Source organism: Dendropsophus ebraccatus, chromosome 13, assembly GCF_027789765.1.
Source record: "Dendropsophus ebraccatus isolate aDenEbr1 chromosome 13, aDenEbr1.pat, whole genome shotgun sequence".
Taxonomy (NCBI): domain Eukaryota; kingdom Metazoa; phylum Chordata; class Amphibia; order Anura; family Hylidae; genus Dendropsophus; species Dendropsophus ebraccatus.
In genome coordinates this window covers 54487333-54548280 of record NC_091466.1, presented here as the reverse complement: position 1 = coordinate 54548280, position 60948 = coordinate 54487333, and the positions used below count along the sequence as shown (strand labels likewise).

At 42.1% G+C, this 60948-nt stretch overlaps 1 protein-coding gene across 1 annotated transcript; it reads right to left on the bottom strand.

Moving 5' to 3' along the window:
* Positions 1-3762: 3762 nt before the first annotated feature.
* RAB15 (RAB15, member RAS oncogene family) lies at positions 3763-58303 on the bottom strand. The gene is made up of 7 exons (XM_069950318.1): positions 57953-58303; positions 39909-39969; positions 37497-37557; positions 22651-22728; positions 19891-19980; positions 6787-6852; positions 3763-4040 (listed from the first exon to the last, which is right to left on the bottom strand). Exons 1-7 carry the CDS (start codon positions 58074-58076, stop codon positions 3885-3887), a joined length of 636 nt encoding a protein of 211 aa, XP_069806419.1. The 5' UTR covers positions 58077-58303; the 3' UTR covers positions 3763-3884.
* Between the last annotated feature and the right edge of the window lie 2645 nt (positions 58304-60948).

Here is a 60948-nt window from a genome sequence, read left to right as displayed (position 1 = left end):
ATGTAAGAGTCTTTCTAGTGTAATAAAATAAAAGCATTTATCAGTTGCGATAAGATGAGAATGTGAAGAGGTTTCCTGACAGCTCGCCCTTTCAGAGCCAGCTACCATGGTGTGTAACACGTTTCAGACGTATCACTGATAAATGGATCGCATCATGTAAAGCTTTTCATTGCAACTTGCCCAAGTACAGATAGAAAAAGCATTTCTAATGTTTCCAATAAATTATTTTAGTATAAGTAAACCTGTCATCGCTTTCATGCTGCCTGAAAAAGTCATTGGGGCAATACCTGGTGGTAACTTCCTGCCCTGCTGGCCTTGATTGATCCAATCGCTCCCTATACCCAAACAGGGGGAGATCTATTAAAGCAAATGTACCATTAGGTATGACTTTTTTTTTTTACATTACCTTGTCAGCGCCAGCCTGGTAATCCCAGTCCTTTTTCCCTACGTATATGCACTTGAGGCGGGCCGGCACCCCCCAATGTAATGCTATGCCTTCCTCTTGGTGACGTGGCCCTGCTTGATCCTTCTGGAGGGCCCCAGGCCCACCTCCAGGGCATCCAGCTGGGCTGGTGCACAAGCAGAGTTCAGAATCAGATGGCATCTTTTTAAAAAAGGACCGTGCCGCCGGGATCACCGCAACGGCGCTAACAGGGTAATGTAAAAAAAGAATTGCCTAACCTAAAGCCCCATTCACACAACAGAATCGGTGCCGAGATTCCGGGCGGAACCTCTCTGCGCGGACTTGGCGCAGACTCCTGCCTTCTATCAGTTACAATGGTAGGGTGTGTGCCTTTGCTCTCCGCTCCAAGAATTGACATGTCAATGTCATTGTAACTGATAGAGGGCAGAAGTCGGCGCCAAGTCCACATGGAGAAGTTCCGCCCAGAATCTCTGCGATGATTCCGTAGTGTGAACAGGACCTAATGGTACATTCGCTTTAATAAAGGCTAGTGAGGCAGGGAGAAGCCACCAGGGACCTACCCGATGACTCGTGGCTCAGGCAGCATTAAATTTTGGAGGTTTATGGTCCATGTATGGATTTTTCCATTGGTGGCTTGTCCTACGGAGAGAACATCAATGTTTGTTTTTATCCTGGAAAACCATTTCCTAGCAAAAACAGAAAATGGATATAAATTAGCAAATCAGAGGTGGCTAAAGTTTCTGTAATTAGGATTTCTCTTCTTACAAAGATATCGGCATCTTTTATTTATTTGTAGCAGCAGCCATTTTTTTTATAGGTGACATTAGAAAGTGCAGTCATATAGACAAGCGGATTATCTCATCTGCTACTGACAGTAAGTGAACACTTTGCTATTGATTGTAAATGCTTGAGTAAGTTCACTTTCAGCTGTCATCTATAACAAAAATGGCCGCCACAACAAAACATACCATTTTTTGTATATCTATTTAAGTAAAACAAACAATTAGGATAAAACAAAGATAATCTAAAAACTGTTTTAGAGTCAGATTTAATAAATAATAAGTAGAAAGCTATTGGAGTTTTCCAGAAGAATAGTCCAGTGTTATTGTTACATACATAGTTGTCAACTGCATCAAATTTTCAGAGACAATTCCATATTTTAAATAAAAATATACTGGTTTAGATTATACATTTCGGGTGGGAATATATTATCTGCACAATTTTTTTGTGATACTTATTATGGGCTGCGCATTTACCGTTGTGTATAAATTATCAGGCCTTGATAATTCTTGGGCAATTTTTGCCTAAGATAGCTTGGCTTAAAACATTAGGGTAGTAGCAGTGTATAGCAGAGTACAAAGATTTTAAAATGTTCACATAATAAATTAGGTTAAAAAAAAGTAGCTAAAACCAAGTCCCTCCTAGCGCAAAAAAGAAATGTTGAATGTGGTGTAAACTATAGAAATCTAGGCTTACACTGTGCACAAATATATATATATACCATATATATTTGCCCCTATATGTTTGGAACTTGAGATATGATTACGATATGGACAGGGGCGTAGCTAGGATTCATGGTGCCCCATAGCCAAAAAAATTACGAGGCCCCCCTCCCCTATGCAAAACACAAAGTACTGCGCATATACATATATATACACAGGCTCAGTGATGTGGCCAAAAACTAAAATCTCTTGTGGCCAGAGGCAGAATCCTGCCTGCAGCTACAAAAGTGACTGGCAGGGCAGAGAGCCAATGGCCCATTAGGAGCCCTTATGATTAAATACATAGGTACAGGTAACCCCTTATGTATTGCAGTGCGTAAGTGACCCGAAGTTCTCTTACATGCTGAAACACAAAAAAAGAGTTAAAAAGAAGAAAAGGAGATCTCTTCTGCACTGCTCCTGCACTGATAACCCTTGACCTCTGGCAGATTTTCCTACTTGATTGCAGCACAGAGGTCAGGGGTTATCAGAGCAGTAAGATCAGAGCAGAGATCTCATTGTCCTCTGCATATTAACCTTTTTTTTATGTTGCAGCATGTAAGTGAATACTGGGTCACTTACACACAGCAGTACATAAGGGGTTAGGAAGAAGGACACAGGAGTGTTATCTTCCCTGTGCATCCCCTGGGCCCCCCCCCTCCCCCATGGGCTCCATAGCAGCTGCCTACCCTGCCTCTATGGTAGCTACGCCACTGGATATGGAGTTTTTGGTTAGGTAGCCAATTGAAGGGATTGTCTATTTAGGCCATGTTCACACAATAGGCTTTTCTGCTGGAAAATTAAATTTTCACTTTTAGGGGGACATAATTAACTTTAATTTTGGAGCAGAATACACACCAATTCTCTGCCAAAGTCTGCATGAAAATCCATCATGTAAAGAGGGTGGTGTACAGAGGCTTAGCTTGGTTTCATGGGGTCCCATAGCAAAAAACTGTACGGAGCCCCGTAAACCCACCACCACCATACTCACGTGGCCCAATGGATTCCCCCAGTGTTCCTTCGTTTTCCCAGCTTCTTGGCACACAAAAGATGCCACTTGTGCACCAGGAAGCTGGGTGAATGAATGCCAGGGGACTGCACTAGGTGACCGGAGGTGCAATGCTGCCTTCGGCCACAAGAGACACTGGCGGGGCAGGAAGCCAATGGCTTCTTGCTCTGTCAGTCAAAGCATCAAAGCAACTGTAAAAGTTCATCACAAACACTCACAGTTAGTGCACAGGCCCTGTACCAGTGGCATGGCCTGCCTTAAGGGTAGCTACACCACTGGTGGTGTGTGGTGTTGCAGCCCCTGAAAAAGGTTAAGTTGCAAAAACAGGCGCATCCCATGAACAGGAGTGATGCTAATGTCTAAGGATGGTCCGAACCTGCCGAGGTTCGGGTTTGTATGAATCCGAACGCTCAGCATCAGATTCCCGCTGTCTGGCCGCTCCGTGCAGCGGGTGGATACAGCGGGAGGACCGCCTGGAAAACTGCGATACAGTCTATGGCTATGGCTGTATCCCAGTTCTCCAGGCGGTCCTCCCACTGTATCCACCCTCTCCACGGAGCGGGCAGACAGCGGGAATCATCGCCGAGAGCTCGGGTTCGTACGAACCCGAACCTTGGCGGGTTCGGACCATCCCTACTAATGTCTCTTCAGTAGGTGTGTAGCAAATTACACACTACTGATCCATTCAAGGGGCATGTAATACAACCCTTTTAGAAGCATGTGCCCTTTACTGTCTCTGCAAATTTCATGAAGATGTCAACTATGCATCTTTTTCCCAAATTTAATAGGTGATTTTCTTTTTTCTCTTACCACAAAAAAATTAAAAAATAAAACAAAATAGGACTGGGGCCTTCATCATTAATAGTTTTGATGTCTACCAAGACCCACGGCACTTTCAGAATGGAACATTTCAGATGCTCCGTTTTCTGTTGGATCTTCCAGCTATATCTCAGTTGCCAGTAGAGGGCGTCTAACACCAACAGGACTTGGAATTTGCTGTTCCGTCAGCTTTCCGACCATCCTCTTCAAGCTCAGCTAGATTCAGTTCATCATTGGATGCAATACGTAAGCCATCTAATTCTTTCCTATGAGCCATTAGGACCAGCTCTGTCAGTCGAGTGAAGGACTAGAGCACACAAAACAGACAGAAAATTTTTTTATTGGAAAGCACAGAAAACTGCAATTGAAATAATAGATAAATATGCCAGACTGACATACCTTAAAGAGGACCTGTCACCCCCCGTGCCGGGGTGACAGGCTCCCGACCCCCTGTTAGATCCTCCTTTACTTACGTGATCCCGCCGGGTCCCGCCTCCTGAGCCGGTCGGGTCCCGGAGATATGAGCGCCCGAAGCCCGACGCGCGCGCTGAGAGATGAGTCCGATGTCCATAGAGAATGACGGAGCATCGGACTCCCCATTCATTCTCTATGGGCGTCTGACTCTGCTGTCAGCGCGCGTGCCAGGCTTCGCGAGCTGATATCTCCGGGACCCGGCCGGCTCAGGAAGCGGGACCCGGCAGGATCACGTAAGTATAGGGGGATCTAACAGGGGTCGGGAGCCTGTCACCCCGGCACGGGGGGTGACAGGTGTCCTTTAAAGGAGAAGTCCAGCAAAATTAATAATTGTGGGCAGGAGATGGGGGGAACATAATAACAAAAACTTATACTTCCCGGTCCCAGTGCCCTCCCAGTGCGGCATCATAGGGCTCACGCACCAGCCAGATGTCATCTTCTCTTTATTTCTTAGTACATCACAACTCGGTGGGAAAGGGTGGGAGGTGGCCCACTTAGCCAGTCAGTGTCTGCAGTGGTGTCCCGTCCCAGTCACTGGCTGGCTCCGTTAGCCGAGCCGTAGCATAGAGACTGCAAGAGCTTGGAGACTGGTAAGTATACGTTCTTTCTTATCTTCCCCCTACTCCCTGTCCATTCTGATTATTTTTTATTTGCCCAGACTTCTCCTTTAAGTCCAAGTGCAGGTTTAATTGCAGGTTTAATTGCATAATAAATATTTTGATGTTATTTTCATTGCAGACACACAAAGGACAAAAAACACTCTCAGCTACAAATGTTGTTGTCAGCTACTAGGCCTGAGTCCATTTTTTTGTGCCTAAACTTGGACTAAACACCTATATGTAAGCAATCAAACTGAATCTACCTTAAGGGTGCGTTCACACCTACAGGATCCGCAGCAGATTTGATGGTGCAGATTTGATGCTGTGTTCAGTTATTTAAATAAAATGAGCTGCGGATCCGGTAAGTGTGAACGTACCCTAAGTCTTGTAATGTAACAACTTTTAATATACAAAAAAGAGCCTATGCTTACCTCCTCCCTGACTGTGCCCTCCTGTGGGTCTCTAATGTCTCTAGTTGATCTCAGCTGCCTCCAATTCTGAGACAAAGTCTCAGGAGTGACAGCTCCCTCAGCCAATCACAAACTGAGATGGGAGAGCGCCACATCCGGTGACTGGCTGGGATCGTGGATGCAGCTGCAATTAGATGCGGGGGACACAAGAGACCCGTAGGAGGACACCAGTGTAGAGGTAAGCATAGGCTCTTTTTTGTTTTCTATATACTGTAACAGTAGCAGTATATTAAAAGTTGTCTAATGCTGGACAACCCCTTTAGGCAGTGGCAGATTATATGTCCCCTTTAGGTCTTGGGGGGCCTGAGACCATTCAAAATGGACATATATTTTCTGTTCTGAATAAACCCCCTGATGCAAATTTTGCATAAATTTTGCATAACTGGCAGAACTGCAGCAGGGAAGCCATTCAGCAATGCTTAAGCAGTCTCTGCAGGACCATAGACATGTGACTATCACACAGGTCCTAAATATTCTGCAGAGCAGTATAGAGGAGGAGAAAGAGAAGAGCTAAAGGTATGCGGGAAAGGCCACAAAGAGGCCATCAGAAGGGCGTGCGGGGGATGTTAGTGTAACAAGTCTGGAGGCAGAGGGACCACCAGTCTGGGGTAAGGAGGGGGATGGCACGTTACTAGTATTTAGGGGTCTGGTTCTGGTCTTAAGTAATGTTGCAGTTTAATTAAGGAGGGAAGGGGGGGGGGGTCACGTTATTTTATACTTAACCCATTGATGACTCCCCCCTCCCCAGGACTAAGGCTATCTTCGCACACTATAGACGTTATTTTATAACAATGGATTTTCTTCGTATAATGGCTATATAATAACAGCCGTCATTTGCCGCTGAATGCACCTGTCATTTCAACAGTGTGTGTGAACATAGCCTAAAAAAGTTATTTATTTATTTTTTAAGTTTTTAGAAATATAAAAAAGAAAAACTATTTAAAAAAAAAAACCTTATCTACAAAGAAATCCAACTAAATTAGTGTTGTTGTAAGTAAGTTTGTTTAAAGTGCAACTGTAAAGTTTTATGAACAATGACTATCTTAGTTACAGTGGGGAAGAGGGGCAAGTTATGTGAACAGCCTGAGGTCTATAGTACACTTAATCCGCCACTGTTAAGTGTTAAAATATCAGCAACAGCCGCCGACTTAATAAATGCTAAAGCAAGTATACTGAATCAACAACCCATGGCTCTATTTTAAATGTTGTTGTGTACAGTGGTTCCTCTCATGTGATGTACTGTTTTTTTCTAGTTTCTCTCTCTCCTCCATTGTAATGTGATTATGATTTCTGTATGTCTCATGCAAAAAGTTTATTCTGAAACTTGAAGCAAGTTGCTCCTAGTTATAGAAAATGAACAAAGGAATGAAAATTTCAGACTAAAGACAGTTAGTGAAACTTTTTTTTTTTCTACTCAATGTACTCTCTAGTAAAAATCGTTTTCCCCATGGCAATAATTTACATAGTCTTTGAACAGACTTCTATATCATCAATATGACACTTTGCCTACCTCCTTTATATTATAGTTGGTGCAGGCACTTGTTTCATAGAAGTCCATGCCATATTCTTCTGCAAGCTACAATGAAAAAAATATTTTGTCAGAACTTCTTTTGACAACAGTAACTTGAAAAAAAGAAATCCAAACAATTTTGAGACCATGTTCACACATTGTCTTTTTCCGTAAAGAAACAGACATTATTTTTATTCTTCAATGATTTTTGATGACGTCTAGAATAACAACGCCAACATCGGCCGTCAAAATAATACATTTATTGGCAGGCCATTATTTAGCAAAAACATTCGTTATTTTAAGTTGTTCACACACAGTTTGTTTTTAACAAAGTTCAATGGACCTTTAAAAATAGCCAAAGGGGTGTTAAAAGCGGCCATCATTCAACCTAAACTCAAATAATGTACCAACGGCAGCCATTGTATTAAAGGCCGCAGAAATATGTTAAACAAAGGCTGTAATTTGGTGCTTAAAGGGGTACTCCAGCGGGGGGGCACTTTTTTGCTGGGACCGGGGAGGAGGTGGCTGAGGGAGAAGACGTCCACTCACCTCCCCGGTTCCAGCGGCGGGTCCCGCATTGCGGCCGCTTCCGGGTGTCTGACGCGGGCCCAAGACGTGACGTCTCAGGTCCGCTCAGCCACTCAGTGAAGGAGGCGGGATCTGTCATTGAGTGGCTGAGCGGACCTGAGACGTCACGTCTCGGACCCGCGTCAGACACCCAGAAGCGGCCGGGAACCGGGCATCGGAGCGCCGCGATGCCGGACCTGCCGCTGGAACCTGGAAGGTGAGTGAATGTCTTTTCCCTTAGCCACCTCCTCCCCGGTCCTAGCGAAAAAGTGCCCCCCGCTGGAGTACCCCTTTAAAATAACGGCCATTATTTTGAGTATCAATTAACGGCCGTTAAAAATGTTGTTTAAACATAGCCTAAACCCAATAAACACAGTCAGGGATCCTGATGAAGTATATTGATAACACCAGTCTCCAAGGCTTAACATGTTCTTGTCATTTTGAAAAACTTTACATGTCATAGGGACGTATCAAAAGATTTGATCAAAGGGGGTCTCGGCGCTGATCATTAGAACAGGTGGGGAGAAGCAGGAAGCAACACATTTTACTCCCACGATTGCTTGCAGTGATGTCTGACCTCCTCCAGCTGGGCTTCCCTGCTCTGTGGCGAGTCTGTCCAAAAGATGGCTGACATTCAGGAGCATGTGACCATGCCCCACTCCTAAGTGTCCAACATTGAGCTTGTATATGCCTATGGTGGACACTGGGGGGATGCAGACCATGGTCACATGCTCCTCCATGTCGGCCATCTTATGGACAGACTCACCACAGAGCAGGGCAGCTCAACCTGGAGGAGGGGAGTCTGATTTTAGCTCTATGAGGTACACAGGGGACTGCTGTTAGTAAGGAATGTGAGTACACCTAGTAATACTGTACACTGAACAATTTTACTATAAAGTGGCCAACCCCTTTAAGTTCATACAATATGAGTCGGTGCAGTTTGTTCCAATTAACATTTAAAGGAGAAGTCCAAATAAAATGATAATTTGCCAGCCAGCAGGGGGAACATAAACATAAGATTTTATCAAGTGAGTGTGGGCCTACACATTTTGGACTTGGGAGTAGAGATGAGCGAACCTTGAGCATGCTCGAGTCCATCCAAACCCGTTTGTTCGGCATTTGATTAGCGGTGGCTGCTGAAGTTGGATAAAGCTCTAAGGCTATGTGGAAATCATGGATATAGTCATTGGCTGTATCCATGTTTTCCAGACAACCTTAGAGCTTTATCCAACTTCAGCAGCCCCAGCTAATCAAATGCCGAACAAACGGGTTTGGATGGACTCGAGCATGCTCAAGGTTCGCTCATCTCTACTCCCAAGTCCAAAATGTGTAGGCCCACACTCTTAATATAAAATCATATAATCTTATGTTTATGTTGCCCCTGCTGGCTCACTCATCTCTAGTTGGAAGCTATATGTTCCTATTGGGTGAGCTGACTTTACTGATTTTCTGTCTCTACTGCACTACATGGGGTGAAAGTATACCTTAATAGTCATGTAATCTTGTTCACGGTCATACCCCAAAACTGTACAGTCCAGAAACTCAGGACAGGCGTTATTTTTTGACATACGTTAAACTAACAATGAAATAAAATCTAATAGTTGTGTTATATGTTTATATAGCCATGTGTTATGATGTGATATAAAGTAGCAGGACTGTGTAACCAGCTGGTGTGGTGGATTGTTTTCTGATAACTCCAATGTTTACTCAGTGACATTAGTGATAACCTTGCTTAACAAATATCTTCTCAGTGATGCAATCATTTTCTCAGACAGATTACCAAAAGGCACCAGAGGACTGCCAGCTACAGCACACTGCCAGCACCTAATGGCCCTATTTCACAGGTCGTTTAGAGGAGCGCTCGTTTGCTCCTCGTTTCCCTCTCGCTGCCGCCGCTATTCAACGCGGCTGCAGCGAGCAGGTGAGTGCGGGAGGGGGGGTGGGGAGTTGCGGTGGGGGCTGCTCGGAGGATCGCTGATCGTCCGGGCAGCCCATAGGATACAGCAGCGTCTGCTGCCGATGCTCCTATTCAACGGAGCGATGGCAACAGATCGTTGCTGTATCAGTCGCTTGTTTTTCAACATTTTGAAAAACAAGCCACTGCAACGATCAGCCGACATGAACAATGTCGGCTGATCATTGCACTCTATTCCACGGGACAATTATTGTCCATAGCGGCCGATATTGGCCGAATATGGACGATAATTGTTCCGTGGAATAGGGCCTTTAGGCAGGGCCTGGGAGCTGACAGATTCCCTTTAAATCTGGTGTGAGACATGGGGACAGGGATTGAGGTTCTGATGTGCTTGTCTTGATAAATCCCCCTTCATCCGTTTTTCCACTGTTTCCACTGACAACTCTGATGCTTAAGCCGTTTACTTTCTCTTAGCCAGGCCCCGCAGCTTGGTAAGGCCTTTATCACTGTTGGGAATTTATTAAAGGGAACCTGTCACCCCCCGTGCCGGGGTGACAGGCTCCCGACCCCCCGTTAGAGACCCCTATACTTACCTCATCCCGCCGGGTCCCGCTTCTGGATTCGGTCGGGTCCCGGAGATCTCAGCCGCTGCAGCCCGGCGCGCGCGCTGACAGATGAGTCCAACGCTCATAGAGAATGACAGAGCGCTGGACTCTCCTGTCATTCTCTATGGGTGTTGGACTCATCTCTCAGCGCGCGCGCCGGGCTGCAGCGGCTGAGATCTCCGGGACCCGACCGAATCCAGAAGCGGGACCCGGCGGGATGAGGTAAGTATAGGGGTCTCTAACGGGGGGTCGGGAACCTGTCACCCCGGTACGGGGGGTGACAGGTTCCCTTTAAGGTGTACCTTTACGTTTTTTTTTTGAGAAATTACTTTTATACATCCCTGTATACAGTAGTCATTTCTCTAATGCACATCATTTTTAAATTTAGTATTGGAATAAGGAATCCAAGCACCCATTCTCCCTGCTGCATACAGCTGTACCATATCAGATATAGTTTCCCACTGCATCTCCATAGTTTCACCTGGAGTGAGAGACCCAGTTAAATGTAAGTCTATGGTGCTGGGGCTCACACTGGAGGTGGGTGCTATGGAGTTGCAGCGGGAAGCACCATTCCACTGTACATAGTGGGTAGTGGAGAGAACGGTGCTAAAAGCCTAATCTGATGCAAAAGTCAAAATAAATGCATTAGAGAAGTGACTTTTATGCACAGTGCTGCACAATTTTTCACAAAAGTGACCTCCACAAGTAGAGGTACACTTTAAAGGGACTTCAACCTACCTTCCTCAAAACCTTAAACTTAAAGTGACTGTACCACCAGGCCCAGGCTGAAGCACAGGAGGAGGGCCGACCCACCCTTAGTGGGAGGAAACCCCCGCCCCTCTATGATAGGGTTCCATTGATTCTAATGTCACGTCATGGAATCACATCATGGAAGGGCTGGGGTTTCTTCCCACGAAGGGTGGGTTGCCCCGCCTCCAGTGCTTCAGCCTGGGCCTGGTGGTACAGTCACTTTAAGTCATCTGTAAGTAGGATAAAGGATGTTGGTTCCAAATCTGTAATTTATATCTTTTTGTGTTGTAAACTTATAAATTGGGCATGTTGATGCATAGCGAGGACTACTTAGCTCAAGAATATAATGGAGAGGACGACTATGACGCCTTCATTTGTGGCTTATAGCAAAGTAATGCAAGAAAATAGAAAGATAAAAATTGCAGATATAGAATCAGGGTCATATACTCAACTGATATATAATCTACTGATAACTTAAGTTTAGCGAGTGTTTTGGAGATTACAGAGTCCCTTTAATGAATGGTGCACACCTCACAGTCCTATGACCTAGGGTAGTGATCTTGCAGGCATACTGCAGATCTGCCTAGCCAATCAGCCACTGAGGTGGGAGACCGCAGTAGCCGCTGATTGGCTGGACAAGCCTATTCTAGAAGAGGTTCCAGAAAAGTTGCAGAAGTGGATGAACTGTGGGATGGATCGGTAAGGTACCGGAACAGGAGCAAGGGAAGTTTATTATTTTCAAACGACCTACCCCTGGGTATATATTTAGAAAGACTCCTTCTCAAAGTACCCCTTTAAGCAATGAATCACTAATTTCCATTGGCCAAAGGGATTATGATGGGACCTTAAATCTTGTTTTGCATCATGTCTTTTTTATGTATTTGCTAAATCCGAGTGAACATCCGACAATTGTGAGGATCCTCAATTGTTGTGAAATATCTGTTTAATTTGATATATTTTAATTGTTTCCAAACAGTGGTCAAATATGTTGCTAAAATACTTCAGAAATGAGGCAAACTGAAATTACACAGCCCTTGAGCATGTGATGCTAACACTTTACATACTGCAGTATTCAAGGAAGGCGCAGCGCTCACATGAACCGACGGTAAATGTTTGCACAGTAAACAATGTTTGAATATTAACCGCAAAATGTAATTTAGGGGTGGGGAGTTCCTTATCTGTCAAGGATATTCAGATTATACATAGAAATGACTGAACATTTGTCTTTTTACTTGGCTAAAGCCCTTGTCTTGTATGCAGATCTGTTTATATCCATATACACAAGAACCGTAAGGCACTATTACACATATTTGTCCAATTATCGGCCATTCGTCGCATGCAATAGCATCGGCAATGAATGGGGAACAAGGAGCAAGCAAGTTCCTGACGTGCAGGATGCTAATGTTCCTCTAAGCATATGTGGCATTAAGAAAAGGCTCAATGGCTTTTATGAGCCTTGGTATTGTTTTATACTTATTAGCAATTACTTGTACTAGGCCTAATTTTGTTAGCTTGTGTCTTCTTGCTTATCCCTGTTTTAGTCCCCAGATGAATCTTCTATTATATTTGGAGAGGAAACACGTTGGTATTTATTGTACATTAGACTCTTTGTGTGGGAACACATTGTCTGAGATTGGTTTTCTTATTGTGTGCTAATAGCTGCCATTTGACGTCAGGATGGATTGGCGATAGCCAAGGAGATATCTCTGCTTTTGTGATTGTGCCCTTTACACTCAGTTTTTCACAATTTGTTTGATCTTGTGAATGGTATATCAGATTTTGGTACTACAATTTAATACATATCTAATAAATGATATATTTTAATTGTGCGATTAAGTATACTTTCGTGCTGAGATTATCTAATCCCCCGCCCTGCCAAAAAGAAAGTGGCATGCTTACATGTTATGGGATAGGTATGTATTTATAAATACTATCCTTTTAAATTGGGAGTTTTCAAAAATCAAATCAATAAGAAAATTAAAGTGACTCTGTACCCCCCAACTGCTTGTACCCTCAGATAGCTGCTTTTAATCCAAGATCTGTCCTGGGGTCTGTTCGGCAGGTGTTGCAGTTATTGTCCTAAAAAAAAACTTTTAAAATTGCAGCCCTGTGTCAAATTGGTGTGGTTTGTGCCCGCCTCTCTGTCCCTCCTCCCCACCCTCCTCATCATTAGGTATGCCCCTGGGCAGGATTTCTCCTATTCATCACTTGTCTGAACACTGCACAGGTGCCTTAATGATCCAGCACATGTGCAGCGTTCACATAGGAAAAATCCTGCTTGGGACATTCCTAATCGTTAGGAGGGACGGAGGGGTGGTGCAAGCCTAGGGCACTGATACTCTAGGCCATGCCAATTTGACACAAGGTTGCAAGTTTAAAAGTTGAATAAATAACGATATAGAAACTTTTGATTCAAAAGTGTAAAAAAAAAATGCAGAAAAATAGAATTTTCAAAATTTTTATTCACACTTTGTATTTTTAACCACCGATGTTTTTGATTTTTTGGGGGGTTGATTTTTTATATTATTATTGCATTATGCCATTATACGCACACACTCACCTTCCATTAACTACAGAAACGCTATTGCAGCTTTCTATATAATTATTTTAATGTGAGGAAACTGAGTAATTTAGTTGTCAGAGTAAACTATAGAATCTTAAGCCGATATTAAATAAATCATGCATAAGATATTAGATACAAAGAAACCGGCACTGTCAAATTAATACATACTTATCTGCAGTACATACATTTTCTCCTTAGTTCATGGTCCACTGAAAATGTTGTTCAATGTTTGAACACTGCCTGTAAAATAAAATACAGGGTTAATATATATCTACGTGCACCAGACACTTCTTAGTGTTCAAAATATTGAGTTCTCGAGAATAGAGTCTAGTGAAGGGTCGGAGATCTGAAGTGGTATTTGCTGAGCTGAGACATGCATTGTCCCCGGTAATTTGAGGTTAATAACAGATTTGCACACTGGTGTTTCAGAGTTTTGTATTTTCCATTCCAAGTACTAATCCTTTTTTTGAAATTACTAGACTAAAGGGTATTATAATATTTAGGATTTATCAAAGTAAGTAGAAGTCTATGGATGAAAAAAAAAATGGTGAGAGTCTCCTTTCTAACTAGGACCCAAACCCCCACCCAATCTCCTTTTGTAGCCATATAGAGAAGAGGTTGTGCATGCGGGTGTCCATCTCCACTGAAGTCCGTACGTGTCTTAAGGACCCCATACACTCAAAACCCATCAGTGTAATGTGTTCAGGGGTCTCACAACACTCCACCGACATATGATGTCAGTGGAGATAGGGGTCGGATGTGATGGAAGCCACTGCCTGACCCATTTGTTCTTAGAGAGATAAGCTGCCACCAGAGCAATCTGGTTACAGTGTACCCTTTACTCCCCATAGAAAACACAAAAATTCTCAGCCGTGACAAACATTGCTGGATATGGAGTGCCAACCCAAGAGACATAACAGCCGACAATTATTCAGTCGACAATTATTAAAGGTGTTTGGTTAAAGCACCTTTGGGCTTTAAAAGAGAATAAAGGTTCCCATATACCTTAGACAAGATGCATGGCAGCCTGCTGACTCTCCAACGACAGATTATGTTGGTGGAGAGAAGAGTCGGGAATGTTAAATCCTGACTGTCTGACATTATTGTCTGGAGAGGAATATGCCTACTCCTCTCCATACACAACACATGAACATTTGGCTGTGTATGGGGAAACAAGTAGAGACAACTGCTGGGCAAAGAAAAGTTTGAGCAATAGTTATTGAAAAATCTATAGCCACCTTTACCTCCATGCTTGGTCAATGAGAAGCCATGAAGGAAGGTGGGTGGTGCAGGCCCCTCAAGTTCCCCCCTCTCTATAAATTGGCCCTGAGCACAATCCCTAAAAGTATCCACTGATTATTTAAATCAAAATATTTATCAAATGTAATTTTAATCAGATGTATTTTAATTTTAATCAGATGTATGATTCATTTGTGAACTTGTCTGACGAAGGGATCTTGTGAATCCCGAAAGCTCACAGCTCTAACAGTTTTTTTGTTGGCCAATAAAGGTATCACTCCTAAAATACTTTGATTTCAAGTATTTACCACGATATATAATCAGATGTATAAAAGCATACACAAATAGATTTTACTCACAATATGTCAATTTTACTCATAGAAAATCATTCATATTGTGTACTGTATCTACAATTAACTTGTACTTTTCCAGACAATGCTAAACAAAGTCAAGAGCTACATAGCAACTACTGATCAAGCAACTCAAGTGAAGGAGTCCCTTGTCACATACAAGTTTCCCCAACCATGACCCAACTGATGGATTTTTTTGCAAAAAGTAACAGCCTCCTGTAGATTTTCACGTGACCCCATCCACTTGTGTGAATGGTGAAGTTGTGCAATCAGGCAGCATGACACTGTGGTTTCTGATCGCTCAACCAGAAATCACCATGTAGCCCCAGCCTAAACAATACAACTATAGTATAAACCATTAATGCCCAAAAAATTACCCGAAGCATGAGCAATAGTTTTTCCTGTCTGAATGAGCTTTAAATCTTATTCATACAGTACTACATTTGACTGTATACATGTACTGTTCAAATATTTTTTTTTTGTTGTTGCAAGGGATCAACTGAATATTCAAATAGGAATGATTTACAGCAACAAAATTGTGTTTTGAACTAGAAAAATGTTGGGTCTGAATGGAGCCCAATAATTCTTGGAAGTGGAAGTGTTAGTATTCTTGACTTTGATTAGAGGGACTCATAGGTGATAAAAAAAATTTGATGTTAGAGTTTTACTATAGTAAATTGTTATTACTAATTATAATACATTAGCCATTTATGAAGGAGTCAGCGTCCGAGATTTAGACTTGGAGTCACGGTATGAGAAAATAAAGGAGTTGGAATTGGTATTTTAGCTTACTGACCCTACAGCACCGCTCATAGGCACTTTATATATCAGTGTATGGCAGCACATGGGGTTAATGCCATTGTAATACAACATGAGATAGAATATGGCCAATTTATTTGCTATTACGGCGTGATATTTCCGAATAAGCGAGTGCTAATCTGTTATATACTGAGGCTGCAAGGGCTGTATATATATTGTTAGCGATGTCTGTGCAGCTCTTGCTTTAAGTGTAAAATATTAAATGTTATACATGCCTGTTCACGCTCCCGGTGTTCTCTAGCTTCTGCCCACTCTCCGCAGCCGCCCCTGGAACTTTAGAGCCAGTTTCCAAAATGACAGGCTGCTCAGCCAATAAGAGTATGTTCACACTGAGCAAATGGGGCGGAACTCTCCGCTGCAGTATCCCACCTGCTTCAGTGTCAGACGGCATCTCTATGAGAGGGCTCACGCGTCTCTGTTCTCCGGTCAAAGAATTGACATGTCAATTCTTTGAGCAGGAAGCATACGCTAACTGACCGAGATGGGACAGCACCGTGGTCAGTGATTGGATGAACAACCTGACACTTCAAAGACCGGTGTAGAAGCTTTAGTGGCAGCGGCGAGAAGCGGACACAAGCGAGAAGAACACTGGGGAGCATGGGCAGGTATGTATAAAGTATATCATTTTTTTTTACACAGGCATCAGCCATAGGCCGCACATTGATATTACATGTACCAATGCACAGCCGGCTCCCGATGATCTTTAGGCAGGACCAAAAGACCCAACCAGCCGATGACATCAGCTGATCAGTGTCTTAATTACACCGAGCAATAATCTGCCGAATCTTCCTGATTTACAGACTATCGCTCCGTGTAATAGGGCTCTTACACATCAATGCAGAATTCATAAGAAAAAAAAAACTATGTTTAACACCCAATAAAAATGAAGGCACACAGAGGAGCTGTATGGGCCCAATGAGGGAGTTCCACAAGTTCAGGAGATGCAAGTCACACAAAATATTCTATATGGATGTATTTCAGATTGAGAGATAATGTAAAGTAGCTACCGGAGCTTCCTCCACATATCATATAAAAAAGGCAAAAAGTCCTGTGGTAAGAAACGGGGCTATCAAAAACCAATAAAAAAATAAATGCTTCTAAGTGTTCTATTGTTGCTCTTAAATACATTGTAATGCAGCCCTATCACCTTACACGGAAAACACCTACAGTCTGTCGGACATCGATATTTGAGAAACATGATAACCACATAGTAAATGTGTGTAAACCTCAGATAACCGGACAAGCAGCATCTGCTAAACACGCAGCCTACCAGTCCTGATGATACCTGGAAGATGATGAAACGATTCGCCCCTATGTCATAGTATTGATAGATATGTTGAGGAAACGCATCTTCACATTCTGAACCTATAGCAACTCATCAGATGACTTCATTTTCCAATGACTCATGTACATGACCAATGACAGAGACACATAGAGACCCCCATGAAATTGGAGGCAGGGGAAGTCCGGAGTCTACTTATTGGTGCAAATCTGTTATTAATATCCAGTGTACTCCTTCAGTACACAGTGGCTGGACGTGTGGAGTCTCTATATGCCAGCAATAACCATAAATAAGTCAAAACACTTAAGGAAAATTTTATATTTTGAACACCAAGATGCATCTTAGGCCGATATGTAGATATATATTGCTTTTTTCCCTATTTTATTTTACAGACAGGCTTTATAAATATCATGATTACATAACAATGGCAACACGAACATAGAGCATACTACACATTTTGTTTTCTCAAAAATAAAATTTTAGGCGGAGCAGATTTTTGGTATAGTGTTATAGTCCCCTCTCCGCCATGTTCCTGTTAAACAGGCAGTAAAGCCTAAAATTGCAGGAAAAAGGTGAGTGCCACAATCTCTTTTATCAGACTGTTGGACCACATATCTGTTTGGATGGCACAATCATAATGTAAACCTACCCTTATCCCCAGTATAACGGCTACTTATATAATCTTTGTATACTTCACATAAACCTTGTTTGGAAAAAATACTTTCAAGTGTTTTATTGGCTTAAAGGGGTACTTCAGCAAAAATGTTTTTCTTTCAAATCAAATGGTTTCAGTAAGTTATACAGATTTGTAAATTAATTCTATTTAAAAATCTCAAGTCTTCCAGTACCTATCTATGAAGTCTTGGGGTTTTAACTATATTCGGTAATATAAGGAAAAATTTTCTGAATTGAATCCAAAGTTTTCCAATCACGTCTTAGCTGCTCTTTAGGGAGAATGTGATTTCTGCTCTACTGACACTTATATAATGTGCAGTGAATGTACCACGCATTTCATCCCCTTAGAATTGTTGTCATGGGAACAGTATCCATTAATAAAGGGATTTCAAGGCTACTCTTGGAGCCTCACCACTAGACAGGCTAACCATTTTGCTACTTGAAACATTGTTATTCTATTACTTATTGTGCTGTACGTTCATATGTGTTGGGAACTTGGTGCAAGATAAACTTCATAAATAGTTTGGCCTTAGCGATCTTTTTTTTCTGTATATAATGTCAGATGAAAATGCATTGACGACAGTGTCTCATGTTATTTGAATTTGCTATTGTTGTTTATTGTGGAACTTATAGGGCCTTTGAGAACTATCCTCACAATTTTGTTATTTCATGGGACATGCATGGGAGTAAGACAGGTTTTGCATACCTGACTCTCATGTTGTCACTCATGTTGTTTCAACAATATAATCAGTTATCCTTTATATGTAGACTGTATTATTCAGCACCCATTGCTTAGACTGGGTCTGACTACGTTTTTTGCAATCCATTTTTTTTCATCTGTTTTTACAAAAACAGATGAAAAAATTGACTGAAAAATGGATACTTTTGTGTGCATCCATTTTGATCCATTTTTCCATTGACTTCCATTCCAAAAAAATGGATCGACAAGTATCTGTGTTTTTTTTAACGTACACAAAATTTCAGTCGGCCAAATTTTTGTGTATGTAAAAAAAGTATGCATTTTGATCTTTTTTTTTATAACGGAAGTCAAGGGAAAAACAGATAAAAATGGATGCACACAAATGCACAAAATCAGTTTGCAAAAAAGGTAGTGTGAACCCAGCCATAAGGCCCTATTCCACGGAACGATTATCGGCCAGTGGAATAGGGGGCAACGATCAGCCGACATCGTTCATGTCGGCTGATCGTTGAAGTCGTTTGTCTTTCAACATGTTGAAACACAAACGACTTATATAGCAACCATCTGCTGCCGTCGCCCCGTGGAATAGGACCAGCGGCAGCAGACTATGGGCTGCCCGGACGATCTAGTGATCACCCGGGCATCCCCTCCCACAGCTCCCCCTGGCCCTCCCCGGGCTCACCTGCTCGCTGCAGCCGTGTGGAATAGCGGAAGCAGCGAGCGGGGAAAAAGGAGCAAACAAGCGCTGACAGCATTCGTTTGCTCCTCAGAGTCCGGCTGTGGAATACGGCCTTTAGGCAAAAACATCATCTTTGTGACATGGCAGGCTGGTAATATGACTGCCCTGACATCTCTCAGGAAAGCGGAATGAAAGACTGAATTTTCAGCCGTTGGTTTATTTATTTCTCCAGGAGATCACAGTAATGTAGCTTATCTTCCTATCTCCTAAGACAGGGATGGGGAACCTTTGGCTTTTTAAGCTGTTGCAAAAAGTTTTGCAACAGCTGTAGGGCCGAAGGCTTCCCATCCCTATCCTATGAAACAGAACAGTATGCCTATTTAGGTTTGTTGAGGTTCGGATGCTAAAGGGATTGGCCATCTTAAGGGTACTCATTACTAATGTTTTGCAGGCATGAAAATATTAATTTCATATATTTTTCCCAGTTTTGCTTTTTAATAAAATTGCTGTAAACCATTCACCCTAACACACCACTCTTGGCAATCCATCCATGCCATCCAATTCCCAATATGTAACTGCACATGCTCTGGTTTCTGATCCATCCTGGAACAGACCAAGCACATTTTCAATTGCTATGATGCCCTTCCAGCTCTTCTAATTCTAAGTGTGAAACTAAGTACCTTATGAAAGTTAGAAGGAATGAGTGACGGAGCATCTGCAACTGCACATGTGCTGTTCCAGGACAGAACAGAATCAGTACATGCACCATTGTACATCAGGAATGGGAGGTCATGGGTAGGCTTCTTTGTGTATCCCTAAGATGGCCAACCCCTTTAATATAAAAGGCAGCCATCTTGAATGAGAGTAGGGATCTCTACCCTTAATAAAGAAGGAGGGAATTATTTTGGTCCTTCACTTCCAGCCTGGACACATTTCTTATATACGTTACGGAGAACATACCTTCATTCCTTGGTGCTTCCCGACCTGCCTTTTTTGTTCTTCATCAGCCTTATTTCCAATTAATATCTTCTGGACACCATCAGGTGCATACTAAAAGAAAAGTGTATAATATTATCTTCAAGGTTACTCAAAATTATTAGAATACATATACGATTGCTACATTTTTTCCTTTTAAAGGGGCAGTTCAGCTAAAATGTTTGTTTTTTTTCTCAAATCAACTGGTGCCAGAAAGTGCCAGAGATGAGCAATTTACTTCTATTAAAAAATCTAAAGTCTTCCAGTACTTTGTGTATCATTTCCAGTCTGGAGAGCAGGTGAGGTTTTCTATGGGGATTTGCTACTGATCTGGACAGTTCCTGACACGGACAGAGGTGGCAGCAGAGAGCATTGTGTCAGACTGGAGAGAATACACCACTTCCTGCAGGACATAAAGTAGCTGATAAGTACAGGAAGACTGGAGATTTTTTTTATAGATGTAAATTACAAAGCTTTGGCACTTTCTGGCACCAGTTGATTTGATAATATTTTTTGTTGCCAAACTACCCCTTTATTGCAGGAAACACTGAGTGACATTACAGAGGAGATATATCTATATGGTAAACACTTAGGGGGGGATTTATCAAAGGGTGTAAAATTGGGCCCAGCAACCAATCACAGCTCAGCTTTCCTTTCACCAGAGCTAGAAGCTGAGCTGTGATTGGTTGCTGTGGGCAATTTACACCAGTCTAAATTTTACACCCTTTGATAAATCTCCCCCTCAGTACTTTCCCTCTCTGAGCGTAAAATGTTACATTTCCACATGCCGGACAAGCCTGCTGTTCACATAACCTACTCTTTCTGGCGTTGAATTGATGCTAAACTCCAACGATCACGCACACCTTATTAAACACAGGGTTAACAGGTTATCTGTTACCCTTATAACTGCCTTTATAACACGTCTTTTTTATTACATTTATATCCAAATGTATGATATCTACGTGTGGGTGTTGCGAGCTTATCTTTAATGACAACCTGCTGTTCCTCAATGGCTATCTGACGTTCATCCACCTCCACATGGCGATGTATTAACACAGTACCATCTGCTGAGAAAGATTGTTAAAACTCTTGACTGTTCTAAAGAAATGTCTTCACATTACAGATGACCTCAAGCAGTGATATAGCAGGGCACATTTACCAAGTCCAGATGTCATCCTAACACCTTGTCAGTAATATGTCAGGACTTCTTCAATGCATTTGTGGCACAAAATTTTACAGCTTGGTTAAAGGAGCTACAATTCTTTATTTGTCTATAGTGACTATTAGCATTTTAGATTAATCTAACCTGCTGATAAGTCCCTATTGTGCAGGAGACACCAAGAATGAAGGTATGTCTCTTACCTTCATCCTCTGCTCTGTTACAGCGCAGTTAGTCATTTGCTCCACAGTCTGGTGACACCGTTAGGAGCACTGCCCCACCCCCATATTGACAATATGCCCTGCCCCAGCCATCCCGCTCCATTGATTAACATTAGAAAGGGGTGGGCTGGCTTGGGGCGGATCAGAGCTATGGGGGTGGTGCAGTACTTCATACAATGCCCCAGTGCTCAGAACGGTCTAACCGGACTGTGGAGCAAATGACTAACTGCAGTGGAACGGAGCCAAGACTGAAGGTAAGAGACATACCTTCATAGCGGCGTCCTCTGCACAATAGGGACATATCAGCAGGTTAGATTTGTCTAACCTTCTGTTATTTCCTCTTGAATGCTTTCCTTTGCTTTGGAAGTGATCCACCTCACTACTGTCCTGGCTCAAGTTCTCCTTATCTTTTCCTATAATACTCAAGCTTAAACTACAGTCTACACTTGGAAGTAGGGAACCCGAACTTTCGGAAATGATTCCCGAGAGGGTGGATACAGCTGGAGGACCGCCTGGAAAACTGGGATACAGCCCTAGCCATAGGCTGTATCCCAGTTTTCCAGGCGGTCCTCCCGATGTATCCACCCGCTGCACGGAGCAAGCAGACAGCGGGAATCTGATGCCGAGTGTTCGGGTTCATACGAACCCGAACCTCGGCAGTTTTGGACCATCCCTACTTGGAAGGATGAGTATAAATGCAGAATATATGAGTTTCAGTCAAGTCTAATGACAAGACACTGAGCTTAAAGTAACTCTGTAATCACAATATGACACCCCCGCCCCAAAACCACATGTACATTTAGATAGCTGCTTTTAATCCAGGATCTCTCCTGGGGTCTGTTCGGCAGGTGATGCACTTATTGTCCTAATAACTTTTAAACCTGCAGCGCTGTGTCAAATTGGCGTGGCTTAGAGTACCCATGTTCTACGATTCTGATCCCCTCCTTCCTTCCCCCCACCCTCTTTACCATTAGAAATGCCCCTAGAACAATTCCTCATATTCATCACTTGTCTAAACACTGCACCTGTGCAGTGTTCAGACAGGTGATGATTAGGAAAAATCCTGTCCAGGGCGTTCCTAATGAGGAAGAGGGCGGGGAGGAGGGACAGTGGGGTGGTGCAATCCTAGGGCACAGACACTCTAGGCCACGCCAATTTGACACAGGGCTGCAAGCTTAAAAGTTGTTTTTTAGGACAGTACCTGCATCAACTGCCGAACGGACCCCAGGAGAGATCCTGGATTAAAAGCAGCTATCCGAAGGTACAAGCGGTTTGAGAGGGTCAGATTGTGGGTACAGAGTCACTGTAAGATTTTTCTTTACAGGTTGCAAAGTAATCATTGAAATGGATGTTAGCTAGACATACCTCATCTACATCGCTGGCCCACTTCATTATGTGCTGGTAGGAACGTTCGCTTGTTATATCATATACTAGAAATATACCCTTAAAAAAATAGAAAAGATAACTTTAATGCAAAAAAATAATAAACAATATTACAAATACAAGTTTCAAATTCAGCATCTGTCTCCCAGTCTGTGTACTGCTCAAGTGCCGAAGCAGAAGCGTGTTCAAATATCAGAAGAAACAGATCAGGGTTTTTCCCCTTATGCTATGTCACACACAATTTTTGGTAGTATTATATAACTGTGAAAAACAGTTATCTACAACAGAAAAAAAAAACTTTTAGCCTGTGACCCCTGCAACCGCTGCGTCTTTTTTTTGGCTGTTTACCGGCCATTTTTTTGGACCGATGTCATATGAGCCCAATTAACGTCCATTATTTCAATTATTTGTTTTTAATGTCCTTTATTTGAGCTGAAATTATGTCAGTAAAAAAAAAAAAAAAAAAAACGCAAACAGCCAAAAAAAAAAAAAAAAAAAATGTTTGGTCGTGGCCAAACAATTGTTTTTAAACTACGGATGTATTTTGGTATTATTTTCACTTTGTGTGAACATAGTCTTAAAGAGGTATTCTCATCTCAACTAATATAGCTGTATTTGAAAGACTCGTCAAGTTAAATATTTTCGCAAATACATTCATTTAGCAAACTTGTCTCTCTATATGGTGCTCTTTTCCTCTCAGTGTTGACAGGTTACTGACCACCACTCTGCTTTAAAAGAAGTGGTCTGACTGATATATCCCTGATTTTAGAAGTACCATTATTTGATATCGATCCTTAGAATTAGGGATATTGACATTGATCCTTAGAATTAGGGATTGCAGTACTGACTTTGCATTGCATTCCTTTCACATCTTTTCTCTACGCCTGTGGTTATTGGCTTGTTGTGCAGGAAAACCCCTTTAAGTAGAAGTCTGACAAAAAATTTTATTAAAGTATTGTATTGCTCCTCAAATGTTATACAAATCCCCAATATACACTTATTATGGGAAATGCTTATAAAGTGCTTTTTTCCCTGCACTTCCTACTGCATCAAGGCTTCACTTCCTGGATAAAATGGTGATGTGACGACCCGACTCCCAGAGCTGTGTGGGCTGTGGCTGCTGGAGAGGATGATGGCAGGGGGACACTGAGCGACACAGGGCACTGGAGGGACACTGAGCATCCCTCTGCCATCATCCTCTCCAGCAGCCACAGCCCGCACAGCTCTGGGAGTCGGGTCGTGACATCACCATTTTATCCAGGAAGTGAAGCCTTGATGCAGTAGGAAGTGCAAGGAAAAAAATCACTTTATAAGCATTTCCCCTAAAAGGTGGATATTGGGGATTTGTATAACATTTGGGGAGCAATACAATACTTTAATAAAAATTTTTGCCAGACTTCTCCTTTCAGTCATACATTTATGTAAATCCTAGTTATGTTAAACCAGAATATACATATTCTTGGAGCAAGTGGTATCTCAGCAATGGGAATAGTGATCAATGATGCTATTTGGCCAATGCTGTATGACATCACCATGATACATGATAAATGCATTGATTGTGCACCTGTGCAGAATCGTAAGAAAACATATACTGCAAAGAACAAAAAGACAAAGAATTTGCTATTACCTTGCTAACTACCCAATTTCCCTGTCTATGGTCAGCCCCTAATGCTAGAAATTCAGCCGTGATGGGGATTAAAATTTAAACCAATGTAGTCAGCAGAGGGTTGTAAGTTAATACAGAGAAGCTCATTGTGTTTTATTTTCCATAACAAATGGTAACGTTTATGTACGGCATGTCTCTTTCCATTATGGTGACTAATGAGGCACAGGGACAGCCATGGTGATATTAATCATGACAAATGATACCGTAATTGTGGAGACAGAATGCATGAACAAGGCATTTCAGGATATAAGAAGTGGATGCTGGAATTTCAGTATGCACCGGCATCCAAAACAGCAATAATTCTATCTTATGGTTTCTTGGGAGTTAATAGCTTTTAGGCTTTTCATTTAATAACTATTAAATAACAAATATTAAATGAAAAAATACATTGCATCGATTTCAATGTATTTGGGCCGGAGTATATACACTATGTATACACTCCGGCTGGGATTCCTTGCGGCCACACAAAAAAGGGACATGTCAGTTTTGTGCAGTCACTATTCATCCAATAGTGGCCGCACAAAACTGACAGCGCAGACAATGTAAAGTGCGGCTTCGGCCACACTTTACATTGTCGGCTATGGTGAATTGGAACGCGGGCACACCCAAATGTGCCCACATTCAAATTCAATAGAAATTAAGTTCATCCGGCTAGTACGGCAGTATCATCTATAATGAACTTCACTGACAGCGGCCGTTTTAGCCTCAGCTATTTAGCTATGTTCACACATGCCATTTTTAATGGAAGGGTGTCTTTTAATGGCACATAATGTCCATTGTTTTAAAATAATTATTCATATAATAATGGCCATTGTTTCAAAAACGTGGCTGTTACTTGCCGTTAAATAATGGCCGTCCAATAAGAACAGACGTCATTTTGGCAGTGCATGAACATAGCCTTAATATGCTAGTGTTAAAGCAGCATGAGGATGAATGTAGAATAAAGTTATGTTCACATATAGCTAGTAGAGATGAGCGAACCTCGAGCAAGGCTATGTAGAAAACATGGATATAGTCCAAAAATGAAGGTGTACAAGTGCAGTGTCCCAGAACAGAGTTCCTCATTTTGTTGTTTACTTCAAAGTGTATCTTTATATCTGAGTCAGTCAATATGTTATTGCCTCTGTTCTGGAAAACTATGGTCCACTGCAAACTGTGTGTATTATGTCACCCTTCTCAGTATTCAGGTCTGTTATTTCATTTATTTCTCATGCATATTCAGTTATCAGTGCCTAATGGTATTATGTCGCCCCCCAGTGTTCAAGTATGGTACTTCTCATGTATATTCAGTCCAATATGTCCTAATGGTGTGATGATGCAATGGCTTGGTGTCACGTGACTGTCCCCTGCTTCCATGGTAAGCCCAATGGCCATCGAGCTTTGGCTGGAAATACCATGTGACTTCCTGTCCTACCTCAGTCCTCTCTCCACCTTTAGGGGAGAAGGGTGTGTTGCTCTGTTGTTCCTGAGGCCTGTCTTCCACCTTCAGGGGGACAGGTTGTGTGTGTGTGTGTCCTCTCTCCTCTGTTAAGAGAGAAGGACATATGCTCTGCTGCAGCATTACCAGAAGTGTTCCTGGCTGCGTCATTATTCTAAAGTCTCAAGATCCTCATCTGTACTAAAGATCTGGGTGCTGTTCTACAGTCATTCCTCTCATCATCTTCTCTAATCATCAACAAAGTATTCATCTCAGTTTCATTCCGCCCAGCATCTCAACTTCATTATCACTACTACTCCCATCATCCAGCACGTTACTCTCACAGCCTATTGCAGCATCACCTATTACTCTGCCTTATTCCCGGTTGCATTCGGAGAGACTGTTGCTACGAGTTACCACCGTTATAATAAATATACAACTACCGTTGTTTCTAAACCTTGGCATTGGTGTAATTATTGGTGCCCTGACTAAAGACAAAGAAGAATTGCTCGGCCTCCGCTTGGTCAGGTTCCCGGTCTACAGCTGCTATCCCTCGTGCCCATACCGTGACATACCATCAGGCAAGTGGCTAACCGGGTCCCTACCCAGTACTACCACCTACTACTACCCTCAGCGGAGTGGCCCAGCGCACAAGCACCCTAACAGTGTGGTTAATTTACTGGGACAGTGTGGTTTTTTTTAGGAAATAAGAGTGATGTTAAAATTAAAAAAAAGCCATGCTCACCTGATCGTCCATTGGTCACAGCCTATTGCTGGTTCCTGTGATATACCAAATCCACGGGAACTGCCCATCTCAGCCAATCATTGACTGAGGTGCGATACCTCTGGGGCCAATGATTGGGGAGTTTCTGTGGGGTCGACACATCACATAAACCAGGAAGAAGCAGTGGGAGCGTTAGTGTGGCAGACCAAGCTAGGTGAGTATAGCTTATTATTTTTTTAGATAGTATATGTTTATTATTTTTACACCACCCCTAAGCTTGTAGAAATTATTCTGTAAATTATTAGCTTATAGGATGGAAACAAATCTGATTAAATTACAAATTTGTGTGAAATAATAATCATTGTGAATGTGATAAAAGGCTGCTCAAAATATTCAGTGCATGATGAAATTCCCTTGTTTCATTATTTTACAGCTGATTTCCCAATACATGGTCAGATCACTCAAGTCTACCCCTGTCACCATTTACAGGTATGTGGAGCAGTTTATTTTACACCGACTGTCTCATAACATTATTGCTGCTTCACTGGTGTCCTGAATCATGTAAATACTTTTAGTCTTCTACACACTACGCATGCCGGTCTCTTCCTACTTTATTATACATTATATTTACATCATTTCCAGTCTAGTTGTTTAGTAAAGATAGTAACTATTACCACCACCTAAACATGCTTCTTTTCTTTGTTATGCCATACATTTAGATTTAAAAGGAAATGTATAGGATTCTGGCCATATTTACACACAGTAAAATAATACAAAAAAGTTTATAATTTTCAGGTAAGAATACGTCCTTATTTACAATACTAGGCAATGTTCACATGCCATTTTTATTGGACGGAGGTTATTTAGCAGCACATAACAGCCGTTATTTTAAAACAACAGGGTTGTGATTGGGTGCTGTGGGCAGTTTACACCAGATTCTACATTAAACTTTCTAATAAATCTGGGTCTAAGTATTTACATTGTACTATACCTGTTCTTTATATCAGTCATTACATCAGTCTTTTTATGCTCTTTCCCACATTTTGTTGAAAATCTGCAAAGAGGGTATGAATCTAAAGACCCTATTACTCTAAATGATTATTGGCCTAACTTAGCAATCCGTTCAGGCTGATAATTGTTTAGTTATAGCGCATGTTGAAAGGCGACAATCAACCAACATGCACAATGCCGGCTGAGCGTGGTCTTTCAACATGTTGAAAGATACTGATTTATGCCATGACCATGTGTAATAGGAGCAGTAGCAGCAGACTGACACTGATTTTAGTGGGCAATCCGAATGATGGAAGGATTGTTTGGGCGACCCCTCCAGCTGTCTGTGCATTTAATAGCACTAGCAGCAAGTGGGGAATGATGGGGAAGCGAGCGATAAACTGACAGGTCGGCGCTCATTTTCCCCAGAAGATCAGGCCGTGTAACAGCCTTAAATCTCTTAGGGTATGAATGAGGCTCAGGGGATGTAAATCTCACAAGATACATGCCCCCTTCACCATGTTAAATCACTGGTCTCCTTAAAGTGTCATTGTCGTTTACATTTTTTTTTTATTTTATTTTATTTTTTTGCAGAAATCAATAGTACAGGCGATTTAAAAAAAAACTGAAAAAGCAGTTTGAAGCTCTCCCCGTCTTCATGGTTATCTTATGGAGAGGGGAGGGGTGGAGGGAGATGAGGCACCAAAACAGGAAAACAAAGAGTTAATTTACAGCTACATCACCGGGCTATCTGCTCTGAAGTAAGCACTGACCTCTGAATACGCCTTTCACACAGGTCCTACTGTGTAATCCTTTGTTCTCTGCTCTCTGCTGCCGACTAAACTCCCTCCCCTCTCCATAGGTTACACAGGGCCAACTAATGTAAAAGAGTCGAGATTTCCCAATAATGAGCAGTGAATGAGAGAGGGGGGGGGGAGACCTGGGGAAAGTCTTTTTGAATGCAGATAATGGCATATTTGCCTAATAAACCCAACGAAGCCAATTTTTAAAAAAATCGCCTGTACGACTGATTTCTGCAAAAAAAAAAAAAAAAAAAAAAAAAAACGACAGTGACACTTTAAAAGAAGTCTCTTTTAAAGAAATAGTCTGTCAGATTTCATGAGCTTTCTAGAAAACTCTTGAATGGGATATGTGCCTAGTTATGCAGAAACTTTTCTGTTACTGATCACTGAATAATTCCACACATTAGTCACCCAAGAGTGGAAAAGCATGGTGACAACTAGAGATGAGCGAATCTACCGTAACCTCAGCCAAATCTGAATCTAACAAACCAGCCATCTATTTGTTTAGTCCAGTAGATACAGTCCCAAAAGACATCATAGTGTCATACCTGACTTTTCTAGGCAATCACAACACTTAGAAATCAGAACTACTCTTTAAAGACAAAACATTACACGCCCCAATTTGCCGAATAAGCAAGTGCTGATCTGCTAGATTGGCACTCACTTACTGGGCCTTTTACACGGCTCGACCATTGTGAGGCAAGGGCTGCATGGACATCGTTACCAATGTCTGTGCAGCCCTTGCTTTATATAGTTAATAATGAACATGTATACTTACCTGCCCACATTCCCCGGTGTCCTCCTGCCTCTTCCCAGCAGACCAGAACCGCCTTTGAAGCTTCTACACTCATCTCTGAAGTGACAGGCTCAGCCAATCACTAACTGAGACAGGTCAGCACCATGGCCAGTGATTGGCTGAGCGGTCTGTCACTTCAAAAATGGGTGTAGAGGCTTCAGCGGCAACTCTGTTTAGCTGGAAAGAGGCAAGATAACATCAGGAAGCGTAGGCAGGTAAGTATATACTTTTTTATTATTCACTATATAGTTCCATCGGCCCGAATCGGCCTGATTGTTGTGTGTGTGTGTGAGGGGGGTTCCCTAGTGTCTTCTTTCTGGCTTACTGGCTTTGATCTCCCCTTAAACCACTAGGGACCATTGGGGAGTTCTATACGTTTACAAAAATTATACCTTAAATCATTTCACAGTGTAAAAATTAGCCATTAATAATATATGGTAATTAGCAAGCCAAATTCGTATCTTCAGCCATTGTGGCACACCATGAAACAGTATTGCTACTACTGTATACTCTTTATAAATCAAATTCAATTTATGTTATATTTGGACGCTCTGTTCTTTAATCCTCGCTTTTCTCATGCCAAATTCATACTTGGTCTTTTTATGTAAATTTTATAGATGCAAGAAGAAATATGGGGACTTCTGTGAATTAAGAGGAGGGGAAAAGCGCTGTTATGACTAAGTGGGACCAAGGGGGAACCAACTATGACCAATGGGGCTGGGAAGTGGTCTTGCTATGACTACGGGGGTTAAGAGATGGGCACTGTTTATACTATGACTGCTAAGGGAAGGGGACACAGCTCTGACTACTAGTAGGAAGGAAGGAAACGTTTATTAATGGGGGTAGAGATGGGCACCCTATATACTATAACTACAAAGGGAAGGGGGCACTATTATGACTACTGGTAAATACAGGAAGGAAGGAATCGCTTATTAATGGGGAAGTGATGTGCACTGCTGGATATGCTTTTGGAACACAGGCAATGCTGTGATCACTCTTAGTTGCTCCTAGCGGAACTATTTCTGTGTTTTAGAATCTGTTTTTGTAAACAAAGGTTGTTTGTTTTATAAGAACTATAATTATATATATATATATATATATATATATATATATATATATATAAATAAATTGAACACGAGGATGGCACTCCAGTAGTGTATAGTGAAGATTTATTCACCCAATCACAAACAGCGACGTTTCGACTCTAACATGAGTCTTTCTCAAGGCTTGAGAAAGACTCATGTTAGAGTCGAAACGTCGCTGTTTGTGATTGGGTGAATAAATCTTCACTATACACTACTGGAGTGCCGTCCTCGTGTTCAATTTTGCTATCCAGAGGAGTCGGGGGTCGACTTTCATGGGACGTGCACCTACCAGCTTTAAGCTATTTTTTGACTTTAAGCCAGCACAGTGCCGTCCATCTACTACTTTATATATATATATATATATATATATATATATATTACATTAGTGATTATTAAAGACTGAGAACAAGGCTCTTGCGATTTACTTAATCTAGAGATAGGATGCCCATGCATCTCAATTTCCTCTGGGCAAAAGTCTAGCAAGGCCAATTATATATTGAGTACTGGTACACATCTCCACTGCGGAATCTGAGCACATTATTAGGAATATTGTTCAAAGCTGATGTGCCCGTGGCAGTTTTCAGTGCATAATCTCCAGGCTCTGCTACATACAGCTATATGGTACCTTTCAGCTTAGTTTATTTTTGTAATTCGGTAGAAGATACAAGAGACATTTTTCTGCCCACAGAATTCGTACTCTGAAAGCGACTCTGTACCCACATGCAGACTCATGGAGCCCATGTTTTATTATGGGAACATTTTGTCCCGTATTCATTTATTTTAATTAAAGCAACTCTGTACCCACAATCTGACCCCCCCAAACCACTTGTACCTTCGGATAGCTGCTTTTAATCTAAGATCTGTTCTGCGGTACGTTGAGCAGGTGATGCAGTTATTATGCTAAAAAACAACTTTTAAACTGGCAGCCCCGTGCCCTACGGGAGTATCTGTGCACTAACTTTGCACCATCCCTCCGTCCCTCCTCCCCACCCTCTTCATCATTAGGAATGCCACTGGAACATTTTCTCCATGCTGAACATTTGCACAGGTGTCTTAACGATCCAGCCCATGTGCCGGGCTGACACAGCTGACGAATAGGAGGCAATCTGCCTGGAGCATTCCTAATGATGAGGAGGGCGGGGAGGAGGGACGGAGAGGGTGTGCCAGCCTAATGCATACACAATGTAGACCACTTCTGTAGGGCACGGGGCTGCCAGTTTAAAGACTGAATCACCTGCCGAACGGACCGCAGGACAGATCTTGGATTAAAAGCAGCTATCTGAAGGTACAAGCGGTTTGGGGGGGGGGATCAGATTGTGGGTACATAGTCGCTTTAATAAAAAAAAAAAAAATACGGGACAAAATGTTTCCATAATAAAACATAATCGTACCCAGAGAGTGGTGGTCAATGATTCCTACTCCGAATGGTCCCCGGTAATAAGTGATGTACCCCAAGGGTCAGTACTGGGCCCTCTTCTGTTTAACTTGTTTATTAATGATATTGAGAATGGAATTAACAGCAATGTTTCTATCTTTGCAGATGACACCAAGCTTTGTAGTACAGTCTATGGAGGATGTGCAGATATTACAAGCTGACTTAAACACACTGTGTGTTTGGGCGTCCACTTGGCAAATGAGGTTCAATGTGGATAAATGTAAAGTTATGCACCTGGGTACTAATAACCCGCATTCATCATATGTCCTGGGGGGAGTTACACTGGGAGAGTCACTGATGGAGAAGGATCTGGGTATACTTGTAGATAATAGACTACAGAACAGTACACAATGTCAGTCAGCTGCTTCTAAGGCTAGCAGGATATTGTCATGCATTAAAACAGGCATGGGCTCACGGGACAGGGATATAATATTACCGCTTTATAAAGCTTTGGTGCGGCCTCATCTGGAGTATGCCGTCCAGTTTTGGAACCCGATTCATAAAAGAATGTTTTAGAGCTGGAGAGGGTACAAAGACGGGCAACTAAACTAATAAGGGGAATGGAACATCTTAGTTATGAGGAGAGATTAATAGAATTAAATTAGTTTAGTCTGGAGAAGAGACGTTTAAGGGGAGATATGATTAACTTATTTAAATATATAAATGGCCCCTACAAGAAATATGGGGAAAAGATGTTCCAGGTAAAACCCCCTCAAAGGACAAGAGGGCATTGCCTCCGCCTGGAGAGAAAAAGGTTCAACCTCCGGAGGCGACAAGCCTTCTTTACCATGAGAACTGTGAATCTGTGGAACAGTCTACCACAGGATCTGGTCACAGCAACAACAGTAGAGGGCTTCAAAACCAGCCTAGACAAGTTCTTAGAGCAAAATAATATAAATGCATATGTATAGAACCTATCACCCTCCCCCTCCCCTGTATCCTTCCCCTCCTTGGTTGAACTTGATGGACATGTGTCTTTTTTCAACCGTATTAACTATGTAACTATTGGCTCCATGAGTCTGCAGCGTCTTCTTTATAGCACAAACTTGACTGTTTTCCAGGTTCTAAGTAATGGGGCAGTGCACACATTGGGGGAAATTTATCAAACATGGTGTAAAGTGAAAATGGCTCAGTTGCCCCTAGCAACCAATCAGATTCCACTTTTCATTCCTCACAGACTCTTTGGAAAATAAAAGGTGCAATCTGATTGGTTGCTAGGGGCAACTGAGCCAGTTTTACTTTAGACTATTTTTGATAAATTTCCCCCATTATTTTTAATATGTGTCTATACGTTAGTGCCAAGGATAACATATACCAAATAAAAGCAGTGTAGGTATTGCTGTAGATGCCCCCACCACAGGCAGGGCCGATTCTAGCTTTTCTGCCGCCTGAGGCGAAAACTGACAAAGCGCCCCCCCCCCCCCTCAGAGCAATAGTCAGGGAGAGAAGATCCAGGACAGGTACAGTGCAGCATCGCAGTGTGTATGGGACAGCACTATAGATAACAGTGTGCTGTGTGCGGTGACCAGATTTTTTAACTGTTTGAGCCACTATGGGCCCCCTGGGAGCTTCAAAACAAACAACAATCTACAACTGCTGACCTCTGACCTCAGGAGCCAGAGAAGAGCCATAAAACAGGCTGCTCTGTTAACTCTTTCAGTACTGCAGAATGTAGAGTATTACTGTGCATCACTTACATTCTGCAATACAGAAAGAGTTAACAGCAGAGCAGAACATTACTTTGATGCCTCTTCTCCTGCTCTTGCACTATGCTGAGGTCAGCTCGGAGTTCGGCAGGGCAGAGAAGACATAATATAGCGTCCCCGCTGCTGTTAACTTTTTCTTTTCTACAGTGTGTAAGTGATGCAGAGTATAATAACTCTGCATTATTGAAAGGGTTAACAGCAGGAGACACTATATCTATGTCTTATGTGATGTGAATACCTGTGAATACGAGGCTTCCAGTGCCTCCTCAGCGCTTCTCATGAGGCAACTGACAGGAAACACGGCTGGGCACTGAGCCGTAACTAGTTGTAATGATAAGGACACAGGAGGCTGATGCCGCCCCCCTCAAGGGCTGTGTTATCTGCCGCCTGAGGCAAACACTTCACCTCGCCTCATGGCAGATACGGGCCTGACCACAGGACTCTCCCTCTTTAGCTATGTTCACACTTGTATTTGCAAGCAAAATAAGCATCTCATTTTCAAGTCTTTTTGCTGCACTTGGTGTTTTATTTCTAGTGTTTTATGCAAACCAGCCTTTCCTTGCAAATCTTGCATAATTTGACTTATTCACACATCAAGTTGCGCAATGTATTACACACATAAAATAGCATAGAGCACACTTATTATGTGTTAAATAAGTGACATGCCACTTCTTGTCACAGCCATAAAAAATGCATAAACAGTACAGTGTTCAATGTTATTCAATAGTAAAGTACTGGTATAAAATAGGTGTTTTTTGAAGTGTGATACAAGCTTTTTATGTTACAAATATACCTGAAAATATGATGTGTGAACATAGCTTTAAAGGGGTAGTCCACCCAAAAAATTTTTCTTTCAAATCAACTGCTGCCATGAAGTGACAGAGATTTGTAATTTACTTCTATTAAAAAATCTCAAGCCTTCCAGTACTTATCAGCTGCTGTATGCCCAACAGGAAGTTGTATTATTTCCAGTCTGGAGAGCAGGAGGGGTTTTCTATGGGGATTTGCTCCTGCTTTGGACAGTTCCTGACATGGACAGAGGAGGCAACAGAGAGCACTGGGTCAGACAGGAAAGAAAACACTACTTCCTGCTGGACATACAGCAGCTAATAAGTACTGGAAGACTTAAGATTTTTTAATAGAAGTGAATTACAAATCTCTGGCACTTTATGGCACCAGTTGATTTGAAAGAAAAATTTTTTGGGTGGACTACCCCTTTAAGCTGGGTTCACACACAGTATATTTCAGGCAGTATTTGGTCCTCAAGTCAGGTCCTCATAGCAACCAAAACCAGGAGTGGATTGAAAACACAGAAAGGCTCTGTTCACATAATGTTGAAATTGAGTGGATGGCCGTCATATAACGGTAAATAACTTCCATTATTTCAATATAACAGCCGTTGTTTTAAAATAACAGCAAATATTTGCCATTAAATGACGGCCATCCACTCAATTACAACATTATGTGAACATAGCCTTTCTGTGTTTTCAATCCACTCCTGGTTTTGGTTGCTATACAGCCTCACAAATACAGCCTCAAATATACATAGTGTGAACCCAGCCTTAAGGTGATCATAGCTATTGGTTAAATGCTTGTGTTATCCTCGGACTCTCTGGGGGGACATTTCTTAGCCCCGCTACATTCACTAAGAGACCCAGGCCTCTTAGTCAAAATGGCCGGAATTGCGCTTGGCGCAGAAATTGCGGAAAAAAATGACACCTGCTACGGTGCAGGTGTAAATTTTTGCCTGCCTTATCCCTGTTTCCAGGCATAAACCTTGATTAAAGAGGCACTGGGAAGGCCACTTCTCCTCTTTGCCTTATCGCGCTGCCCCTGCCTGCCCATCAAGCAATCGGGGATACGGCTGGCGTACACAAGGAAAAGTGACAAATCTGTGTATTTTGATAAACATCCCCCTTGTGTTCTCCTCTGACTCTTCTAAAAACAACAGGGCACAGCAGTTAAAAACAAACATGCTTGACCTTTCTTATCTTCTACTTTTGATGTCAAGGAACAGTCAGGAGGCCCCCATACACATTAGTCAGTCAGCCAGTTCCATCAAAGTCAGAAGGTTCAGCTGGCTTTTCACTAGAGTGAATATACACTTTTAAGGTCCCTATACACTTTCAATAACTGTAACAGTTAAATCTCCCACCTGCCGTCCATCCTTCCCATACACAGGAACGCTCAGTGCCTCTGAGCATTCCTGTGTTCTCTATGGGGAAGGGAGGGCTAAGCTGCAGCAAGAGACCTCTCTGGGCCCTATTACATGGGACGATTATCGTTTGAAAAATTGTCAGATTGTTCGGATTTGAACAATTATCGACGATTAAACGACCAACAAGAAATCGTTGGTCTATTGATAGAATTTGGACCATTTTTTTATCGTTTGCAAATAATTTGCACGTAATAAGACGTTGTTTGGTCGTTCGCAGTAGCGACAAACACAATAGCGATGATAAAACAACCGCAAGAACGATAAGTAACGATCATCGTTCCGTGTAATTGGGTGAATGATTTCAGGTTGTTCGCCATAGCAGTCGTTTGAGATCGTCTATCGTTAATCGTTGATTGTTGAAAATCGCTTTGTGTAATAGAACCCTTACTGCAGCTTATATCTCTCCACACAAAGGGTACCTATACACCTTAGACTTTGATCGACTGACCCTTATCTCCCCAATCTCTGTCGTTGGTTCTAGACGGTAAGCGGCGGGTTGAGCCAATCAAAGTCTAAGGTGTATAAGGACCTTTAGATATAGGCAAGACCTACACAGTCTAACTTTGTATTGGAAACCTGTAACATTGTTTCCCAGAGTAAAACAATAAGGCTATGTTCACACAACATCCAAAAAAGGAAAAAGGCGCCCGCTTTTTGTGTTTAAAAAGACGTCCGTAATTGCATCATTTTGATTTGCTTGATTAAAATGCACTGAAGTCTATGGAATAACGGACGTCTTTTTCTCACATTGTATTGGATGACGGACGTCTTTTGAGGCGGACGCATTAAATACAATGTGAGAAAAAGACGTCCGTTATCCCATAGACTTCAATGCATTTTAGTCAAGCCAATTAAAATGATGTAATAACGAACGTATTTTTAAACACAAAAAGCGGACGCTTTTTTCCTTTTTTGGACGTTGTGTGAACATAGCCTAAGGATGCATTTGCATATCTTGCAAGTTTGTGTTATTTGTGTTCATACAAATGTCGCTGTGTACTGTCTACTCCCTCTCCAACTGCTGGGAAAGAAGCTAACATTTCTTAAGTAAATGTTATCAATAATAGATTGTTACTATAATAACATAGACCCCAGGAAGCCATATATTATTTAAAGCGACTTGTACCATCACCAGGACAGATTTTTTTTATTTTTTTTTGCAGTACCTGCTTGGTGCCTGGGACGCAGTTCTTTTTTGCCCGGTTCCTGCGTTTGGTGATGTTTTCTGCTTGAGCACTGGGGGCAGTTTGGAGCACTGCGGGCAGGCCTGGTGCCCCCCCAGTGTGACCACAACATATCCCCTGGGTCACGTGTCCCTGCTTGATTCCAATGAAGATCCATGCTCTGAGCCAGGCCGGTGCTCAAGCCGAAAACATTGCCAAACGCGGCAATCTCAAGATTAGGGCCCTGACTCAAGTCACCACCTTGTTCAAAACAACAATCCTGGACCCTGTTCCTAAGAACGTGAGGGGTCCCTTTGGGTAGGAAATAAGCCTTTAAAATGTCTGTATAATGTTCACATATGCCTGTTTATGGTGGTCTTACATATGTCATCAGATTCCCCTGGAGAAAGTGTGGACTAGTCTGGCTGAGCTGTCATCTGGGCATCCTCGTGCATATATTGGGGATTCTGCCATCATCTGCTATGCCTCGCAATCTTTAGGCTTTAGCTATAAGGTCAGTTCTAGGGATAATATAACGAAATAGGCAGCCATATTTACATGCCATCCATGTCATTATAAAAATAGTCGAAAACATCAGAGTAAATGATCCCCTAGTGCAGGGGTAGGGAACCTTGGCTCTCCAGCTGTTGCAAAACTACAACTCCCATCATGGCTGGACAGCCAAAGCTTTAGCATGATGGAAGTTGTATTTTTGCAACAGCTGGAGAGCCAAGGTTCCCTACCCCTGGCCTAGGCACTCACTCCTTATCACTAGAATATAGAGGGCCCCCAAGCAGCTGTATCATCAGAAGTGTGAGACATTACCTGTGCTCTTCTATAGTACTGTTTCGTTATAGTCTGGTATCTCTCCTGACCGGCCGTGTCCCTGTAAAAACAAAATATTCTGTGGTTAATAGATCAAATCAAAGTATCAAATCATTCTTGCTGAAGCGTGTGGCATTGTCATAATTATGTCAGTTCTGCTAAGCCCGGCCAAGACGCTTGATCACATGGTGATGATTCACGCTCCTTGACACTAAGCCATGGGGGCTTTATATGCAGGATGTCTCAAATCATTCTATGGAGAAGCATGAAGATTGATTTTCTTTTTTCCGGCCCAATTCTCTGTCTAGACAAGTACAATTAGGAATTTGCTTTCTTCTACTTTTTATTTACCACACAGCATGTACGCACCAGGCTGCCTGGAAACTGTTTTTGTTCCTTCGGCAAACTCATTAATAATCATCAGGGCAGCGATGTCCAGAGAAAATACAGCTGATCAGGCTGCTAGTTAACAGGTGTCCAAATAAAAGTTGTTTCTAAGCTCACAAAATCAATACCCCCTATCTAAAGCCTTGGTCAGCAAGTCTAAATTAAAGAAACCCCCATCTGCCCCCTCCTAACCACTTGTACCTTCGGATAGCTGCTTTTAGTCCAAGATCTGTCCTGGGGTCCGTTCGGCAGGTGATGCAGTTATTGTCCTAAAGAACAACTTTTAAACTTGCAGTCCTGTGTCAAATTGGTGTGGCCTTGAGTGTCTGTGTCCTAGGCTTGCACAACCTCTCCATCCCTCCTTCCTACCCTCCTCATCATTAGGAATGCCCCAGGCAGGGTTTCTCCAAATCACCATTTGTCTAAACACTGCACATGGGCCTTAACAATCCAGCACATGTGCAGTGTTTAGCCGAGTGATGATTAGGAGAAATCTTGCCTGGGGGCATTCCTAATGATGAGGAGGATGGGGAGGAGGGGTGGAGAGGCGGTGCAAGCCTAGGACAAAGACACTCAAGGCCACACCAATTTGACACAGGACTGCAAGTTTAAAAGTAGTTTTTTAGGACAATAATTGCATCACCTGCTGAGTGGACCCCAGGACAGATCTTTGATTAAAAGCAGTTAGCCAATGGGGGCTGATTGTGGGTACAGAGTTGCTTTAAAGTGTCCACCTCTGAGCACCCTTGTATAATAATCTACTACATTATTCTACGCAAATAAGTTGAGTAATTTTGTAACTTCATTGCATTATTTATCTGACACTGATCCTGAGCTGCAGCACCTATCTTATTTCATAGCAGCATTCACACCTAAACAGCCTTCAGAGCTGTAATCATTCAGCATTCTGTGCTGACTCAACACCCCCACAAAACCTGCTATGGTTATTTGCATTCTGGGTAGTATAGTCTTTGTACATGGGACCATCCATTAATGTAGGTTATGCTACATGCAGAATCTCCAGTGTATGATGAGTAGTACAATGGAGTTTTTTCAGTAATTGTGATGTTCACACATAGTATTTTGCAAAGTGTTTCTGTCAGTATTTGTAGCCAAAATCAAGAGTGGAACCAACAGAGAAAAACTATAATTTAAACTTGCACAGTTTCTATGTTTTCAAGGAACTCCAGTCTTTTGATGAAAATATACTGACCAAAGTACTGACCCAAATACTATGTCTGCCCCATTCTGTATAATGGAGGATCAACACAATATTTTTTTTTCAAGAGCCATAACTTTTTTCTATTCCTATATGATGATATGTTGTATTTTTCAATTACATTATTTTGGGGTACAAGTATTTAATTTATTACCTTTCATGTTTTTTATGGGTTTTTTTTACTGTTTACAATGGGGATGGGGTTATATCTTGGTAACTTCGGACAGACATGGCAGCTAATTACCAGAGTAAAGCTATGTAGATATAGTGATTATATAAGGAACGCTAGGAGATTTGGTCTCTAAGGCCTACAGATGTATGAATGCAGACTCTTACCTAGGATCAGAATAATAAAAGCAGTGTATTCACAAACCTAAATTTATATAGATTTATTTTTTTCTAAACTTTGAAATTAAATCTAAGGCTATGTTCACACAACAAACTTTTTAACGACAAGAATTGGTTGCAATTAAAACAACGGCCGTTCTTGCCATAAAGAAATGTGTTGCATTGAAGTCAATGCAAACTGTGTCCTTTGTTCACACAATGTATTGAACAACGGCTGTGGAAATACAGCCATTCTACATTGATTTTAATGCTGTTTTTAATCTAACAAAGGCCACTGTTTCACACTCACTACAATGGCTGTTGTTTTTGAGTGCCAAAAAACAGCCAATGTTCATACATTGTGTGAACATAGCCTAAAGGTGAACATACCCTTTGTTTTTTATTGCTATACCAGGTTTACCTTTAGATTACTAACTAGCCATGGCAATCACACTAAATGCTCCAGAGCTGTAACTTACCAGATCTGTATCCGCACTTTGATGCCATCAACATCTATGGTCTTCATTTTAAAATCAACTCCTGGAAAAAAAAAATAGAACGGGACTGAGTTACAAGTGTTTGCTAAACTTTAAAAAAAAAAAAGTTAAAGGGGTAAACCAGGAATAAAACATGGCTGCATTCTTCCAACCACAGTGCCACAGTGCTATTTTGCGCTTGATATTACAATTCAACTGCATTCACGTAAATGGAACTGAGCTGCGATACCACACACCAACTGAGGACTCGTGTTTGGAAGAAACCAACTATCTTTTCCTTATTCTGGATAACCCCTTTAGTGAAAAAGATAAATTATGCAAATGATGCATATCAAGTACCTAACATGAGACCAGACAGCCGCATAGACAATAATAAAAAGTATAGGCGAAATAATGCAAGAAATCAGTGAAGCTGGTTATATGGGTATTATGGATGGTTAACTTTCAAATAGTTCCTCCTCTCATAATGGACAAATAGATCATATTATTTTTCTATGAAATAACATTTTTCAGTTTTTCTATCACAGAGAAACAACTGTACTTAATAGTTATGTATACCTTATATTTTTTTCTTCTTCCAGTCCTGTTAACAAACTATTAATCTTGTCATTGTACTGGCAAATGAATGTTACTATCAAAAGTACCCAGATGTCTTATGAGACTTATGACGAGGAGCAGTGCATTGGGACCTAACTTGAGTGAAAGTTTCGTCGAACCACAGGGTGGCGCATGTGCTGTCTTGTAATCCTCTTTGAATGGAGAGGAGCAAAGAATATGCTCCTCTCCTTATAGTGCTGCTACTTACAGTAAAGATACCAGATAACTGTGTGAGATCATTTTATATTTAAAATAGTTTTACAAGATTTGGAACTTCCCGTGATTTGGCACTACCGCCGTTGCAAACACTTCATTCACATTCTCTAAGTTTATCAAGAAATGCATTTTTTTTAATCCCCTAGAACAAAGATGACATTGGAACCTGTCATAGCTTTACCCACTGGCCTTGGTAAAGATGTTCTTGAAATCATATTTAGTATAACAGCAGAGGAGGTAATCTCATCAATATAATTCAGCAGTAGCAAGGTTGAATTTAATGTTCAATATCTTAAGCAATTGTACCCAAGTCTCCCAAAGCACAGTGTGACTGCACAGTTTAAAGGGATAGAACAGTATCAAAAAAATTGTATTTAAATAAACTAGTGACTTGTGACAGGGGCCCTCAGTGACTGTCACGTAAGGGCCAAAGTTAACACAAAGTCATATGTGCCCAACTTAACATACACAGGTCAACAAGTACATTTGGTTGACAAACCAGCCGAATAGAACTGAACTTATCAAATCTCTTAATTTTTTTTACCGTTGAAACATTTTGGTCCCTTGGATTAGGGTCTGGTAGCAGAAAAATCACTACGGCTAATGGGTTTCACCCAAAAAGTCGTCCAGTTCTTTTTGACACCGTCCACCTTTTATATGACAAAATGATCAGTGTGACGAACAGCAAAAGACATGGTCACACTACATATATTGAAAAAAAAATAGAGAGTAAAAAGAATTTGTATACTTTGTCCAACACACCCAGGTTGAGAGTAGTTTTTTCTGAAAATACTTGGGCAGCCATATTCTACAACATTTTTTTTTTTTTTTAAACTTTCCCCCCCCATACACCTTATACCAATGGCTGACAAAAGTATAAAGTGTATGAGAACTTGTGGTGTCCCACCATGGGTGTTGCTGGTTTTTACACCCCTCGCAAAAGCCTGTACTCTAAGTAAAGTGGTAATGAAGTTATGCCTAAGTTCTGCCACTAGATGTTGCTATTATTTGTAAATGCACTTGTATATTGCACAGCCGTAGTGAACAAGGGGTTGTTTGTTGGTAATTTGCGCACCAATAAGAGCCATCTCTATTCTCCTTCCTTTCTCTGCAATTTCTTCTCCACCACTCACAGGAGGTATTACACACCCTATAGGAAGTTGTCACATGGGGAGAGGAAGTACACGCCCACACTTAGTGGTAGAGAGATGACGCACGACAAGATGTCTCCTACTGTGGTCCAGCTGGGCCCTGGCTCTGCCAGGTCCCCCCACCTGTCCAGTGTCGTCTAGTCAGGAGTGTGGTAGTGGACAGACGTATGGGGAAACACAGAGACTCTTCTTCTTCTAAGAAGTGGTTTAGCACTGCATAATAAGAATAAGTCAGAGATCACCCCAACCCACGCCGTTGAACGTCTCTAACAGTGCAGGACAGTATCCTGAAACAAGAGGAACTGATCCAAACAGAGCAAAGTTGCTACAAGCCTACATACTCGCAGCACAAATGTAACCAGGTGATCTTGGCCACCTTGCTCAACGCAGGTAACAAGATCTGGGGCTTGTGTCACCCTAGGAGGATGGGTCACCCGACACTGTAGGCCAACAGGTGGTACAGCGACAACAAAGGGTGAACCACGGCACAAGTAGTTTTCTACTTTCAAATATTCTTCAGTATTCTACTTCTTCTTCTAAAGTTCCGGCAGAACACACTTCTACGCTGGGTTGGGACTCTGAGCACAAACTCCTCTCTACTACTCTGAACTCTCAGCACAAACTCCTTTCTACTGCTCTAAATTCACTCTAAGCAGAATGTGTCTAGTCAAGTCCGAAGTCTATTATCTTCTACTGTATTCCTGAAGTAAAGAAAACTTTATTTATGGTAACAGGACTCAGTGAATATTGTTCCGGCACCTACACAGTCATTACCCCATTCTTGGGTCATCTCCCCTTTATGTGGGTGGTGGTACCGATAGTCCAGGTTGGTCATAGCTCCACTCCGGACCACCATGATACGTACCCAAGGGACCCCCTCACAGCCCGACAGGTCACCGACCACATGGGGAAAGGGTATAGTCAGCCTCCTTAAAATAAAATGCCCAAATAACTGTGTGCCCAACCGGCACTGGCACCACAACAACCTACCATCCAGCTGAGCTACACTCCGACCATACGCTCCGACTGAGCTACACTTGGGCAGCCATATTCTACAACATTTTTTTTTTTTTTTTAAACTTTCCCCCCCCCATACACCTTATACCAATGGCTGACAAAAGTATAAAGTGTATGAGAACTTGTGGTGTCCCACCATGGGTGTTGCTGGTTTTTACACCCCTCGCAAAAGCCTGTACTCTAAGTAAAGTGGTAATGAAGTTATGCCTAAGTTCTGCCACTAGATGTTGCTATTATTTGTAAATGCACTTGTATATTGCACAGCCGTAGTGAACAAGGGGTTGTTTGTTGGTAATTTGCGCACCAATAAGAGCCATCTCTATTCTCCTTCCTTTCTCTGCAATTTCTTCTCCACCACTCACAGGAGGTATTACACACCCTATAGGAAGTTGTCACATGGGGAGAGGAAGTACACGCCCACACTTAGTGGTAGAGAGATGACGCACGACAAGATGTCTCCTACTGTGGTCCAGCTGGGCCCTGGCTCTGCCAGGTCCCCCCACCTGTCCAGTGTCGTCTAGTCAGGAGTGTGGTAGTGGACAGACGTATGGGGAAACACAGAGACTCTTCTTCTTCTAAGAAGTGGTTTAGCACTGCATAATAAGAATAAGTCAGAGATCACCCCAACCCACGCCGTTGAACGTCTCTAACAGTGCAGGACAGTATCCTGAAACAAGAGGAACTGATCCAAACAGAGCAAAGTTGCTACAAGCCTACATACTCGCAGCACAAATGTAACCAGGTGATCTTGGCCACCTTGCTCAACGCAGGTAACAAGATCTGGGGCTTGTGTCACCCTAGGAGGATGGGTCACCCGACACTGTAGGCCAACAGGTGGTACAGCGACAACAAAGGGTGAACCACGGCACAAGTAGTTTTCTACTTTCAAGTATTCTTCAGTATTCTACTTCTTCTTCTTCTAAAGTTCCGGCAGAACACACTTCTACGCTGGGTTGGGACTCTGAGCACAAACTCCTCTCTACTACTCTGAACTCTCAGCACAAACTCCTTTCTACTGCTCTAAATTCACTCTAAGCAGAATGTGTCTAGTCAAGTCTGAAGTCTATTATCTTCTACTGTATTCCTGAAGTAAAGAAAACTTTATTTATGGTAACAGGACTCAGTGAATATTGTTCCGGCACCTACACAGTCATTACCCCATTCTTGGGTCATCTCCCCTTTATGTAGGTGGTGGTACCGATAGTCCAGGTTGGTCATAGCTCCACTCCGGACCACCATGATACGTACCCAAGGGACCCCCTCACAGCCCGACAGGTCACCGACCACATGGTGAAAGGGTATAGTCAGCCTCCTTAAAATAAAATGCCCAAATAACTGTGTGCCCAACCGGCACTGGCACCACAACAACCTACCATCCAGCTGAGCTACACTCCGACCAACCACCACAGTAGTGGCGTCACACAGTACCATCTGGCAAGTGACCAGTCGACCATATTGCACCACACATTATCCAATGGGCAGGTCCTATTTGGTTTGCCAGTAATAAATGACAAACCATAGGCCAAAATAAGAGAAAGCGGAGAAACACAGAAAGCATAATTGAATAAGCTTTAATATCAATCTGCTCAGCAAATCCTGCTCTACAACATAATTTTTCAAGGTTCCCTTTACAGTAAAGCATGCAGTCCTTAGCCACATCCTTATAACAATGAAGAAAAGAAAAAAAAATTATAATAAGGCACTACTATATATGTGTGTTTCTCCCAGATGTATCTAACAAGGTAAGCTACTGTATGTGCTTTCAATAATACCACTGATACAGAGAAATTCAGACAATGGAGCATCAAGACCTTTCAATAATAAGAATTTACAGTTAAGTTGATGTCAGAAGGCTCCCAGATGTCCTTGAAGTACTTCCAGCAGGATGTAGGCTAGACAATAGGAATATGGCTGTACTGCTCTAAACAGAAATACATTACTGCAAGAAAAAAGGCAAAATTCTAGACAAATATGAGAATGCATAGAACATGCGATAAATAATATAAAAGCCAAGCATCAGTGTTCTTGTTCATCCCAAAGGTATTTGATGGGTATGAGGTCATGGCTCTGTGCAGCCACTCGAGTTTCTCCACCCCAAACTTCTTAAAACACGTCTGTATGGACCTTACTTTGTACACATTTCAATTATTACTAGAGATGAGCGAATAGTGAAATATTTGAAAATTCAAGATTCGATTTGAATAGTCTACGATATTTGTATATTCGATCCAATATAGAATCCCATTATAGTCTATCGGAGAAAAATACTCAGGACTTTGAAATCAATATTTGACCACTTGGAGGTCACCAAGTCCACAATGACACCTCAGGAAACGATGCCAAAAATGACTGCTTGCTTGCAATCGTTTATTGTTTGTCAGTAAACGTTAAAAATCGATTTGTCTAATAGGACCCTGAACACACTCAAAACACCTTCTTAATCTCTGCTTTCGATAGTTTTAGCCCTAACAAGGGCTTTTGGGGGTCCTTCCCTACCTAACTTCACCTAAAAGCTAATTCTTCCTGGTATACAGCCTGTCCCTCTCTAGCTCAAACCAGCAAGTGACACAAATCTGAAATCACCTATTCGTATATTCAGGAGGTGACATAGTCCTGCCTATTCCTAGTGCCTGTCCTAGTGCGAATCGAATTTTTACTGCGTTTTCTTTCGAATATTCGAACGAAAACAAATAGCTTAAATAGCGTAGTATTCGAATACTATTCGCTCATCACTAATTATTACCGAAAAATCTTTCCTTAAAGGGGTTATCTGGCGCTGGCACATTTTTAACATGTAGCTGCCGTATAAGTAAACATTACAAACATGTTATGCTTACCTCTCCGCACTCCCCTGGTGTCCCAATGTGGTGGCCAGTGTCCCCTGCTGTCTGCAGCCGCTGTTACTTTTGAGACAAATTTGCACTTGGGGTGCATTCACACGTACAGGATCTGCAGCAGATCCGCAGCAGAAAATCCGCAGCAATATGGTGTGTGTGAAGCTACCCTTAATGTAATAGCCTGAATATGATTCCTAAAATTTTTATAAAGCACTTCATTTATCAAAAAATACTCCTCGCCCCCAAAAAACAGCTCTAAAGTCTTGCCCACTAGGTCCCAACCTGCAATCAGCTGTCCACTGCCTGTTGTTAGGGGAAATTTGTCTCCAGCCGCAGCAGCCTGTCACATCTGCGGTCGCAGCACATACCTCTCGCCGCGCCGCTGCTGTCCGTTCTCCTGCTCTGTGCCGGGGCTCCTCCTCCTCCAGCTCCCTGTCAGCTCGACGGGCGCGTCCCTGTCTCCTAGGGAGCACGCGCACCGGCTCTGCTATAATTTAAGGGGTCAGTGTGCCTTTAATTGGTTGCTGCTCTGAGGCTCTTCTATAAATTGCAGCCCTGCCCCACCACAGGTGTTGGAGCCTCTGCATGCTTCCTAGTGTGTTCTGGTCCAGCTACCTGTTGTTCCTATCCATTGTTCCTGCACTTTGTTTCTGCCACCTGCAGTTCCCTGTATCCAGCTGCCTACCTGCTTGCCTACTGTTCCTTCTACACCTCATCCGGCGGTGGGCTCTGGTGAAGACCAGCGGCCCCTTAGACTCCCCTTAGACTAGTGACGGTCCATGACTCCAGTCGCTACACAGCCTCAGCAAGACAGATTACCAGCAATAGGGCATGGCTTAGTTACTGGTCTCTTTAGGAGAGACTGTGTACCTATGATTGTCCAGAGAATCTGCACTATCCATGCAGGATAAATAATCTCAGCAGTTCAGTATTGTATAAACCATCCTCCACCACAGTGCCAGCCTGTTTAGTGCTTAGAATAATCCTTGCCTGGCTGTCATTGTGTTTCTTTTATGTCTGCACAGCACCTTGAAAAAACCCAGTGCATAACTAACCCTTTCTCCCCTACATGCCATCTACGTTGACCTTCTGTGTAAATCATCATCCCAGCAGGACTGTTTAGTGAACTATGTCATGGCATAGCAGAGACGAGTATGTGTTGTGTTGTGTCATGCCGTGCAGTCACTGGCTAGAGAAGTAAGGAAGAAAGTCACTATGTACTAATGGCAAACAGCCCAGCTTTGGACCTGTCCCCCTCCCCTAGGACCTCTGAAGCATAATTCTAATAAAGCATGCAGGTTTTTTTTTATTTTTTTTAAGTAAAGGTATGATAAAATGTAGCTATCCTTAAAGTGTTGCTGTTTTTTTTTTTGCAGAAATAAATAATACAGGCAATTTTAAGCAACTTTGTAATTGGGTTTATTAGGCAAATATGCCATTATCTGCATTCAAAAAGACTTTCCCCAGCCTCCCCAGCGATTAGTTGCCAGCAGAGAGCAGAGAACAAAGGATTACACAGCGGGACCTGTGTGAAAGACGGTATTCAGAGGTCAGAGAGATCAGTGCTGACTTCAGAGGAGATAGCCCGGTGATGTAGCTGTAAATTAACTCTTTGTTTTCCTGTTTTGGTGCCTCATCTACCTCAACCCCTCCCCGCTCCATAAAAGAACAATGAAGATGGGGGGGAGGGAGCTTCAAACTGTTTTTTCATGATAAAAATGCATTTTTCAGCTAATAAACCCAATTACAAAGTTTCTTAAAATTGCCTGTACTATTGATTTCTGCAAAAAAAATAAAAAATAAACGAAATGACACTTTAAAAAAACAGCTATTTGAATTTTTTGCATTCTAAAGTATTCCAGCATGTGACGACCTGTTTAGTTTCGTGTCTGTTTACAGCGTAAAATGCATCAACATCAGTATAAAAATAATAGCTAGATTACACACTTCACACTTTCCTTTTTCTCACATATTAAAAAGCCCTTTGGGAAATCAAAGACACTAGTTTATACAAGATCACAGAAAAAAAGCAAGAATTGCAATTATATTGTACTGAGATGTTGTAAAGTACATGATGGATTGCTCTTCTTAAAGTGGTAACACACATCCAGTTGTAGTATATACTAATGCAAGTCCTGTGTAATGTCACCCCACAATGTCTGACTTCCAAGGTTGCAAACCATTCTGTCAATTCACAGACAACATTTGAAAATGCATCGCGATCCAGTACGTCTCCTGTGAGCAGCACTTCTGTACTCCCTCCTAAATAGGTAATTCCGCCAGGTTTCTGCTGTCTCTTACTGACAGCCAGATCTGCTGGGATGTCTAATCAGAATGAGCAGCAAGCTGAGGAGTGAGTCACACAGTTGCATTCTTCTCCTGGCGCCACCTAGAGATAGGTAGGGGTCTCAGCACTGAGACCCTGACTGATCAAGAGAAGCACTGGGTTTGCAAGGTTTTATGTGAGCAGGAAGAAAAGAAACAGCAGCAGGATCCCAGCAAGGTACGGATTATACTAAGCTGCTACTGTTACTGCTGTCCATACGTGCTGAGAAATTAAAGGAGTATTCCACTGAAATATAACTTTTTAGATGTTGCTGCCCATGGTGAGGCTAACAATTCCTTCCATACTTGTTATTATCTATTCAGTCTCCTTCCCCCAGTTCTAATCTGCTACTTTCTACTAAAGACACAAAATAATGTGTATAAGCTTTTCTCTCTGTCTCCCCCTCCCTTCTGAGACAGCTGAAGTAAACAAGCCCCTATCTGCAACTTTGTAGTGCCGGGAGGGATCATCACAGTGGGTTCACCAGCAGCTTGACCTTAGATTAAGGCTGTATTCACAGGTTCTATATTAGCCCTGTGATTCACGGACGGTGAATGCCTGTCCTGGACTGTTTCCCTGCCCCGGCATGATGTAACAATATCATACCAGGAGCAGGAGAACAGTTTGAATCCCCCCAGCACTGTAGTGACAGTGTCCAGGACATGCATTCACCAAACATTTCCTTTGTTATTAACGGAATGAACACGGAACGTGTGAATGTAACCCAACACTCCCAGCATTACAAAGAAGGTACAAAGTTGCAGATACAGCCAGAGACCTGTTTACATCAGCCGTCTCAGAAGGGAGGGGGATGAGGGGGAGACGGTAAGAAAAGCTCCCACACAGCTTTTTGTGCCTTCATTAGAAAGCAGCAGCTCAGTACTTATCAGATGCTGTATGTCCTGCAGGAAATATTGTTTTCTTTACAGTCTGACACAGTGCTCTCTGCTGCCACCTCTGTCTGAGACAGGGACTGTCCAGAGCAGTAGCAAATCCCTACAGAACACCCCTCCTGCTTGGACAGAGGTGACAGCAGACAGCACTGTGTCAGACTGAAATAAAAAGAATATTTCCAGCAGGACATACAGCAGCTGATAAGTATGGGAAGACTTGAAATTTTTAAATAGAAGTAAATTACAAATCTATAAAACTTTCTGAAACCAGTTGATGTAGAAGAAAAAAAAATTTTGCTGGTTAACCCCTTTAGGTGCACGGGGAGGACATGCCTTTCTAGTACAGCCCAAATTACTGCAAAACTATTGAGAGAATAATACGAGTCTGGTTGCTACATCGGGAGCCGTGTTGCTAATACCGGCTCTGCTGTGATGTACAATTTAAGACTCAAACAATAGTGTAATCTTAACACTTCTAGCTCAGTAATCTCACAGAAGATCTGTATGTATGAGCAGTGCATTAAGTTGTACTTAGTAAATGTCACAGTGATTTGCTGACTAGAGTGCAATGCCCTTAATGGAAAGTTATCACAGAAAGTCTTTGTCATCCTTACTATGATTCATGTTATTAAGCACAAGATATTACTTATATTTTATGGTAATAACACCCAACAAGAGAGCTCGACAGCCGAGACGCTAGTCACAAAATCCGTAATGTGTTAATGTGTCTGGCATTTTCTTTTGCATAACTAGCGTGCGAGCAATCATTGTAAGTATAGACTTTATGTCCTCTCTGGCTGGATGGGAATACACTGACATAGAGAACCTTTAAGTGGCTATGGCTATATATATATAATACACTTGAATGGATTGACTATCGTTAGAGTTTTTATTTCCCAGAAAGAGCGCCCCTGGTGTCTGTGGTCTGTGTTTGGTACTGCAGTTCATTAATATCTAAGTGAACAAGATGGGGCTCAGGTAGTATAACTTTGCTTTTAGGATGTCCATGGTCACATTGCGAAGTGTGATATCACTATCAGCTGTATACCATCTTTGATATCTCCACCCTTTCTGGACCCTTAAAGGGTAACTCCAGGCTATATTGTGTTTCTGCACTTCCTGGTTTATCAGTTGTACACAGGACTACAGGTTCCAGAATGCAATGCTTTCCCTCAGCTGTTGATCACAATCCTCCACCTTGCCCATTCCCCGTCCAAAGCTGTTGCAGAACATCTAGACTGTGTTCACACATTGCAGTTTCATTGTGTTACTGAATTATTTGCAGTAATTTATGATTTCATTGTGGTCCCACTCACTCAGCACACTGTATTCTCTACCTGTAACACCACACAGCAAGCACACTGTATTCTCTATCTGTAACACCACACGGCACACTGTATTCTCTACCTGTAACACCACACAGTATGCTGTATTCTCTACCTGTAACACCACACAGTATGCTGTATTCTCTACCTGTAACACCACACAGCACGCTGTATTCTCTACCTGTAACACCACACAGCACCCTGTATTCTCTACCTGTAACACCACACAGCACGCTGTATTCTCTACCTGTAACACCACACAGCACGCTGTAGTCTCTACCTGTAACACCACACAGCACTGTACTCTCTACCTGTAACACCACACAGCACACTGTATTCTCTACCTGTAACACCACACAGCACGCTGTATTCTCTACCTGTAACATTACACAGCGCACTGTATTCTCTACCTATAACACCACAGCACGCTGTGTTCTCTACCTCTAACACCACACAGCACGCTGTATTCTCTACCTGTAACACCACACAGCACGCTGTATTCTCTACCTGTAACACCACACAGCAAGCACACTGTATTCTCTACCTGTAACACCACACAGCAAGCACACTGTATTCTCTACCTGTAACACCACACGGCACACTGTATTCTCTACCTGTAACACCACACAGCACGCTGTATTCTCTACCTGTAACACCACACAGCAAGCACACTGTATTCTCTACCTGTAACACCACACAGCAAGCACACTGTATTCTCTACCTGTAACACCACACGGCACACTGTATTCTCTACCTGTAACACCACACAGCACGCTGTATTCTCTACCTGTAAGACCACACAGTATGCTGTATTCTCTACCTGTAACACCACACAGCACGCTGTATTCTCTACCTGTAACACCACACAGCACCCTGTATTCTCTACCTGTAACACCACACAGCACGCTGTATTCTCTACCTGTAACACCACACAGCACGCTGTATTCTCTACCTGTAACACCACACAGCACTGTACTCTCTACCTGTAACACCACACAGCACACTGTATTCTCTACCTGTAACACCACACAGCACGCTGTATTCTCTACCTGTAACATTACACAGCGCACTGTATTCTCTACCTATAACACCACAGCACGCTGTGTTCTCTACCTGTAACACCACACAGCACGCTGTATTCTCTACCTGTAACACCACACAGCACGCTGTATTCTCTACCTGTAACATTACACAGCGCTGTATTCTCTACCTGTAACACCACACAGCACGCTGTATTCTCTACCTGTAACACCACACAGCACACTGTATTCTCTACCTGTAACACCACACAGCACGCTGTATTCTCTACCTGTAACACCACACAGCACGCTGTATTCTCTAACTGTAACACCACACAGCACGCTGTATTCTCTACCTGTAACACCACACAGCACATTGTATTCTCTACCTGTAACACTGATATTGGAATACAGTAAAGAACTTTTAGATTTTTTTTTCTTTTCATTTCAATGCACACATTATGATTAAGCATCTGTTATCTTTGAAGTTGAGCCCCACAATAAGGCTCTGATCCTCTCTGCCGTTTAGCATCATTTACTTGTGTTACTTCATCATTTTTGTGAATACGCTGCAGTACTGAAATGACACTCCAACTTGTGTGAACACAGCCCTAATTTCACTGCACACTTCTGCACAATTAGAGAAATCAGTGCAGCAGCTGCTTCTAAATGGTCAGAGATGGTGAATCACTCAGGGGATTGGGGGATCCAGCCAAGCCTCCTGTGACATCACACCCTGCCCTCTGTCTGTATCATCAGCCTGATCTCAGCAAACACACACAATGTGAGACAGAGGCATGGAAAATTTGTCTCCTAAGGGGGGTAAGCAGAAGGAGCAGGAGACAATGTGGATTTGCACAGAGGCCATATTTCTTCACTTCCTGGATTTCTATCAGCTACCAGTGTGGTAGAACCGTACAGATACAGTAATACATCGTATAGACACATATACTTAACTTTTATTGTACTTTTAATAGAAAACAAGTTTTTCTTATCCGGAGTTCCCCTTTAAAGCGAAAAAAGCAGAAAAAAAAATTAAATCAACTGTGCCAGAGATTTGTCGTTTACTTGTTTTAAAAAATCCTCAAGTCTTCCAGTACTTATCAGCTGCTATATGTTCGACTGGAAGTAGTGTATTCTTTCCAGTTTGGAAAGCAGGAGAGGTTTTTTTATGAGGATTTGCTACTGCTCTGGACAGTTCCTGTCGCAGACAGAGATGGCAGCAGAGTGCATTCTCTCAAACTGATAAGAATACACCACTTCCTGCAGGACATACAGCAGCTGTTAAGTAAAGGAAGACTGGAGATTTGTAATAGAAGTAAATGACAAATTTCTGCCATTTTTTGGCACCAGTTGATTTGAAAGAAAACATTTTTTGGGTGAACTACCCCTTTAAAGGACATTAGGGGATCTGCTGAAGTCTCTGGGGTGATATAAAATATGGGCAATGTCTGTGACACTGCCCATTAAGAGGTCACCCACATGGCATCACTTCATGTACTAGTATGCTACACAGTATTCCCCGGCCCATGTTCCTGAAAAATCACCCACTACCAGTCCACAGTGACATTATCAGAGGTGACATCACCAAGGCAGTGACATTGGTATTACTGGCAGTATGCCTTGTGTATCATTACCCCTTATGTAGCCTCTGCATCTTTCTGGTAGCTGTATTTCTAGGTATTTCATTTGCAGGGTCAGCACCGTATGTGAAGTCACATGTAGCATCAAGTGCAATGTTGAAAAACCTATACTAATAGCAAAGGGCCACCATGAATGAAAAGTATGTGGGCCCTTTATTCTCCAGCAGATAATTTAAAGTGTCTCTGTCGTTATAAGTTTCAAAATTTATATCACCAGGAGATTTAATATACAGCAAGTTTACAATTTACTGATCAGGACTTCATGTTTAGTCTCTTTTTTTCAACCAGCACAAGACAAAATTTCTGCCTTCAGGAGACTGAACCTGGATGTCTGGTAAGTACAGCTTTGTTTTACAGCATAATAATTGAAAAAAAAATAATAAATGTATGTTGCAAATTAGCTTTATTTCGCATCTACTGCTGATTTAGATTTTGAAAGTTATAACGACAGGTACACTTTAATGATTCTGTACAAAATCTTTTGCTGGTGTGCCAGCCCTTACTTGCAAACTAGTAAGCAGAAGAACTGATAAATCCTGTTTAGATGTTGGTGGGTCTTTCACATAGTAACATGTACCTGTACATTATAAATAAAGGCTTGAAAGTAAAGTAAAAAAAATAAAAAACACACTAAAAACTGTTTGTTTTTTACACTAAGGAATTTTCACACTTACTTGCCCCCCCCCACATACACACACCCACACCCAAACACACCAAAGAAGAAAGTCGACCATGTATTTCTGAAAATAAAATACCTCATTTTTTTCTCATTTTTAATAATTTGCTTTTTACTCATTTTTCCTGCACTGTATTTTTACAAGCCAAAAAAGTGCATGCCGGCTGTGTTATCCAGTCCCCTGCCTTTCTCTAATTCCGACAGTTTAGCCACATAGACTATAATGAGGCAAATCAGTCAGTATCCGCTCTATGAAAAAAAAACGGATACAAAAATGGATGTTGTATGCTATGCGTTTTGATCTGTTTTCCATTGACTTACATTACAAAAAAAAAACAGATCAAATCGCATCCGTTTTTTTTCTTAACATTTTGAAACGTACACAAAAACGTTGTTAACAACGGATACAGTGAGACTGATTGCAAAATCGTGATGTGAACCTAGACTTAGCAATTTGATATTTTTGTGCCATTTTGAAAAATGCAGCAGACTAAGGGCCCTTTTACACACAAAGATTATCTGACAGATTATCTACCAAAGATTTGAAGCCAAAACCAGGAACAGACTATAAACAGAGATCAGGTCATAAAGGAAAGCCTGAGATTTCTCCTCTTTTAAATTCCATTCCTGGCTTTGGCTTCAAATCTTTGGCAGATAATCTGTCAGATAATCTTTCTGTGTAAAAGGGCCCTAAGCGTTTGGTGTTTTTTTTAATAGTGCCATTTTTCCTCCAATAGACTTCTATAGGGGAGAACAAACACCAGAAAAAAATGCCATGTCTATATGTACAGTGATTTTCAGGCCTGTTTACCCCCCTTATTCTGGAAATCCTGGAATCATACAGTACATATGATTAAAAAAAAAAAAAAAAAAAACACACACACATGACTTGCTTAATGAGAAAAATTCTTAGGGCTTTTTTTTTTTTGCAATGCTTTTTTTCAGCCAAAAGTACATAATGCAAAATGTGTGTCTGGGGGATTCCATAGGCCTGTGCAGATATCAAATTCAAATTCAACTTTTTTACTCCACATTTTTTTTTATATAAATGATTATAATTTTCTACCTCTGCTTCATCCGGGTAACCATAAAATAATTCCTTCAATTTCATTAAATGTTTTATGAAGCCAGAATGTTCCATTTAACATTTTGTTTCTTTGGTCGTATCAGTGAATTGTGTTTTTGACCATCCTCTGTGTGTATCCCATCATTTTCACCCCGGGTTCCAGTTTTTATGCAGTTAAAAAATTCTTTACTGCTCCATCCTGATCTCCTCCCAGCTGCCAGATGGACCTCATCAAAAATGTATGGAACAGAGCTAGCTCCCATAAAATATATATACCAGGAGCTGGAGGTTTATGTTTATTGGGGCTGAAGACACTAACAGCAGATCAGAGAGATTTGTTTAAGTATATTTCTCTTTGACTTGGCTTGAACTCAAATGGCATGAACCTCCTGCACTCCAGGGATATAAATTGCCAGAAGCCACTTGGTTCAAGATGTTTTTTAATAACAAGACTCGATTGCTCCATGGTAGTGAGATCAGCTCTATCCTTTTTATATAATGTATCTATGATGAGCTAAGGCGAATGCGTCTTCAGAAAATTTTGTGAAGACACTGCCTTCAAAATATTGTACAAAGAATGACAATAAAACAATAGAAAAAAATATTTTTTAATATCTGGTGAAAAAAAACCTTGGTTATACATCTCCTTTAAGATGCTAGCAGGCCGTCACTGACAATTGTAAACTATTTATCTGGGAATTGCAATTCTCCTAGATCAATGCTATAGGAAAATAGATAGGACTTGATGGACTTGAGCCTCTTTAAATCTAATGAAAAAATGTTACTATATTAGGCCACATAATGAGAGATGAGCAAAATGCCTGTCTAAATGAAGCTCTTCGTTTTAATCGGCAAGTGGCTTCTCGGTCGCCTGCCTTTCAACTCTATTCCGATCCCTGCCGCTCCTCCCCAGGTGCCTGGGAAAGCTGGATCCGGTCCTGGGAAATTTCTCCCAGCCGATCAAACTAATCAAACGAAGAGCTTCGCTTAGTTTAGACAGGCGTTTCGCTCATCTCTACACATAGGGGGAGATTTATCAAACACGGTGTAAAGTGAAACTGGCTCAGTTGCCCCTAGCAACCAATCAGATTCCACTTTTCATTTTCCAAAGAGTCTGTGAGGAATGAAAGGTGGAATCTGATTGGTTGCTAGGGGCAACTGGGCCAGTTTCACTTTACACCATGTTTGATAAATCTCCCCCATAATGTATAATTAATTGATGATTTGTCGGATGTTCTCTAGGGGAAGAAAAAAAAACACATGCAGCAGATTCTAGGAATTCTTTTACCTAGAAGTTTTTCTTTCATCTCAAATTCGCTATAGTTAGAGCTGAGGCACAATAGCTATAAATTATAGGAGTTATGCTGACATCATCCCCTTTGACATATTCACATTGGCAGAAGATGAAAACAATAGAGCCAGCCTGCCAACTCATATAATCACCTGTTGTGGTGACCTCATCTCTGTTCACCAAAGTGCTCAAACTGATGTATTCAGGGCTTTAGTATATAGCCAGGAGTCCATTAAGAGACAGCCATAAAAACAGCCTATAATCTGGCCATTGATCGTAAAGTAAGAACTTACCTCTTCCCCTGCCTGCAGCGAGCGGCGGGACTAGCCTCGGAATCCCTGCTGGAAGGCATTTTCCCCCGAGTTGTGATGACGTCATGACTTGGGGGGGAAAACGCCTGTCCCGTCCCAGTCACTTACTGGCTGAGCAGCCTGTCCATCATGTGTCAGCGTCGGAGATCCCGGAGCCTGGCGGGGGTCCCGAGGCGCTCCAAGCACTCACCGCAGGCACGAGGAAAGGTAAGTTTATACTCACCTGATCAAATTCCCCCCCACCCCTTTCGCTGTCAGATTTTAAAAATGGCTGGACTTCCCCTGTAATTAAAAATTTCCCAGATTTAGTGTTTTCTATTTTTAAAAGTGTTCTTGACAGTAAAGTGATCAGAAGTCTAGGACCCCGTAGAACAGGACGCTATAAGACCTACAGTAATCAAAAGTGATCTGTGGGGAAATAAGTGTTCAGTTCTTCAGCAACATCAAGACAGGGCAAATGAAGCATTAGTGTAATGCAGTGGTCCCAAACCAGTGGCTCTGGAACAACATATAACATATACAACCCCCTGCTATGTCGCCTTAGAAGTCTTGAATAATGACCATGTGTACTATTGATTGATATCATTGCAGACCTACTCCAACCGCCAATGATGTGATATTTTACATTGACATATCAGCAATGTTTGCAATTTTAGAACTCGGCCATTACTTATATTGGAATGTGACTTACAAGGTGCAAAAGGTTGGGAACCTGTGGGGTAATACATGAATGCCCCAGGACTTTCCTACACAGTTGGTCTCCGATGCTGGAAGATGAACCCTCCTTTGTTAACTCAGCATTATCGAATTCGATAATGAATGAATTTCCTGTCTTGTGACCAGTAACAGACTATGGACTCCACCTTAAAAAAAAAAAATCAGTCTATAGAGGGATTTGTATAGGAATGACAGCAAATTGGTAATGAACTATATCCCTGTGTGTAGATGAAGCTATTAGTCCTGCCGCCAATAGCAGTGATTCCAATAATGACATGCTACATTAGGGAACAGTGTTTAAGATACAAACCCTTCACCTGAATAATGTGGATTTGATGTATGATGTCATGGGGGAAGGAATTCCAAGCCCAGGCGGTGGTAGATCAATAGCAAAGTCTCAGCGTCCTCAACATAAACAATTTGCTGAATTACACTGCAATTATCGACCCTAGTATTTAGCAGCCTTATTATTAGGCTGGGTTTGCACAGTTTTTTAGCAGATTTTTTTTTTCTCAATGAGACTAAAGTCCCAATGATTTATTACAGGGGGTGATCGTCTGAGACGGTCATATACCTACATAGACCGGACCAAAATCATGCTCATTGTAACAACATAATACTCAACAATAGCATTTGCAATAGTCAAAATTGTGACAATGAATAAACATATATAGACGTACATGAGGTTTATGCCAAGCGCCGGCACTTTGTACACAGAGTTCAGGATCATGATTCTTTTGGAATAATCAATGGAATCATTACAGGAAGACTGCATCTACATACAATTGCTGAATACATTGGATAACCCCCATCATCAAATATTAAGATTTGCCTGTGATATATAGGATATATGTAACAGCAGCGAGATACATTACAACATAAACATTATAACCTCCCTCGTCTACCTCTGTTGCCTCCATAAAGACAAAGCAGCGTCTTACCTATTGTTGAGATATGAGAAGGATGGAATTCATTGTCTGTGAATCTGCAGAGCAAACATGTTTTTCCGACCCCAGAGTCCCCAATAAGAAGTAATCTGAATAGAACATCATATTGTTTGGCCATTGTGTGTCTGCTAGCAGCCTGTGCACATAGACAGTGAGTAGCAGGGAAGGGAGGAGGCTGGAGTCAATCAGGAGGCTCCCTGCTCTCCATCCATGGCTGATGCTGCTTCTTAAAGGGATTATCCTTGGAGCCTCTCCTTAAATCTTAACGAGAAGCAGGATGTGGATGACTGAATTCCTGCTTCTTTGAGTTCTTATAAAATACACAGAGCCTTACGTGAAATCTACCAGATGGTAGATCTCTTATCAAAATGGTCTTGGGGGAGGAGGAGGAGGCAGCAACAGCAGCAGCCAGGCTCCACCTTATGCAGTAGACTGGTTTAGGAGAGGCTGATGTGTACACCTAGAGCTCATACAGACGAAAAAGCTGGGTGTGCGTGGAGGAATGGCCAGACAGGTGGAATGATGATGTAGACCAGAACTCGGCTGCCAGCAGGTGGTACTAAGCTGTTTCCTGGTCACACATTCCTGCTTTTTACATCTTAGGTTTCAATGAGTGATACATGCCGTAAACCTGTCAGGCTGGTTTGACAGGGTTAGAAATTTGGTAAAATGATATACTTTAGACAAGAAAAACTCTGGCCTGAAAATTGATTTGCAAATGTTAAGGTGGATCAGGACCGTAATTATATTACATACCTGTTTAAAGCAATTTTGCTATATATATATATATATATATATATATATATATATATATATATATACAGTGTTGCCTTGGATTACGAGCAAAATTCGTTCCAGGACCGTGCTTGTAATCCAAATCCACTCTTAAACCAAAGCAAATTTTCCCATAAGAAATCATAGAAATGCAGACAATTGGTTCAACACCCCAAAAATAATGATTTATTATTCTGAATAACATGTAAAACAAATGAAACAAACATTCAGAAACAGCAGAATATGTGATATTATAAGTTACTGTACAGTAATGGAGAGGATGGGAAACACAAGGGCGGACAGAAACTGCAGGGAGCATGAAGGAATGAGCAGGGCAGATGTGGGCACAGTATAGCAGCATTCTCTGTCCGGGGAGAGAGGGGTTACAGCTATGAAGAGATTACCTCCATAGTCCTGTCCCCTGATGTAAGCCCCAGCCTGAAGTGGATCTGCCATGATTTGGAAGGTGATGGAGACTTCCTGGGTCAGAGTACAGTGCTGAAGACCCCACTATGAAGAGCATGCCCCTCTTCCACTCGCGCTCCCACCCAGTACAGGGAGCTCTTAAACCAAAGCAATGCTCTTAAACCAAGTCACAATTTTGAAAAACTGTGAGCTCTTAAACCAAAACGCTCTTAAACCAAGTTACTCTTAAACCAAGGTACCGCTGTATATATACATATATATATATATATATATATATATATATATATATATCACCTGAAATATGCCCTTTTACGCTTTCTCCCCTGCAGGATAAAAAAGGATTATGGAACATTTTTGTTGCTCTGTCGCTGTGCTGTTTGCATATCAGACCTGTTAGACTTGTGAGTGGTGAGTAGTTTTGTTTTGCACCAGATCCATTTTTAAGCATATATCATATACTACACAGCCCTAAAAATTTAGTATAGGCTTAGGGATGGACCAAATGTCACTATGAGGGCTTATTCCCAGGTTCTGTAAAACACGTAACCTACAGACAGGTTAGCGCTGTACTGGACTCTATGCCTGCCCAGCATCATGTGTCAATATGATACCAAGAGCGGGGAGAGTATTTGAAACTTCAAGGCGCTGGAATAACACAGCCGTGCGCCTGCGGCTTTTTAATTACAGTGATGTGAAGTGTTAAACACATTTCTGGCTGGATACATGATGCCGGGCAGAGAGATAGAGTCTACTACACGGCTTACCTGTCTGTAGGTTCTGTGTTTTTTACGGAACGTGGGAATAAGCCCTTAGTCTACATTCAGTCCAATGAAGTCAACGGACCTGCCATGTGTACTCCATGGTATGGGTCAGCATACTGTTTGGCCATTTCCCTATACCATTTTAGATGTAAACATAGCCTTTGGGCTAGGTACACACACTAAAATTTGGGTAACATATAGCTGTATTTTCAATCTAATAATGTGCTCCATTAAAAAAGACTCGGTTGTTGAAAAATGTGAATGCAGGGAGTCCAGGAAAGCATGGATACGCCTTAGGGGGCTGGGGCAGGCCTGGGCTGCTAAGGGCGCCGGGAGGGTCCGTGTCAGGGGGCTGGGGTGGGCCTGGGCTGGGATGGGCGTTGGGAGGGTCCGCATTAGGGGGCTGGGGTGGTCCTAGGAAGGGTGCCGAGAGGGTCCGCATTAGAGGGCGGGCCTGGACTGGAAAGGGCATCGGGAGGATCCGCGTTAGGGGGCTGGGGAAGCCCTGGGCTTAAAAGGGCAATAAGGTCCACATTATAGCAAATGACAGGTAAATTAAGAGTTGGGATGGGTAATTGGGTTAGCGTGGAAGGGATTCCTCACAGTGCCTTCACCTTGACGTGGTGAGGAAGCTTGCATGCCTTTGTGATCCAATGAGCTACGCTGGTAGGAGTAATACTCCTGAAGGGGTCACCCGTACCAGACAGGTGAAAGGGGGGAGGCCACACTAAGCAAGGCACCAGGAAGAAGATTCCTGTTCACCACTAAGCTGTGTCTGCATTCCTGCTAAGCCTCACCCATTTGTTTAAAAAATCTATTAAAAAGTCCAATCAAGACTAAGGCTATGTTCACACTACGTATGAGTCTCTGCTTGGATCATCCCAGCCGGATGAACATTCCGGCCGCAGGGTTCTGATGCGTGCCTGCATCAGAACCTCCAACAGCACACAATGAAGCAAGCGGCCGGAGCCGCTCGCTTCATTGTGTGAACTGACAGGGTTTCCTAAGGCCGCAATTTATTGAATTGCG

What these genes read in the sequence shown, in the direction of transcription:
- RAB15 (XM_069950318.1), bottom strand. Translation starts at nt 58,076, where the DNA reads ATGGCCAAACAATATGATGTTCTATTCAGATTACTTCTTATTGGGGAC. An exon ending in GGGCCAGCGATGTAGATGAG is followed by an intron (nt 19,981 to 22,650) that starts GTATGTCTAGCT and finishes CTTTTCTTTTAG; the next exon opens with TATGCACCTGATGGTGTCCA. An exon ending in GGAAGCACCAAGGAATGAAG is followed by an intron (nt 6,853 to 19,890) that starts GTATGTTCTCCG and finishes TTTTCATTGTAG; the next exon opens with CTTGCAGAAGAATATGGCAT.